At 44.2% G+C, this 72,089-nt stretch overlaps 1 pseudogene across 1 annotated transcript; it reads right to left on the reverse strand.

Moving 5' to 3' along the window:
- Positions 1–3,949: 3,949 nt before the first annotated feature.
- Positions 3,950–25,757, reverse strand: LOC308256545 (transforming acidic coiled-coil-containing protein 3-like; annotated as a pseudogene). The gene is made up of 2 exons: positions 25,718–25,757; positions 3,950–4,930 (listed from the first exon to the last, which is right to left on the reverse strand). The product of its transcript is annotated as a transforming acidic coiled-coil-containing protein 3-like (transcript).
- Between the last annotated feature and the right edge of the window lie 46,332 nt (positions 25,758–72,089).

A 72,089-nucleotide genomic window follows, 5' to 3' on the forward strand; every position in this document is an offset into this window, starting at 1 on the left:
CTTGGATCCTCTCCTTTTTAAATATTTTTATTGATCTCAGAGAGGAAGGGAGAGGGAGAGATAGAAACATCAATCATTGATCAGCTGCCTCCTGCACGCCCTCTGCTGGGGAGGGAGCCCACAACCTGGGCATGAGCCCTGACCAGGAATTGAACTGTGACCTCCTGGTTCATAAGTTGACGCTAAGCCACACTGAGCCACACTGAGTGGGAGCCAGCTCCTCTCTTTGCTGCAAGAACGTGCTGGGTGAGCATAGAGGCCATCATTTCAATCTGCCAAGGGTTAGGGACACCCTCCATCCCCACCGGCTTGCTTTGCTCTCTGCTGCTTTCTTTCAAGGCATGCTTCCCACAAAACAGGGCAAGGAGGGCGAGGTGTCAGCTTCCTCACCTAGGGAGGACCTATACTCCCATGGTGACCTCTCCCCTTCTAGAAAGGAGAAATTATTTCATTTGGAAGACTCATGAAAAGAAAGTGGGGAGAAAAGGTGACATCAGGTGAGAAGGCCTTTTTATAAAATTTCACATCTTTTAGCCTAACAGGCTTAATATTTGTCTTATATTTACAAAAAACAATTATTACAAACTTACGAGTCAACACGTGTGTATCCTTTTGAATTGATTTCTCCAAGGGCCCTTGTAAAGAGTTCACATGCTGCAGCCCCACTGCCCTGTTGCCTTCTCACTGTCCTGGTTCTGGGTCCATATTTGGTTCTGTTTAGAGCCACCAAGGAGACAGTGAAGCAAGGCAGTCAGCTACATAATTGAGACACTAGCTTTTTCTTTTCTTTTTCTTCCAGCCATTTACTCACATACAAGGATGAGGCTTCTCTTGTATTATCCAGATAACTGTCTGCTATTTGCCCCTCCCTTTCCACATTTAGGCAGCCTCCCTTTAGCAGAGAGTGTTCAAGTGAGTTTCGTATTTGAAGCCTGATTCTTTCACTTGCTCTATCTGCATGCTAGCCTTCTTTGTCTGCATTTCAACATATGTTCCCTTGGAAGGAGTTTAAATGAGGTTGGGGTTATAATTAAAGGATGAAAGTGAATCTTTACTGCAGCCTTTGTTTTTCAATGGATTTTACTTGTACCATAAATCACTTATAAAGAAAAAATGTACATGCCCTAGCCCAGTGGTCGGCAAACTCATTAGTACTAATGTCTTTAACCTGAAGTCAAAACTTCTGGGTAAGGGTAATGCCTTACGCAGTGGTCGGCAAACTCATTAGTCAACAGAGCTGCAGTTTGCTGACCACTGTCCTAGCCGGTTTGGCTCAGTGGGTAGAGCATAGGCCTATGGACCAAAGGGTCCCGGGTTTGATTCTAGGCAAGGGCACGTACCTCGGTTGTAGGCTTCACCCCGGCCCGGGCCCTGGTTGGGGCACTTGCAGTAGGCAACCAATTGATGTGTTTCTCTCACATGGATCTTTCTCTCTGTCTTTCCCTCTCTCTAAAAATCAGTGGAAAATATCCTTGGGTGAGGATTAAGAAAAGAAAAAATGTACAAATTGACCCTTTTTGAAGATGAAGAAAAGCTCAGAATGTGATTCTGAATTATGAAACTCAAAAATACTCTAGTAAGGAGAAAAATCACTTCCCATCTGTTCATCACTGACAAGATTTTGCACCATGTGCTTTATCTGTCCCATTTTCCTGTGCTAGTGTATTTTACAGCAAATCCTAGACATGATGGCATTTGACCACTACATATTTCAGTACTCATTTCTAAGAAATGTAGAGTCTTCATACATTACCAAAATATAATTATTACACCAAAAACTAACAAACAAAAAACAAACCAATATGAATGTTACTTTTAAACATCACCCTCTCCCCCCCAAATAAAATGGGGGTTTGTTTTGTGAAGTTATTTCTATTGAATTCTGTCAAGGATGAGTGGTCCTTCTGTCACCACTAATGAGTGATCTGACATTCTTAAAAAAATATGTTTTTATCGATTTCAGAGAGAGGAAGGAAGAGAGAGAGAGAAACATTGATGAGAGGGAAGCATTTATCTGCTGCCTCCTGCATGACCCCTACTGGGGATCGAGCCCGCAACCCAGGCATGTTCCCTGACTGGGAATCAAACCAGTAACTTCCTGGCGCATGGGACACACTCAACCAACTGAGCCACACCAGCCAGGCTGATCTTACATTTCAACACATATGTTTAATTTTGAGAAAGTGTCTGGAATAGAAACCCTGTATTGTACACTGTGGTGTTGTCTGTAGCAGAGCAGGACTCCATGGGAGGCAGTGGCCCAGGGGAAGCTATTGGCTTAAATTTGACCATAAGGTTGTGAAATCTTCACCTTAATAAGAATATTTTACCTCAAAGGTAGTTCTATACATTGACCCCCAAGATGATACCATACTATAGATAGGGGTGTGTTCTTAGATTAAAATGTAGTTTCGGGGCGGGGGGGAGAGAAGTAACTTTTAATTTATTTGTATACTTATATTTAGGGTTTATTTATGTTTTTAATTGAATTTATTGGGGCGGCATCCTATCTAATAAAGAGGGAATATGCTAATTGACCCTCACGCCGTCGGAAAGATGGCGGCACCCACAGCCAATAAAGAGGGAATATGCTAATTGCTGCCCCGCCCGCAAAGATGGCAGCACCCACAGCCAATAAGGAGGAAATATGCTAATTGACTACCACGCCCTTGAATATGGCAGTGCCCACAGCCACAAGATGGCGGCACCTAGTCCCCTCAGCCTTGCCAGGGCGGCAGGCATGCGGCAAGGTTGGGCCTGCCCTGTGTGCCTGCCTCCAGAGTCCTCCAGTCCCCTCAGCCCCCTTGGATGGTGGCTGCCCAGCTTCCCAGGGCCGGCCCAAGGTGCAGGTAACCAGGGCCGGCCGAGGCTTGCGCTGCTGTCAGTGGCAGCAGCAGAGGTGTGAGGGGCATCACCTTCCCCCAATCGCCAGGTTGTCTCCCACCCCTGAGGGCTCCCAGACTGTGAGAGGGGCAGGCCGGGCTGAGGGACCCCCTCCTCCAGTGCATGAATTTTCATGCACCGGGCCTCTAGTTGGTTAATAAAATTACATAGGGTTCAGGTGCATAATTCTATAAATGCATTATCTGTATATTGTATTGTGTGTTCACCACCCCAAATCAAGTCTCCTTTCATCACCATTTATCCCTCCTTTACCCTCTACTACCGCTCCTCACCTCCCTTTTTTTGATAATCACCATACTGTTGTCTGTGTCTATGGATTGTTGTTGTTGTTGTTGCTTAATTTCCTCACCTTTTTCACTCAGTCCCCCAAATGCCCTCCCCTGTGACAGCTGTCAGTCTGTTTTCTGTATCTGAGTCTGCTTCTGTTTTGTTTGTTAGATTATTTTGTTCATTAGATTCCACATATAAGTGAATTCATACGGTATTTGTCTTTCTCTGACTGGCTTATTTCACTTGCATAATATTACTAGGTCCATCCATGCTGTCTCAAAAGGTAAGAGTTCCTTTTTTATAGCTGAGTAGTATTCCATTGTATAAATGTACCACAGCTTTTTTATCTACTCAGCTACTGATGGGCACTTGGAGTGTTTTCAAATCTTAGCTATTATAAATAATGCTGCAGTGAACATAGGGGTGCATATATTCTTTCAAATTAAGGTTCTGAGTTTCTTTGGATATATTCCCAGAAGTGGAATTTCTGGGTCATAAGGCAGTTCCACTTTTAATTTTTTGAGGTAACTCCATACTTCTTTCCACAGTGGTTGTACCAATCCTCATTTCCCCTAACAGTGCATGAGGGTTCCCTTTTCTCCACATCCTCGCCAACACTTGTTCTTTGTTGATTTATTGATAATAGCCATTCTAGCGGGTGTGAGGTAATATCTCATTGTGGTTTTAATTTGCATCTCTCTGATAATTAGTGACATTGAATATCTTTTCATATGTCTGTTGGCTATCTGTATGTCCTTTTTGGAGAAGTGTCTATTCAGGTCCTTTGCCCATTTTTAAATTGCCAGATCTTCTCCATCTTGGAAAAGAGGTCATCACAGATTCTGGTCAGTTCATTGTTTCTTTAGACTTCTGCTCCACAGCCTTCTCTAGTGAGTAGACATGCATCTGCTCCTTCCTTAGGCTTGCCTAGAAGGCCAGCGCCTCTGCCTGGGCCTCACTCCAGACTTGGGCAATGTCCTTGTTGGCCAGTCAGAGTTTCTCCTCCACCTAGGCCTTCAGCGCTTGGTACCTCTGGCCTTCCTCCTTAAACCTGATGATATAACTGCTTCAGGGATTCTTCATTCATATGGTAGCCTTTGATTAACTCCTCCTGCTTCTCAAACCTCTTCAAGAGGTTAGAGAGTGACTTTTCCATGGAGTTCAGATCCACGGTCAGCTGGTCTTTTTCTCTCAGAATGTTTTGGGTCTCGGCTTTGGGAAAGTCTTGCTGTTTCTGAATGTTCTCCATTGCCTGGTACATGAAGCTCTCATCCCTGTCCATGACCTTCCCCATCCCCTGGGACATGAAGCTCTCATCCCTACCCCATCTCCATGTTCATCTGATGCAGCTCCTCACACTGGCTCCTCAGCTGCAGGTTCTCCTTCTGTGTTGCCTCCATTGCAGGGTCCAGGTCCTTCTGGCTTTCTTGCAGCATGTCCACAATAGAGCCCCCAGGCCCAAGGACACACAGAGGTGGGCGCAGCACAGGGAGGTCTGGTGCTCCCAGGAAGTCCAGCTCCACCAGTTTGGCCTCAGGTGGGCTTCCACGGAAGGCATATCAGTATTCTGTGTACTGCTGGTCTCAGGGCCATAGGCACTGGTTTCTGAGGATTTTTCCTCAGGAACAGGTTAAACTTGAAGTTTAAGCCAGGGCTGACTCCTTCACCGGGAATGTCCTGAACTGCTCCAGGTAGTACCTGTCAGCCTCCGTGCCTAGAACCTCAGCTGGGTCTCGGAAGTGCTCCGCACTCGAGTCTATGGTTGTCCATTTTAGGTCCTTGTTTTATTTTGCTACAGTGCTTAAATAATTTGTAGCTTATGTTGTGTTTTTTCCTAACTAGACATAAGGGCAAGGGCCAGGCCTGTCTTATTGATGTTTGTATCCCCTGTGTCACGATGCCTGGTCCATTTTCTGTGCAGCAGCATAAATGTTTGTGGAAGAGTGAATGAATCCACATGGTTACTGTATAGTAAGATCATCCTCTGAAACAGAGCCACGTTTTATATTTGTAGATTTAAATTTATACTTGGATCTATTCCAGATATATAAGGCAGTTTGTAATACATAAAATATGAGAGGATAGCATCCATTAAAAAGACCAAGAAACAAAAACAAAATTGGAGACTTAAGGAAGGGAGCCAGGATTGAGGGTAAGAATGTATGCCATAAAGGCACACAGGCTTGCAATGATGGGTGGGTCATGAGGCTTTGAGCTCTCTAGCAGCCAGGGAGAAAAGATGTCAAACTGGTCCATATGGTAAAATGCCCAGGACTATGACAGCTGTTCTAAAGACCAAAGAGAAATTTCACCCAAGGGTCATGGTGAAAAGAACAATACATCATGTGATAGTGCTCACCCCTAGGATAGGCATGGTAAGTTGCCCATGGTCATGACCTTAAAGTATAGTCATTGTCTGTCTTGCCAAGTGCAGTATGGTTAAGGCCCATTGATGGGGCCCAGTATGAAGCTGTCCAGGCTCTACATGCTGTATGACATTGTCGCTGCTGCTTTGGTTTCTGCTGCTGCCTGCTTCACATTACCTATGGGGTGGGGGCAGGAGGGGAAACACTTATTTGTTACTTACTTTGACCTAAACTGCTGACTTTTACTATTGCGTTATTGCTTATTTCTGCTTAACACTTTTGAGATCCCGCTCCTCTCCTTACAGACTTCTCTGTCCTTCTAGCCTGTCCCTGGGTCTGCTGCATACTTCCTCTAGCAGCATCTTCTAGCTCCTAGTGCTCATCTCCCAGACTGTATTTTGAGAATGTCTGAACCTTCTTTATCTTCCTTTCGATAAGTGTCTCTTCACTCTGGATGGACCAACTCTCAAATGTTATGGGACATCCTTTGCACTCAGTAGTATGTGTGTTCACAGCCACTGGGATTCTAAAGAGAATGGAGATGAGAGACCAAGGAAGTTATATTCCTTTGTAAGAAGAGTAAAGTAAGTCTTTTAATGTGGGAGTTGTCCATGTACAGTGAGACTGCTTAGAGCAAAACTTGTTGAGGGGCAGAAGCCTACGTGTTAGTTTGTAATCCTGTGTGTGTGGCAGGGAGGGCAGGTGGAGTAGCAGTAGGTCTTAATTAGTATTGCTTGGTTTTCCCCATAAGGAGCTCAAAATAAAATTGATCATTACAGAAAGCAATCATTATTCTAGCTGATAAGCAGAACTAGCTTATTTTATTTAGTACCCTGGGTAGCATACAATACAGAAAAACTCCTGCAGGATCAGCTTTAATACCATAAATTGGATATAATGCAGTGGACTAACTGGAGAGCACCTTTTCTATCACACGCTGTCACGTGGGTAAAGAAGCCTTCCTTCCCACAGGGAGCTGGGACACTCATAGCAGCAAACATTGTCGGTGATACTTGGTTTGAGCAGCTGACTCTGATTGGCTTTGGGTTTTTCCCTTCAACATTCTTACATTCTAAGTGCAATTTATTTTAACTTTGGGGGTTTTGTTAACCCTCGTGTTTCCACTTTATGAAAAGCCATAGTTAATAAAGAGAATGTATACAAGAGAGTGCAAGTGATAGTCTTGGTGGAGATAAAAAAAAAAAAAAAGGCCTTTTGAGCACAACCTGGATATGATTAAATACTAAATTTGCTCAGGGATGTTTAGGTTTTACAGCCCTAAACCCCACCGATTCCCTATGGAAGCAGTTATTTTTATAACATAATTATTGATTACACAAGATTCCTTAGAAATGTAATGTCTCAAACAACAGATGAGATTGTGTTTGGTACATTTTTCTAGATGGTACCAAATACACACTTAATAACAAATTAATTATGGTGATGTTCAGAAATATTCTTTTTGACCTTTTAATGATAACAATTGTAAGTAATATGTATTGAACACTTAACGTGTCCCAATTGCTGTATGGAGCAAAATAGATGATTTTTTTGAATGTTCTTGGCAATCTTGGGAGTAACAAACTGCTTTTATTCCTCATTTTACAGATGAGATACATTAAGGTTTTGGCTTAGCCAGCAACTTTCTCAAAGTCACATAGCTCTTAAGTGGAGGAGCGTAGTGGAATAGTGTTTCCAATTTTCATAGTTTATTCTTTATTCACTTCTTAGAATTTTGTTCTATCAGTCATGTACTGCAGCATAACCAACTTCCCCAAGTCTTAGTGGCCTAAAACAGCGATTTTCTTGCTCACGGTTCTGTAGGTTTGTGATTTGGGCAGGCCTCACGGGGATTGCCTGGCCATGCTCCATGTGGTGTTGGCTGGAGAGACTTAGCTAGAGCTGGAGGAACCAACATGGCCTCACTCATGTGCGAGGCCTTGGTGTTGGCCACCAGCTGGAGACCCTCTGTTGTCCTCCAAGTGACCTTTTCTACCTGCTCTCTTCAGTCAGTAGTCTAGATGGGGCTTGCTTCATGGCAGTATAAGCATTCCAGGAACACAGAGATGGAAGCAGTCAGAGGTAGGAGCTTTGAAGCCATAAACTACTGAAGACGGGACTAGCACAAGTCACTTTCTCTGTATACTATTGATCAAAGCAAGGGACAGGGCCAGCCAGATTCGAGGTGGCGGGAGGGTTGTATGAGGCCATGCTTGCAGACACGCTTCCCTGTAGGTTTCTAAACACCACCCTGTGAGCCATAATCCTTCTTCACTTGACTTTTTCTCTCTCTTGACTTCTAATCTCATATGGTTACTGTGATTCTCTCCACAGCCACTCCAACCACATTTGCTACATTTTATATTCCCTGTTAATTTCTTTACAAAATAGCAGTTTGGAGTCCTTGGCCCCAAGGTCTAGTCCAATTATACCAGCATTAATGCGTTTATTATTTTATGCAAATAAAGACAGTCCCCATGCCCACAGCTAACTGCCTTGTTACTTTCTTCTGTCCTTTTGAATGTTCGGGCTTCTCTCTTCTCTTGCTTGAACTTATGATCTGTTATCTCCAAACCAGTATCCTGCCAGCCTTGTCATTATTGCTAATAGGGCTCATTAAACCTGCTATCTTGGAATGAGTATTGATCCTTTTCTTAGCTTCCCTCCTTCCTTTCCTCTATCTAATCCAACCCATAATAACAGCCTTTGAACATGCCTTTTCCTTCTCCCTTCACCACTCATGATGTATCACCTCATCCCTCACTTCACACAGGGTTCAAAGTGATCGCTCTCCCAGCCTTATCTCCCCCACTCCACTCTTTTCTTCCCGCAGCTGCTGGTCTTTGGAAATGCTCTTAATGAAACCTACATTCTGTCATTTTCCTCCCCCAGGAACTTCCCCTCCCACCAGTCACATCAGACTGCTGGGTGCTTGAACTGCTTTCCTAGTGTTCAGGACCTGTCAGCAGCTACTGCCTGCTGCCCCCAGACTCAGGAATAGTTAAGTGAACTTTCTCCCATAGTCAGCGCTGTCTGCAGAGCTCTGCTTGAGACCACTTTGTGACATGGCTTTGAATGTTCGTCGTGGGTTTAGATTTTGATTTTATATTGATGTGGGATCATGGATGCCTGGCATTGAGCAGAATGTTTTGCTAAGGAGGAGACGGGCAGATCTACTTTAAAGTAGTGGCTCTATGGAGGTTGTTACACAGGTGGAGTTGCCTAACACAGTGGTCAGCAAACTCATTAGTCAACAGAGCCAAATATCAACAGTACAACGATTGAAATTTCTTTTGAGAGCCGAAAACCGACTTCTGCGCATGGGCCACGAAGTTTCAATCGCACTGTACGTGCGCGCCCGCACGTGGTATTTTGTGGAAGAGCCACACTCAAGGGGTCAAAGAGCTGCATGTGGCTCACGAGCCACAGTTTGCCGACCACTGGTCTAAGACATGGGTGACTATAGAAGTTGTAGAGGGTATGAGCCATGACATTACTGTGCACACACATGCATGGCTATGAGGTAAATCTTAATTATGAAGGCGGCTGATAACATCTCCTTTAGGATCACTTCTTCCATCCTAAGCCCACACTTTCTCATCTCAGACACAGCAGTGGGCACATCCAAGGTGCATCCAACTCTCAGAATCCTGGCATGCTTTTGACAAAGAGGACTGCTTTCGTTAATCTTCGGGTAATCTGAGTATTAAGGTTGTTGACACCAATATTTAGCCTTAACAACATGATCTGCTTTCTAAAGGAAAAATTCTCATGAAATAAGAAATAATAACACATTAAAGGCCCTACACAACTTGGTGGAAAGGAGGCTGCCTTATAGCTTTGGAGGCAGTATATCAGAGAGGCTAAGAGTGTGGGCCATGACGGCAGATGGCCCAAGTTTTAAAGAACTCTGACACAGAGGAGCTGTGTGACTTTGGGCAGAGAACTTAACTTTCATGTCACTTTACCCACCTGCAAAATATGGATAGCAATATTACTTTCCTCATACGGCTCCTATGGTGACTCAGTGAGTTAAAACACAGAGAACACACTGGCACATGTACTCAGTGAACATTATCTGACACCATCTACCCTTCATTTTAAGTAACTCATGTTCCATGAAATGAGATGGGATGCTCAGGGCTGTACAACCAGAAAGGTTCAACCAATTGATATTTCCATCAGCCCCATATCAAAACCTACACCCCACAAGGAATAACCTTTAAAAAACGGAAAAGAAAAGCAACCCAAGTCCACGCGCATGCCACACATTTCTGCGAGTGGCTTCCACACCCATTACAGAGGTCGGGGGTCATGAAATAATAACTGCAAGTCCTCTGACCTCCTTGGAGAAAGGTTCCATGTCAAGACTGGTTTATGTTACTGGAGAACTTACATAAGGAAATGAGGCCTCCCACATTGAAGGGTAAACACATTCCATAAATGCTCTTAATACATTAAGTTAAAAGAATTTACATGATTTTTTTTTTTTTACAGGAGACAATTTTGAATGAGAAGCCAGTACAGACACTATTAAATCCAACAACACAGGTTTCTTACATAGCTTTCGAATAGCCAACTAATTCCCAAAAGTGCTGCTTGATGCCTTCTCATGGGTACCAAAAGGTGGGGAGGTGGGCAGGCAGAAACTTACTCCCAGCCTTTCTAAGAGTTTACAAGAAGCGATCAGGTTGCACTTTTAGCAATTTATTCATTGTAAGCCCAACTAAAAGAGGAAAAGTGTCATGAAACAAAATTCATCAAGGCTATTAGTGTGAGCCAGAGAGCACCATGCCATGGCTCTGCCTGACCACAGTATCAACATTTCTAGAGAGCCTGGGTCCCAGGAAATGTGGCTGGGCCTGGCCACAGAGTCCACTGACATGTGGCTGTGTCTCATATGGATGCAGAGGAAATAGGTGGTCTGCTCTGGGTGGACTAACACAGAAACCTTTCCCATCGTCAGCAAGGAGTTGCGTTATCAAACACATGGATGAAAGTTTCCTTCACCAGAGTTTGCTCATCTGTAAAATGAGAAGGTTGTACAGACAAAACAGGGCTCAGAGGTCCCCTCAAGTTCTCGGTGTCTGTGACACCAAGTCCCTTTATCCCTAGCACCTCCCTGTGGAACAGTTTCCTCTTTTCTTTAGCTGTGCCCTTAAGTTGAGTAGCAGGCAATGCCGGAGTTTATTGAGCCCATAATAATTCTTCAGATGGCCACGTCAGGACTCAGGACCTCTGTGTACAGTGGTGCAGGTGTGGGCTAGCACAATGGGGGGAAAAGTAATACTTTCAACAATAAAGATAAATTAAAAAAAAAAAGACTGCCTATATAAGTAATAAATGAAAATGAAAACCCAACCCAATTTGGCTTTCAAAGATGATATGAGATAATCCAAAAATTCCTCCTGAAATGCTTAGAGAATTAGATTCATGGAAGGATTCAGCTGGAACTATTCCCTCCTTGGAATAACCTCATCATTTCATGGCCAACCACAGGTTTACAAATGCCCTGTCCCCCAGACATCCCAATACCTGGCCAACTTTGAGACTGAGAGGAGATGTATAAATAGATACACCTTTGTAAACTATTTCCACCCGTGACTACTTGATGAGCATGGGTTTTCTATGTGTATTTTTCCCTTCTTGACCAAAGCTATGCTCCCTGGAGATGTTCCAACAACATACTGCTAACATACTCCCATTGTGGAATTCAGCTGGAAGATTTTGCAGCTTAACAAAACATCGCAGCCCTCTAACAGGCGTCTCTGTGGACCTGCAGATTGGAGACCAGAAGCACACAGTAAATAGTTTTTGGTCTAGCTCGGAAGGCGTTCGGCGGATCTGTGCATCTGAGCTTATTTGTTTAAATAATTTACTGAAGAAGTTAGAACACTTTGTTCACATCCATTTGGTTTGGGGGTTAAGGATCTGGAGGGTCAAATGGACACAACTGCTGAGTCAGAGGAGGGGCTACATAAATATTTGTTGAATGAATGAAAGCTTCAAGTCTTGCGCTCACTAGCTGTCTGTGCCTTGAGGCAAGACATTGAAATTCTTGGTGCTTTCATTTCCACAATTAAAGAAATGGAACTAGTACAGTCGCTTCTCATTATCCATGGTAGTTATGTCCTGTGAGTTTGTCACAAACATCATTTAACCAATACTGACCATGAGTCCTACGGGAAATGCAGGGTTAGGCTTCTGTGAGCCTCTAGTCATAGCATTTTTGCCAACGGATCAATACATAACCTTCTTTTATGTGTTTCTGCTTAAAACACCTTATTTAATGAATACCCACCAGCACTATAATTCATGCCTGGACAAAGGGTACACACGTATTTTTTCCCAAGGCCCATCACTCCTTTCTTGTGTTTAGGACACTAGACAGCACTTCAGCACTACAATCGGGGGCCATTTTCAACCCTGAAATCACCAACAAACAAAAAATGCAAAAAAGTGGCGTTAAAAAAGGACACGTGTTTCCAATATGAAAACTGAGATGAGAAGGCAGAGCCTCACTGGGTCAGCCTCAACTGGAAGTGTGCACATTGGGACACTGGGAGTTTTCACTGCTCTGCATGTGTCTGTGAGTGACCACGACAGTCCCGTGAGGACTGACTGGGAGTTAAAATAAATATTAACCAGTAGAAAAATTTGCAAATGCACACTCCACAAATAATGAGGAGTGACTGTACTTTACTCATTCCATAAATATTGACTGTGAGCCTTCTCAATGCCAGCCACTGTGGTAGGAAGGTGACCAGAATGGACAGGTTCCTTCCTCATCATGCTAGTGGTCCAGTGGGAGGTAAAGTTAAACTAACAATCACCCAAATATGTAATTACAAAATGTGGTAACTGCATGATGTGGAAGATACGGGGAGGCATGCAGGGGGGACCATAATCTACCAGCAGGTTCAGGAGGAGGATGACAGTTAAGTCCAGTACTAGGGCATAGGTTGGAGTTAGCCGGGGGAAGGGAAGGAGCTGATAATAAGCAAGAATAAGAGCGTCTACATTCTTAAATCACCTCCCCCATTGTCTTCCTCTCTTAGGGATTGCATTTACTTGAAGGGTAAGCCCAAAAGCCAACGTCAGCCCTGATTTCAAGTAAGATTTCACTGCAGTGTCCTTGTGGTTTCTGCATGGGAGTAACCACACACGAAGGCCAAAACAGTTAAGTGCATCATCTGGCTTTCTCTTCTCAGTGCCTGTGGACCATCCGAAAACCAGATGGCCTGACCTGTGTCCCCATCGACCAGGGTGCTGTGCCCCCCAAGACAGAAACTCACTCATGAGGACACAGGCAAAGCCCTCTGTTCACGAGCCAATAATCGTATCTTATTAGCTCCAGAGGATATTCCCTATCTCAGCATTTTGAACCCAATTTTGTTGGTGATGGTACAGAAAATATGTTGACTTCTGCTCAGTGTATTAGCATTAAAGCCCCCCCCCCAACCCAAATGGTTAACAACAACTAAAACAACAAACACACACCAGATTAGATGGCTGGTGATCATGGGAGAGGACAGAATCTGCAGAAATTTTTCAATTTCATTCTAAATAAGTGGGGGATAATCATTGTTAAGCTTACAGATGAAGCGAAGAATTACTGAAGCAGTCCTCTTTGTCTAAAACACCCCAGGATTCTGAGAGTTGGATGCACCTTGCATGTGCCCACTGCTATGTCGTGCCTGCTCCATCGGGGTGGGATACAGATGGAGGAGATGACGTTTGTCTTTGGGGTCTTCCTTTTCTCTCTTCTTCCTTTCAACAACCTTAGTATTCCCTGTTCTGCAACCCCTCACTAAAGAACTAGCTCTCTGTCTCAGGTGTGCCTGGAAGCCTTAACCTTCCCTCCCATTGCATCCAAACCTGCCTCAGGTCCAGCTTCCTGGATGCTTGCAGGGTAGCTGGGCAAATCTGCACCACTTGGTGTTACCACATATGTATGTGATAGGTGGCCTTTGAAATTAATTTCATTTTTGTACAGGACTGCTAGAGATAATGGAACCAAGAAAAGGAAGGCTCAAGGTAGAATTTTAGGTTGTGAAAGATAGGGGTAGAGCTCTTTGGGGGCCCCGACCTGTCCCTTCCATTGGTCCCGGGGAAAGATCAGTAAACAGTTTGAGACCCTAGATTCATCTTCTCAGTTGGAATGGTTCTTTTCTGCTTTTTTGGAACCTCCATGTTTAGCTAATGACAGATTATAGTGGTGGCCTCTAGGTGCTAAGCACCCTGAGGGAGATGCTTGTGGTCCTCTCTGCACTCTAACCAAAGGTTACGGTCACATTAGTATGAAGTTATACCGAACCTACAGTAGTTTCTATAGTAAAGGAAGTCTGTGAAATAAGTATTCGGTACATAAGGAGCTTTGTTCTTTAGACAAATAATAAGTCCTGTGTTTACAACTCCATCATTAAAAACGCTGACCTCTTAAAGTATATTGGTTAGCTAAGTAATTGCCCACTAGATGCACTTACAAATAATTAGGCCCAGATGCCATTCCTGACCATCAAGAACTAAAATTAATGACCTGGAATTTGTGTCCTCAGATTGGCGTCCTTAAATTCTCCCTTTAAGACCAATTTAGAGCAGCGACTCTCTGAAAGGTAGATTAACCTCCTTCCATACATTGCAAACTAGTAATGACCAAATACCCAGGAAAATAATTTAGTTGGTACATAGTCATTATCCTAAGAGTTAATGTAACTTATTATACTCCATTTAATGTACAGTGAAATGAGCCACAATCATGATTGCTTTGTAAGGTTTTAAAAATTCTTCTCCACTGTTTAAAAATAGTACAAAATACGATTGGTGTGTGTTGTTTTTTGTCATGAAGGATGAGAATTTCAGTCAACTATTGTGCCCTCTGAAACCAACCCTACCCCCATCTCATTGAAATGGACATTCTTCTCTCTGAGTCTCTGGAAACGGACCTGCTCATTGAAAATCTAATGGTAAAATTACAGCGCAAGTTCGCTTGCTTGGGAATGGTCAGCAGTCTTTTAAAAGGTGCTGAAGTAGAAATTACCTCCAGAGCACCTTATCTTGCCCTCCCTTTCCTCCCACGGCTCCCTTATGTTCTGTGATCCTGGGAACCACTTTCAAAGTAGAGTCAACATTTGGAATAAATTGCCAGACGAGATTGTTTACAGATTTATGAAAACCTCCTAGGCCCACTATGAGGCTTCATGAAAAAGTGAACACCGTGTCCTTTGCTTTCTGAGTGATGGCGTGTTTGTTTTTGGCATGTTCACATGGGGCCTGAGTGCCTGATGGCTGAGTGGCAGCCCTTTGTGACTTTTTGTGGAGACAGGCTTTGGCCAACCGTGTGGCCCGTGGGCTCTCTGCAGCCCCACTAGCCTCTTGTGGGATGTTTTGACTAGGAAATCACCCTCTATCCTCAGGGGTTGGCCAGTAGCCTATGCGCTGAATCTGGCTGCTGCCTGTTGTTGTAAATAAAGTTTTATTGGAACATAACCACACCAGTTTCTTTATATGGTGTCAATGGCTGCTTTCCTGCTACAATAGCAAAACTGAGTAGTTAAGACAGAGACTTATGGACCATCAAGTCTAAAGGATTTGCCATTTGACCCTTCACCAAGGAGTTGCCAGGAGGTGTTATATCCTATTTGTTTTTGTTTGTTTGTTTTGATGACCTTTTAAAAAAAATTTTCTATTGTTGAAAATATTACATACTAGTAGCCCTGCGCATAAATCCGTGCACCAGTAGCTCTCTGTGGGTCCTGGCGGCTCTGCACCCGCTGCCCAGAGGCTCTCTGCGGCCCAGAGGCCCATCCATGGCCGGGCGCGGAATGCTTGCCTCGTGGCCGGGGCAATGACGCAAGCATTCCACACCCAGGCCTGTCCAGAGGCCCATCCGCGCATTCTGCCAGGCCGCTCACGCTGCCTGCTCTCAGCAGCTGCCCCCCTCCCCGACCCCCACTGGCCCATCTGGGACTGGGGACTCTGGCGGGGCTGGGAGGACTGGGCGCCGTCACCTTGTGGCTATGGGCACTGCCATCTTTGTGATGGAGTGATTTGTAATTTGCATATTACCCTTTTATTAGATAGGATGTCCCCTTTTCCCCCCATTGACCCCATCCAGCCCGCCCCCACCTCCCCACCCCACCTCCCCACCCCCACCCCAGGCCTTTACCACCCTATTGTCTGTGTCCATGGGCTATGCATATATGCATACAAGGTCTTTGGTTGATTACCTCCCACCAACCCACCCTCCCCGCCTTCTATCCTATTTGTTTTTAAACAAGTTCTTGAAACTTGGCTTCTGTCACCTATGCACTGATGCTGTCGCCTCTCTGCTCAGTGGTTCAGCCTCAACTCCTTGAGCTCCCTCATGTTGCTCCCAATGGTGACCAGTCTGGAAGCTGTGCTTGGGGTCAGGCTCTCTTGCTAACCTGTGGTCGGAGACTTTGTCCTTGGATCTCCATGTTGAATGGAGCCTATCAATATTACAGTCACAAACTAACATCTAAAAGTGGGACACTGAATTTTAGAACCAGAAGAGACCAGCCCTTCATGATCAAGCTTCCTCTTTGTTTAGATGGCAATGTAGAGACTATAGGAGGCTGAGGGATTGCCCTCAGTCACACATCCAGGTAGTGGCAGTCAGGGTCCCCACTGGGCCTCCTGGCCCAGGTTTTAGCTCTCTCCCCACAAATGCCATGTTTCTGCCACACAAAGGCACCTGCTGGAACAAAACACATGCTTTGTGATTTTTAGTTAAAGGTGAGCATTTTTTTCCTCTTTTACCAGTATTTCTACTGTGTGTGACTTTATCCAGGTTGGCCAGAGAGAGATGATTTATGCTCAGAAGTAAAAGCAAAACTGTTAATGCTGGATATGTTTATTCACTGTTTATTCCAAGGACTCAGCCATCAAACAATAAAATGTGTTTTTTAATTCTTCCTGTCGGTAATTCTAGTGCTAACCAGCCTAGTTTTAAACCATCAAATTATCCTTTTATTTTCTGTTTAATGTGCGATTTTAGCAATGCCTAAAGCTTTCTGGCTACATATATAACCACAAATCAGCAGTTTTATGTATTAGTGTTGCTTAGAGAGCTGATTTTTTTTATGATGTGTGTGCATTTTAAGCATTTCAATTTTGTAATTAACATGACAGCCATCAAATAATACACTTTTGATATAATTTCTTATTCTCACGACAGGGTCAGTTTTAAATTGGATAGTAATTAATATTTACACTTACATTTGATTTTCAGCAAAATAATAGATTAGTTCAGTGAAAGGCAGTTACCATGCCTAGTTCTGAATTTTTTTACTTTTTACTGTCAGCATGGAATCTCTTAATCTGTTTATAGCAGCATTGGCATTGAAAGTAGATTTAGGGTCCTAGCTAGTTTGGCTCAGTGAATAGAGCATTGGCCTGCTGACTCGGCACATTCTGGTCAAGGGCACATCCCTGAGTTGCAGGCTCTATCTCTGGCTGGTCAGGTCATGTGAAGGAGTCAACTAATCAATGTGTCTCTCTCACATGGATGTTTCTATCTCTCTGTCTCTCCCCCTCCCTCCCACCCTCTCTAAAAATCAATGGAAAAAATATCATCCTGTGAGGATTAACAAAAAAAAAAAAGAAGAAAAAGAAAAAAAGAAAGAAAATGGATTTAATGGATTTGGGGGCTTACTGGATGACCTTGACATTGGGCAATTTCTTAACTTCTCTGAGCTTTGGAGTCCTTATCTATAAAGTAGAACAATGGTACTAATCTCATAGGATTGCTGGAGGGAAAAATTGGCAGAATGAGTGGAAAGCACATGGTACTGTGTTTAGCATAGTGTAACTCAAGCATGTCAAACTCAAAGGCTAATGCAGGCCAAATAAACCAGGTTTATGTGGGCCACAAAAAAACAAAAGCCTCGATTTTCATAGAAACATATGTTTATTTCGATAGAGACATGCTGAATACAGAGGGCTGAAATAAATGAGTAATCGTTAACACAATAGAACATTTTAATAAAAAATATTTTTTCTTGAACATTAACTTACCAGACACTGAATAACTGCGCAAATAAGCATAACGCAAATAAACCTATTTTTCTTGTTCTCCAAAAACAAAATATTTCCTGTTGCGCACACCAAACAAGTCAGTACAAGACTAATGACGTGGCAATTGGCTGCTAAAATATTTGCTGCTAGTATTAGTGGAGAGAAATGGTGCGCCAAGGGAAATGAATGCAACACTATTATAGTAATCAGTTATTAGCAAACATTGTAGTTTGTTATTAATAATTATGTATAACAGGATATTGTAAAAATTAAGTTACAAAATTTTTATGAAAACATTTCTTACATACCGTTATATTGGCTGGGCCGCAAAAATATTCATTGTGGGTTGCATGTGGCCTGTGGGCCACAAGTTTGACATGCTTGGTGTAACTAGTCCAAATAGAAGCCTTTAAACTATGTGATTTGTTATTGGTTTTTTATTTAGATAGTGATGAGCCCTCAAATATATTGGTGTTATTAAGCAGGTGGACTTAAAAAGAAAGAAAAGACCAGTTAAGTTTATCCTTAATAGGGTGCCAAGAGTTTTGATGTCTCCTTCCTTGAAGGAGTGGCCTCCAGCGGTCTCAGGGTGTCTGTGGAAGGCTAGTTTGGTTCTCACCCGGCCCCTGGGGACAGGAGGGATGTTGGCCAGCTCTGTGGCATTGGAGACAAGAACAATGTCATTCCCTGAGAGAGTTGAAGGAAAGGGTACTATGTCAATAGGAATGTTTTTCCAGGCTCATGCCACAAATCTACATGATTATTTTTTGGAACATGGTGAGGAGGAGGGCTGAGAAGTAAAATCAGAATAGTCCTGCACAGCTTTCTTTTCAGAGTTTCATTTAGAAGCACCTTTATACTGGGGCTGGGGCTCCACTGGAACTGGAATTCCCTTCTACGCCTGGAAGTCTCTTTCACTTGGCTCTGAGCCAAAGTGGGACGGTACTGGCAATCTCTCTTTACCTCTTTACCCTACTGTCACAAAATGTTTTTGTAGATCAACTTTGCTGATCACAGAAACCAAGGATGTAGAAAGAGCCTAGTTATCCCACTATCCTTCGGGGTCAGGCTAGACTCCTGGCCACATGATGCTGATTGGCAACATCTGTCAAAAGAGATTCAGCTGGAATCCTCATAACTTGTTCAAACTCATCAGTGATGAAAGAGGGCTGAGTTTCCCTTGATTCTTTGATTCCAGGGCTGAGGCTCCCTGGGGGGAGCAGGTTGGGTATGGGTTGGAGGAATTGAGTAAAAGAGAGAGAGAGAGAGAGAAAAGAGAGAGAACTCATGGACACAGACAACAGGGTGGTGATTGCTATGGAGGAGGGCATTGGGGGAGGTGGAGGAGGATATAGGGGGATAAATGGTGATGGATAGAGACTTTACTTGGGGTGGTAAATATACAGTACAGTGTACAGATGATGTCTTGTAGAATTGTGCCCCTGAAACCTGTATAATTTTGTTAACTAATGTAACCCCAATAAATTCAGTTAAAAAAAGGATTATGCATATATGCATATAAGTTCTTTGGTTGATCTCTTCCCATCCACCCACCCACCCACCTCTGAGATTTGAGTTATATGCATATATGTATAACCCATGGACACAGACAATAGTGTGGTGAAGGCCTGGGGTATAATGGTTAGAATACCAGCCAGGGCACATGCCTGCGTTGTGGGCTCAGTTCCCAGTAGGGGGCATGCAGGAGGCAGCCGGTTGGTCGATGATTCTCTCTCATCATTGATGTTTCTATCTCTCCCTTTCCCTTCCTCAACAAAAACATATTTTTAAAAAAGAAGTAGAATATGCTAATTGACCATCACTCCATCACAAAGATGGCTGCACCCACAGCTGAAGCCAAGTTCCCATAAGGAGCCTTAACGAGCAATCAGCAGGGACCTGAGGCTACACCCTCCCCCGCCCCCATAGGGCTTGACAGAGGACCTCAGGCTGCGCCCCCTTCCCTGGCTTCAGGTTGGGGGACCTGAAACCATGCCCCCCCCACCTGGTGGGACTTGACAGGGGACCTCAAGGTGCGCTTCCCATCCTGGTGCTGGGCTAGAGGACCTCAGGCTGCTCCCCCTGCCCCAGCACCAGGCTGGCGGACCTCAGGTCACGCCCCCACCAGGTGGGGCTTGGCACAGGACTTCAGGCCACGCCCCCCACCCTGGCACCAGGCCGGTGGACCTCAGACCGCAACCTCCGCCCAGCAGGGCTTGACAGGGGACCTCAGGCTGTGCCTCTGGCCCCAGCACTGGACCAGGGGACCTGCACCCCTCTGCCTGGCTGGGCTTGACAGGGGACCTCAGGCTGTGACCCCCACCCAGCGGGGCTTGACAGGGGACCTCAAGGTGCACCCCCAGTGCTGGGTTGGGGGAACTCAGGCCACATCCCCCACCCCAGCACCAGGCCAGGGGACCTGAGGCCACGCCCTCCCGCCCCTGGTGGGGCTTGATGGAGGACCTCAAGGTGCGCTTCCCATCCTGGTGCTGGGCTAGGGGACCTCAGGCTGCTCCCCCTGCCCCAGCGCCAGGCTGGGGGAACCTCAGGCTCTGCCCCCCATCAGGTGGGGCTTGACAGGGGACTTCAGGCCACACCCTCCACCCTGGCACCAAGCCAGGGCACCTCAGACCGCACCCCTGCCCCAGCACCGGGCCAGGGGACCTGAGGCTGTGCCCCCCTGCCTGGCGGGGCTTGACAGGGGACCTGAGGCTGTGCCCCCCTCCCAGTGCTGGGCCGGGGATCTGAGGCTGCGCCCCCCCCCACCTGGCGGGGCTTGACGGGGGACCTTAAGGCATGCCTCCCGCCCTGATCTGGGCTGGGGGACCTCAGGCCGGGCCAGGGGACCTGAGGCTATGCCCCCTGCCCAGCGGGGCTTGACAAGGGTGGGATTGGCCAGGTCTGGATCTAGCCCAATGGGGGCAGGGGCTGGCTGGGTCTGGGTCTCATGCGATTTTGAGGCGCATGTGGGTGGGCGGGGACTTGACTCTGGGTCCCGTGGTGTGCCCCAGACTCTGACAGGAGGAAGGTTTTCATATACATTTTACTAATTTTCTTTCATCTCTGACACTTATATTATAGAGAAAGGGCAAATAGCAATATTAAATTATTTCCTTTAATTAATCCCCTTTTAATGTGCATGAATTTCGTGCACCAGGCCACTAGTGTATTTTATAACTGCAAGTTTGTACTTATTAATCCCCTTCACCTCCTTCTCCTGCCCTCCCCCCGTACCCCCCCCCCCCCCCCCCCCCGCCACACACACACACACTCTCTTCTGGTAATTACCAATTTGTTTCCTGTATCTATGAGTTTGTTTCTGTTTTGTTTTGTTTGTTCACTGTTTTGTTTTTTTGTATTCCACATGTAAGTGAAACCATATATTCATTTGTCTTTCTCTGTCTGACTTATTTCATTTAGCATAATATCCTCTGGGTCCATCCATGTTGTCTCAATTCTTAATAACCCCTCAAAAAGTTCATCTTGATCTGTAAGTACTATTTTTTCCTCAAGCTGCACTAGTCTTTTTCTTCCTCCAGGTCCTGTGGCAGCTCCCATGCACAGAAAGAGAAACTTTGCTTCCTTATAATGCATCTATTTCTGCTGCTTCCTGACCACAGATGGTTAACCCTGTTTCCCACTTCAGCGTCACTTTCTCAGGTGCAGTTTCAGGGGGAGGGGAGAGATGGGAGTATATTTTCAGGTAGGACCTGCAAGGCAGTAAAAGTAGAGGAAGTCATAATAAACAAAGATGCTCAGCTCAGTGGCCCACAGGAGTGGCTGTAAGGTCCAAGCAGAGAGTGGATTAGAGGGTGACATGTGGTTGGTTCTAGAATGTCTGGGGAGCTTTCCCAGGGCATCAGAAATGTTTGAATGCTCACATTCCAGCTGGGATAATAACTTAGAGGACATTGCATTGAGGGTACCCTCGTGCTGAAGTTTTCCTTGAACCGATTATCCAGGCTTACACCGAAGAGATCAGGCACTTTAAAAACATCACTTTCCGAGTCTACTCACGTTAGGAGTAGAATGATACTCCATGGAATGATACAAGCTGAGGGGAACAATAGGTTAAATGTCGTCCACAGGAAGAACCTGGAGAGAAACAGGGCACTCTGTGGAGGTTCGGAGCCCATGTTATGATGATGCTCTGTGGCCCCTCCCCATTCCACTCAAAGTGGTGTCCAGGCAGAGGTGGGCCCGGAAACTAGCCTCTACTGCTGTGCATCTGTCTTGTTTTTCTAAAAGCAGATTCTCTTAGCCCTAGCTGGTTTAGCTCAGTAGATAGAGTGTCAGCCTATGGACTGAAGGGTCCCAGGGTTGATTCCGTCAAGGGCACATGCCTGGGTTGCGAGTTCAGTCCAGTGGGGGGCATGCAGGAGGGAGCCGATCAATCATTCTCTCTCATTGTTGATGTTTCTCTCTCTCTCTCTCTCCCTCTCCCTTCCTCTCTGAAATCAATAAAAGTATATTTAAAAAAAATAAAAGCAGATTCTCTTAGATCAGTGGTCGGCAAACTCATTAGTCAACAGAGCCAAATATCAACAGTACAACGATTGAAATTTCTTTTGAGAGCCAAATTTTTTAAACTTAAACTTATTCTAACGCCACTTCTTCAAAATAGACTCGCCCAGGCCATGGTATTTTGTGGAAGAGCCACACTCAAGGGGCCAAAGAGCCGCATGTGGCTTGCGAGCCGCTGTTTGCCGACCACTGTCTTAGATAATTCTATGGGAATTATTTCACACTGTAGCAGAAGCCTTTCTCTGGGGAGTAGTTCCATGGATTCTGCCATATTTCAGATCACTTCTATGGCGCTGAAGCTGGGAAGAGAGGGCTGCAGGGGACTGGCTCCCCAGCTGAGTAACCATGGCTCACACCCCCTCCAAACTGGTGCCAAATAAGCGGACAAAGCCAGCCTGTGCCCCTGAGCCCCTTTCCCATATGCCCCTCGAGGCCACCCTGTCATGGTCATGTCCTGCCACTAGGGACCACAAAGCTCTGACTGAGCTCCTTGATGCTATAGCCTTGGCGGGGTCACTCCTGGAGCTCCTGCACCTGGACTGGGGTAGCCTATGCCCCATCACTGCACTACATGCTCCATGAAGGTTTAGATTTATGAAACCTTTGTCTCCCACCCCACCCCCTTTTTCTGTTATGAGAAAGGGATGGAGGGTGTGTGTGCTATTAAAATCCAACAGTAGCTCAGGTGGCTGAAAGAGTGCACTTTGGAATCATTAAGACATCGGTTGAATCCAGACTCACTGCTCAACAGTTACAAGGGCAGCGGGGCCCTCTCCTCGCCCTCTCAGAGGCCCCGTTTCCCCCTCTGTAAAATGATTGTCATGAGGTTGAAATCGGCTCTTGTGTGTAAAATGCCTGCCATGTGTTATTAAAATACTCTATGAACAGTAGCTGCTCTTTTGCATAAAGCCTTAACTTGTAAACAACTTTTTAATTTTGGAAAATTTAAGCAGGAGTGCTGGGTGTGGAATTTGACTTGCATTTCTGTAAGTCAACTGCCAGCCATGCAGAGTACATTTTCTGGGCTTATCTAGGGACTGGAGGCAGGTTCAAAGCAGGTGGCACACAGATCTCCTGGTGGCCACTCCTCTCCAGAAGATACAAGGAGGGATAGAAGTTTCATGAAGGTTCTAGTGTCTGCTAACAAAACAGTAAATGTGTGTTGTATTTCATGGAACCTTCCTGTCCACTCTTAGAAATAGACATTGAACTTTAAAAAGTCTCAACAGGACCATTCAAATTGTTCACTTCACAGGCATGTGAAAAGTCCTATAGTTAATTTGAAATGTGTTGAGAGAGCAGACCTAGAGATTTAAGCAGGATCAGCAAATGACAACAATTAGCACAAGATGCTCACAGCTCTAATCTGGGCGTCTCTGAGAGGGGGCTAGCCTTGGCTGAGAAGTAAAGGGAGATGAAGGGTCAGGCCCTGTTCACGGCCAAGTTCTGGGCTGTGTGGGAGGTGGCCTGTCACTAGCTGAGTTGGTTTATAGGCATCAAAAGTTTCCCAGTTCCAGGTGCTGGTACCTGGCTTTACAAACTCATCAGCCAAGGGATTCTAGAAACATCTGAGCTTGAACAGTCTCTCCCATGGGTTCTGTGAGTCCGGCCACAGGTTCTCTAAGCATTTATGTCCCCAGGTCTTCAAGACAAGACAACCAGCCAGTTCCATGTGGTTCTCTTCTCCATCACTGGATGGAGGGGAGGAGGGGACAGGAGTGACATTGCTACCTCACACTTGTCAGTCAAGCCCATTGTTCCTTGCAGTGCATGGGAGACCTGACAAAGGTCAACCTCAGGCTTTTCATTTTCATATATTTTTCCCCTTTGCCTTCATCTGCCTCACTCTGTCTTTTCCTCTTGTCATGTACTTCAGTTCTGATGTAATGATTTTCTCAGATATACTGTTATGGTGGCTCTCTGAGAGAGTCTGGAGATAATGGTATATGCAAAATCCAAAATTGTTTCAGCTTTTGGCAATATATTCCCTAAATATCTCTCTCTCTCTCTTTCTCTCACTAAAAGAGCACTTTTTAATTTTTTATTCACTTTAAAACTCTTCAAGGCTGAAAGCCTTGGTTTCTTATTCAAAACCAAATTTATATTTCATTTATTCCATGAAAACAATTGCAATGTGTACCAAAATAATGGAAAATTGTTACAATTCTGCCCTTTCTTCCACAAGTACCAGTTGAAAATAGCGTATTTGAATACACTGGAGGTTATTATTCACAGGTGGAGGGGCAGGTCTATAATACAATGCATTCATTTATTTCTGTGACTCTGGACTCAATTATGCAAAGTGGCCAGAATTTTTCAAAGGAAGGAAATGAACAGTGTTTTCTATTAATCCAGTTGGAAATGAACAGTGTTTTCTGTTAATCCAAGCCTTGCAGAGTAAACAGGGTCATTACAGATTCTGATTACAAAAGCAAAATGGTCATTGTTGGAAACTTGGAAAATGCATAAAACTATAAAAGTATGAAAATAATCCATTATTGCATCATCCAGAGGTAGCCTTACTAATGTTTTAGTGTATATCCTTCCAGTCTTTTTTCTGTGTATATGTGCACATATTCATTTCTTATTATTATGATATGCATGTACTATTAATCTTATTTTTTCATATATGGTGAATATTTCCCATGGTATTATACAGAAATTAAGATATTTTGGAATAATTATATTTGGGGATGACTTTTAACACATTCCATTTTATTGCGAACCTTTTAAGGCTGAATTTGTTTTCATTGAATACATGGTAGATATTTTTAGGCAGACATGAAACCAAATGTAAATAGGGATTAAAGAAAAAAAGAGTCTGGGAAACTGCCACCAAAGTTTTTTGGGTTTTGGTGTTTTGTTTTGTTTTTTAAAGAGTATAGCATTCAGCATCAACTTTTTGCTTGAGTCACTATTTCTATTATTAGATAAAGTCAACACAGCAAATTTCTTCTAGAACTTATGCTCCCATCCTTCAAAACATGGAATGATCTGAGCCTATTGACTGTTTCGCCAAGGCTAGTGGTCCCTGGTGCTGGATTAGGAGTGAACGTGGACCCAAAGTGACTTTCTGAGAGGACCTGGTCCTCATCTTAGGCTTCACATGTCATGGACAGCCCCATGCTCAGCTGATGGTTAAAGCATATGGATCAGCACGTCATCAGCAGCTGAGACGCCCTGCATGTCAGGCCCTCCACAGGAAGCACCGTTTTGAAATCATGGTTGCACAAGTTCAATCAAAAACCTGCTGAGAGATTTTATGAGGGATATTTATGTCTTTAGGGCATCTGTTCTTAGCCATATTAGGTCACAGACCTATTTAAGAGTCAAAACAACTGGCCACATATGAAATTTTGCATTCATTTCACAGGGTTTGTAGTCCCCTAAACCCACGCTTCTCCCCACGTTGATAAGTCTTGCTTTAGATACTCTGAGCTCTGTCCTGCATAGCACCAGCATTGCCTGAGCACTGGCCTCTCTAGATGACCACGCTCATTCCCTTCTCGGTTAGGATCATCGCTTCCTCCAGGTGGGGTTCTTCTTGGGTGGGGTCCCTCCCAGGCCAGGCCAGGCCAGTCCTGCTCCCTTCCCTAGTCCTGCAGGAAACTCACACATTCTTGGTCTTGACACATTCTGAGGATGATCATCCATCTTGGTAGCCTTTTGGGATTTTATATTGTGAGTTCAGCACTAGTCATGGTGGCCTCCAAACTCCAGCGGACACACCATACATTTAAGTTGTTCCCTGGAGCCCCTCTCACTGGTTTGAGGCAAAGGGAGAGTGACTCCATTAGCTTCCTGCAAAGAAATTCTCTCCACCTCTCTCTTACATGGCTATTTTATGATATTCTTAAGGTAGGTGATGAGCCAAAACTAGTTGAATTGGTTCCAAAACCACTTAATATGCCTTACGTAGTGTGTCTGTTGCTTCCTTAGAATAAGGGAAAAGGTCGTGGCCACATATTATTTTGTCCTAGTTTATGGGCAATCTGAGACAGAAAGTATTCCATTTTAACATCTTAACCTAGGTTGCTCCTTGCAGATGGCCAAAAGTAGGGGCCTCAATAGGATGGGATTTGGGAGGGAATGTGTTTGACTTGGGGAGAAGTGCAATGGATATGCTTCTACAGGAATGATTCTGAAAGGGAACAGGTAGTTTTTTAACCTGGCTCCTATTTTCTGTCACTGAGAAGCAGAAGGGTCATGTCCAACATTAGCATGACATTTTCCACAAGCTATTACACTCCGTGTGTTAAATATCCAGATGGGAAATCCTGGTGCTCAGAAGCCACATGTGGGCTTGTGGCATTCCTGAGACCCCTAAACCAACAGATGACTTACATTGGGAGCAAGTGTAGCATCTTGATATGATGGATATAATTTTTCATCATTATTATTTACTAGAGGCCCGGTGCACGAAATTTGTACTAGGGTAGAGTCCCTAGGCCTGGCTGGCAATCAGGGATGATCTGCGGGGCTACTGCCAGGGCAATCGGGGGAGCCCCCTGCCGGCATTTGCCTTGGCTGGCCTGGGGCCTGCGGGCTGTGGGCAGCTCCTGCATTGAGCATCTGCCTCCTGGTGGTCAGTGAACGTCATAGCGACCGGTCATTCCACCATTTGGTCAATTTGCATATTAGGCTTTTATTATATAGAATATTAGTAAAAGCAGAGACTTGAGAGCAAGAATTTGAGATTCCTATTTTTCACTGATCCCTTGTGGGAAGCAGGGAAGTCTTTTCTTTGGGTTTTAATTCACTCATTTAGGAACTGGTGAAGTTATTCCCATGGGGAAGAGGTGGTGAAGAGTCTCTGTCCCCAGCCGCCCTCCCCCTCTCAAGCTGGAAGTTAGTGATAATATGGAGGGAGGGATAAGAGGTATTAGGGATACACCTACATCCAGAAACACCTCCCCACACATTGTACCAGTTTGAGCCTTTTTTCATTTAAGAAGCTTTGAAATGGCAAGTGGTCTCTGAAAAGGATTACCCACATGGATGTTCAGTTAGAAAATCAAATTGTTCTCCTGAGGGTGATTGCTCAAAAGAAATAATGAGACTGGGAAACAGTAATTTCAGAGCATGTGGCTCTTTACTGGAGGGCAGGTTGAAATGGCTTGCTAGGATTTGGTCTCAGAGGGGTGCTTTCTGTAGCCAAAGAGCATAGCAAGAGCATACTTTATACCATCAATCAATAGATAACCCTTAGAGGTGATCCAGGTCAGTGTGTCTCAAACTATGTTCCACAGAATACAATCCTGTGGATGTTTCAGACAGGGAGAGGAAGGGGTTATGCTGAGATATGTTTAGGAGGCATCACTCGCATCCCTGGTTTGGGCATTCATGGTGCATTTTAACACATTAATAGTTCTGATAAGACTCACCATTCAGGAACTTGTCTAGTTGGGTTAAAGAAGTGTTTCCCAAAGTTCCTTAACTAAGGAACACCTTACCCCTCAAGTATTAGGACTTGTGCCATTGGGACATTGAGCATTTCACTCGTGGGAATATTCTCAGTTTCCTAAGCAGCTGCTGTGACTCAAGATGCATTTCAAGCTCTGGTTAAATTGCTTTGAAACCAATGGAAAATATGCTCAAGTGGCCTCTATAGTGGTTTGTTTTCTTTATCTCGAGGGTCAGTTTGAAATTAGAGAGAACCACATATTTAAGTTAAGGTCTGATAAAAAGATAAACAGGACTAAGTAATATTACATGGGCTTAGATAACATGAAATAATTGGATACATGAAATGCACTCAGATATGTTTATATATGTGTGTATACATCCACACAGGCTTTGAGTGCAGTTTAAGAAAAAGGAGTTTCAGATAGGACTTTGATAATAACTCATGGAAATAAATAACTCATTTAAAATATACAAAGTCTTTAGTTTTAATACATCCAATTATTTTATAACGATGCTTTAGATTAAAATATTGAGGACGGAAGCCATGGCTGGACCCTGGCTCCAATGTAACTGATCTTTTTTTTAAACAAATATATAGGAGTTTAATAGCAAATTAAAGTTCATCTGGGGGAGGCAGAAAGAAAAGCCATTGATAGTAAATGATCAAAGTCTGGACTGGAGCCACCCACCCACCCATCCACTCATGCACTTAATAATTTCTAAAAATTAATTTATTTTTAATTAAATTTATGGAGGTGACATTGGTTAATAAGATTATATAGGTTTCAAGTGTAGATTTCTATAATACATGATTTATATATAACATTGTGTGCCGCCCACCACCCAAAGTCAGATATTTGGTCCCCTTTACCCTTTATATCCCCAACCCCCCTTCCCTCTGATAACTAGCATACTATTATCTGTGACTTTGCATTTCATATGAGTGAAATCATAGGGTTCTTAGTTTTATCTGACTGACTTGTTTTGCTTAGCATAAGTGACAGCCAAAGTGTCCTTCAACAGAAGACTGGGTAAAGAGGATGTGGTGTATATAAACTATGGAATACCATTCAGTCATTTGCAGCAACATGGATGGACCTTGAGAATATTATGAATTCACTAATTTTTAAAAGAATAACATTTGTCCTAAATTATTTTATCTTCAGGATACTCCCTGTGAGCTGCTTTATTACTTCAACATTGTATTTTAAATAATAATTTTTCCCTATAGTGTTATTGACTCATTTTCATTGTAATAAACCCACCGATGTTTCTCACATTAATGTTTCTGTCTCTCCCCCTTCCTTTCTCTCTTTCTCTAAAAATCAACATAAACATATCCTCGGCTGAGGATTAAAAAAATTATTTCTACTATATCATTTTGTGCTTTTTTCCTTTTTTATGATGCTGCTGTCTTTTTATTTTCCTGTCTGCTTTTTAGATATTTCATCTAAATATTTTTCCCTCTATCTTTTTTGGAAGTTAAACACTTTATTTCTGGTCATTTGGTGGGTTACTCTTAAATTTTTAATCTGCACACTGATCTTCAAGTCTATCATTAATAAATACCTGTTTCTTCTCTTGAATAAGATAATATTTTATTAGAATATTTATTTATTTATTTATTTTTATTGTTTGAAGTATTACAAATAGTAGTACATATGTCTCCTTTTTTTTTTCTCCCCAATTGACCTCCCCCCGGCCTCCCCTACCCCCCAGTACATGCCTTTACCTGCCCTCCTCCCCCAGTGTCTTGTATCCATTGGTTATGCTTATATGCATGCGTACAAGTCCTTCGGTTGATCTCTTACAGCACGCCCCCCCCCAACCTCCCCTGCCTTCCCGCTGTAGTTTGACAGTCTGTTCAATGCTTCTTTGCCTCTGTATCTATTTTTCCCCCATTTCTTTCCTTTAAAAAATCTTGCCTCTGCAGACTAGAAATAAACATATAATAACAAAAAATGTTTGAATCCCAATTTTAATGTCCAACAGTTCTGAGTCCCCATTTCAATGTCAAACAGTTCCTTATGTGTACGTGTCAGCAATGATATCTGGATGGTGGGCACATGGTGGCAATGCAGGTCTGACCCTCTCTGGTTTGGTCCTAGGCAACCTGTTGCGACGCACAGCTGCTGACTGCTAGCTTGGCAAGGCGTCATCAGCGTCTTCCATCTCTGGACTGTTTCACCTCTTGTCTTCGTGGTTGGAGCAGACCTGTCAATTCCTCTTTATTAGAATATTTAAAATTGTGATCATACCTTTTGTAAGTTTTGATCAGTATTTTGGATATATCTCCCAATCCTTCAAACTATATTTTTTATTATTAGTTTTTACAGTGGCTGATTTATTTTTAGATTTCACCACATGTTTATTCTGTCTTTGCTTATTTTTCCTTATTGTATCTCAGACCTCCCTTTCAAAATGGTAACTGTCCTTTCTGATGAAATAAAACCCTTTGGCAATTTCTATTGCAATGTGCTGTTCATATTTAACTTCTTATTTCCTGAAAATTCTATTTTTCTTTATTTCTTGAATGCCAGTTTAGCTGTTCACACAATTCTAGATTGATAGTTATTTCCTAAAAGCACTTTGAAGTTATTATTTCATTGTCATCTGGCTTCCATCTATAGCTGCTGAAGTCTGATGTCAGTCAAATTGTCATTGCTTTGAAGTAATCTATTTTTGCTCTGTCTGCAGACTGTCTTTGCTTTCTACTTTTTATTGTGCTGTATCGCCGTCCCCTTTTTTTACTAATTAGAATTTTTTGTGGTTTCAGAATCTGAGAATTTTGTCTTTCATCAATTCTGGGGAATTATCAGCTCTTGTGGCTTTAAATGCTGTTTTTCTATTCTTTATTTGGGTTTCTAATTAGACGTGTTAAACTTTCTCATCCTCATAGATTTCCTGTCTCTTTCTCTTTTTTTTTGTTACTCCTCACCCAAGGATATTTTTCCCATTGATTTTAGAGAGAGTAAAAGGAAGGGGGGGGGCGGGAAGAAACATCAATGTGAGAGAGACACATCGACTGGTTGCCTCCCGCACATGCCCCAACTGCAGGGAATGAACCTGAAACCCAGGTACATGCCCTTGACCAGGAATGGAACTGGAGACCCTTTGGTGCACGGGCCGATGCTCTACCACTGACCCACACCAGCCAGGGCAGACCTCCTGTCTCTTAATCCCTCTTTCATTTTCCAGTTTCTTTGCTGTGTACTGGGATGTTTCCACAGATAATTATAATTCAAACTTCAGCTGTGTCTAACCTATTTAACTCATTTCTGAGTCTTTAATATCAGTTATTATATATTTTGCATAATTAGAAATTGTAGTTTCTTTTAAAAATCTTCTTGGTCCTTTAAAGTAATTTCTTTCTTGCTCATGTTTAGTTTCACCTATTATTTCTTCAAAATTAATGATATTTTACATTTGGGTATTTTATATTATTATTTGAAAATTCAGATTGATTTCCTAGGGCGTTCTAATTTTTAATTTTGTTGGTTTTGTTTTTTTGCTAACTCTAGCTCAAGGAATTTTGTTTCCTTAGTGTTTTGTAATTTTTTATTGTGAATTCATATTTAGTCATTGTGATTTGTGGGAATCCCAAAAGGCCTGGCTTGAGGGTTTGCCTCTGCCAGGTACCTTGAAATGCTTTTGAATTGGAACTGCTTTCAGTTAATTTTGCAGCTTGGGGATCCCACATCATAGAGTTAGGAAAAAAATGCAAACCCTGAAGTTGTGTGAACACAGATCATCTCTGATTACAGATTCACAGGGGAGATTTTTTCTTTCCATCTGAGCTGAGGCCCAGAGAGGTTTCCTTGTTGTGCTTCGCTGCTGGTCAGCAAGCTTTTCTAGCCTATCCTTTCTCTGAGAACGTAGCCTTTTGAGGGTCCTGTTGCCATTTGGCAAAATGATTGTCTTTGACTTCAGTTTGAGGTTTAACGTATTGAGTTTGTTCTAGATTTTACTTCCCAGTTGGGTTATTGAGACCCAAATGATTAAGAAGTTCTTTATTTCATTTTTATAGATTTACTGCAGTTCCTCTAATTTTGCAGGCACATCTGCCTGCCCTGTTTCACTTTCCATATTGGCTGTGTTTCCCTTGAGGTCACAGATATTCATCCAGAATTTGACTAAGCTTTTCCTATGCTAAATCAAGATCTGACCCTTTGTTTTGGTGTTGATGCATTTATACAACTTATTTATGTTTGGGCCCCACGTCAAGTAGAATGTTGATATCACAAAAGAAATCTAATATTTTGCCATATATTTTTATGTATGAAATGGTTTTTTACAAATTCTAAATTACATCAGAGTGTGTGTAATACAGGAAGGAGCAGCCTGTCTTTGGATAGGTCGGCTGGCCCTTCATTCTCCTGGCTACTTAACCTCTGAACAGTTTAAACTGCTCTCAGTGTTTTGCCTCAAGGGCTATTCCTGGCTGAAGGTCCTTTAATAACACCTTCAGGGATTGAAAACCTGGAAACCTAGTTTAATGAAATGTACAGATGATGCTAATGGAGAGAAGTGTTCCCACTGTCCGTAGGGACAGGAGCTCGATAGCAGGAGAAAAAACTCATGCTAAAGGCAATAAATAATGAAACGAGAGAATATGCCTGCATTTGGACTAGAGAAAATTAATGTATCTTCAGAAAAATGATCTGCAGTGATTCTCAAAGCAGTCATCCTAGAGGGAAAATTGAAGCCAGAGAGGAAATGTGAGAAAAAGGGATGGGAAGCTACACCGTAGTTGTTTTCAGCTAATTGGTTATAAGCTAAACAACAGGGAGTCTTTTTTTTTTTTTTTTGCGGGGGTGGTCTTTCTTAATAGAAGAAAATTGTTATGCTTGTATAGCAACACAAATACTTGCGGAGTGCTTGGCTGCTGTTTACATCCATTACCACAGGTTATTTCTGTCATAAACTGGATTTTACAGGATATTCTTCCTGTGAGCTCCAGGAGTATGAGTTATCCAGGTGTCCTTAAGAAAGAAGGCTCTTTGTTGTTGTTGTTTTTGATCCTCGCCTGAGGATATTTTTCCATTGATTTTAGAGAGCGTGGAAGAGAGAGGGAAAGACAGACAGAAACATCGGTGTGAGAGAAACACATCAGTTGGTTGCCTCCTGCACATGCCCTGACCAGGGTCCAGGCAGGGGAGGAGCCTGCAACCGAGGTATGTGCCCTTGACAAGAATCAAACCCGGCACCCTTTGGTCTTCAGGCCGACACTCTATCCACTGAGCCAAACCAGCTAGGGCAAGAAGGCTCTTTGGATCATCCCCTCTTAATGACGAAGTTATTTAAGCACAGAATACTTAAAGCCAATTTTAACAATTGTATAGCCTTAAGAATGAATGCTTGACTTTCCCTTACGATCCTCTCCTTGGTTAACTCTGTTCCCTTTTACTTTGTAAAGTTATTTTTAAATGTCAAGTCACAGCCAAAAACCTACATCGAGGATGGGCTCTTCTCTGACTCCCTAGCCCTCAGTGATCTCTTTTGAGATTCTGATGTCCTTGTGCCCCTTTGTGGGCCCTTGTTTCCTCATTAGCGAAATGAGTAGCTTGGAATGGCTCTCCTGACTCAGGGTCTATGGAGAGTCCTACTGCCCTTTTAGCCTATGGCACAAAATTCAGTGCTAGTTATGCATTGTCTTACATTGCAGGCTGGTCTTGGTTTCACATCCTGATTAAGTTCTTGTGGACATCTGTGTCATATTTTATTTGAATCCATTGGACAAACTATGGCAGTCCAGTGCTGAATCTAGAATAGGTAATGAAAAATGGTGGTGGCTAGCCCAGATCTTTGCTGTCTCATATTTCCGATTATCTTTTCACTCTAAGATTCCCATCCCAACCACCAATGCTTAATATTAGGGCTCTTGATTATGGTCAGTTTACGTGTCAAACCCCAGACTTCTCTTCCCTTGATGCAGGGTTGCCACCTAGTGGGAAAAAGTGGCAACTGTAGGCTATTCAGTGCCATGCTCCCCCACCAACTTCCACCCCCCTGCTGCTTCTTTAATTGATGAGAAGGAGAAGTAGAAACTTTGGAGTGAGTTGCAGCAGTGTGACTAGAACCATTGTGTCCTTCCTTACACATAGTACAGTAGGCTGAGGTCTGCATCATGTGACATGAAGGAATTGATTTGGGTTCTACTGCTCAGAGGTCCTTACCCAGTGACCTTTCACGTCTAGTGTCAGAGGCTCATTCCACAGATGCCTCTTTACAATATTGTGTTGCCCTTGCTCATTGTTCCTGGACATAAGTCAGGACTGTCAGTTACAATGGAAAGAAATCCAGCTCAGGCTTATTTAAAGCTAACAAAGGGAGTGTATTGACTTATGTAACTGGGAAGCCCAGGGGTAGGCTGGCTGCAGGCATGTCAGAGACCGTATCATCAGGATTCAGCCTCTTCCCATCTGTCTCTTGGCTCTGCTCTTGGCTTTACTTAATGACACTTATTTTTCACTTGGTGCCACCAACCTCCCCCCACCCCCGCCCTGAAGCTTACTTTATTCCTTCTCTTCAAATCATGCAAAAGTCCTGGGGTTTACTATTGGGCCTTGTATCAATCCCTGAACCAGTTACTGCAGGGAGGAAAGAGGGTGGGGGAAGAAGTTGAATTCTGGTTGGCCAGGTCTCAGTCATGTGCCCACCTCAATCCCATGGACTGAAAGGGAAGGGGTCATTCCCCAAAGGAAAATGGAAGTTTGAGTTCCAAAAGGAGTACGATTACATGCCAAATAGGCAAGATCAGATGCCCATGACGTTGGCCATTGTTTTGATACCTGCCAATATTTGCACATTGCTAGACATATAATAATAGAGGCCTGGTGCACGAAATTTGTGCACTGGGAGTATGTCCCTCAGCCTGGATTGTGAGAGGGCGCAGGCCAGGCTGAGGGACCCCACCGGTGCACAATCGGGGCTGGGGAGGGTCATGGGAGATTGGCCAGTCGGGGAGGGATCATGGGAGGGCTCCAGGGTGTGTCCAGCCCATCTCGCTCAGTCCCGATCGGCTGGACCCCAGCAGCAAGCTAACCTACCGATGGGACTGTCTGCCCCTTGGTGGTCAGTGCACATCATAGCAAGTGGTTGAGTGGCCTTAGCATATCATTAGCATATTATGCTTTGATTGGTTGAATGGACGACCGGATGACTGGACACTTAGCATATTAGCCTTTTATTATATAGGATGTACGTAATAATTACTGGCTGAATAATTGAGGGATATGTGGGAAGGGAGGCCAGTGAGCACAGTCACTGGGTACCTGAGGGAAGGGCAGAAAATTGAGGATAGGTTGTATGTTTTAAAACTACTGTCCTTTTAAAACTTAGCCTCCAGCACTTTAAAACCCCTTCCACAGAGAAGTGCAGTCTATGTTCCCTGCCCTTGAATCTGGGCGGGTATGCGATTGTATCAGTTAACAGGATATGGCAGAAGTGACACTATGAGACTTCCAAAAAGGCATCATAAAAGACCCTGCAGCTTGTTCACTAGGACACTTGATCTTGGAGCTTAGATCTGCCACTTAAGTTCAGCATGAGACCACCATACTGGAGAGGCCAGTCCCAGGTGGAATGTCCCAGGTGAGCCCAGCCTTCCCGTCATCCCTGCTACAGTACCAGCCATGAGAGTGGATCTGAGCCCATCACCACATGGAACAGAACTACCAGCGGAACCCTGTCTGGTTTCTTGACCCACCAAAGTGTCAGGTTTAACAAAATGAGGTGGTTGGAGGCCACTAACTTTTGGGTTAGCCCAGGGGTCGGCAAACTGCGGCTCATGAGCCACATGCGGCTCGCAAGCCGCTGTTTGCCGCTCTGTTGACTAATGAGTTTGCCGACCACTGGGATAGGGGCTTAATTACGAGGAACAACAAAAGCCTGTAATTATTGGAATCGAGAGTCTAGGTCAGTGGTCGGCAAACTCTTTAGTCAACAGAGCGGCAAACCGCGGCTCGCGAGCTGCATGTGGCTTACAAGCTGCAGTTTGCCGACCACTGGGTTAGCCTCTCACTCAGTAACAATACAAGGGGAGCAAACTGCTGTCTCTTCAACAACCTTCACGAGCAAGTGAAGACCAGACACATTGCACATTACTTTGACTATGATCTCAACACAAACGTGCTATAAAAAGAGCTGTTTATGAAGAAAGATTAAATGATTTTCCCCCCAAAAGGCTTTCAAATAATAAGTTTGGATAAATCAATGTCTTCCTCCTGCCAGCAGCTTGTTGGCGGGCTGCCTCCTTTTATCTCAGGGAGCCCGTGCAGCGTGCAGCGCGAGAGCAGGAGGCAAGGCTGAGCCCGCTGGCTGTCCGGCTTTGCCGCACATGGTGGGGGCTTACAGGTCCTCAGGGACCTGCAGAATTTCCTCAGACAGATGGATCTGGGGGGCAAGTGCAATGAGGTTTATTAGTATATCACAAAAGAGAAAGTAGGTTCTCTTTCTAGAATTTTGATTCCTTTTTTCCTCTCCTCCCCTGCTCCCCCAAGGCATATAGCCTCTTTCTTTCTCCAGAACCTTGTTAATGACGGGGCAGGAAGAGAACTAGGGTGATTTTGGGAGGACCCCTCCTGCCTGCCCAGTGGGTTTCTCCTGGCCTTCCCTCTCCCTCCACCTACAGGCCCTGCCCCCAGCTTTCCCCAAACTGTTCAGAACCAGGAGGCACATGTCCATGTGTGTGCTTGGGAACCCACAATTTCCTCCTTAGGACGAAGTCTCCCAGCTGGAGCTTCCTGGATCCCCAGAGACTGCACTGTCTTCTATTCCTGCCCTCTCACTTAGCAAATGCAAAGGGACTTCTTGCTGGAAAGAAGGGGATACAAGCACCCTCTCTTGCCTGTCCCTCCTCACTCAATCAACCAGTAATCACGGAGCTCACACTCCAAGCCAGATGGCGAGCACTCTAGACTCTGGGAATATGTACGTGAGCAAAATGGACAAAAATTCCTGTGGTTGTGGGATTTACCTTCTGAAGTGGAGGAGTGGGAGAGACAGGCAAACAATGAGCACATAAAACAGATTGCAAGTTAGGAAGCTGTAGCTGAAATGAAAACTAGCCAGCGCAGGGTCAGGAATGGGTGATGGGGTTGCAGTGATCGATGGTGTGGTCAGAGAGGTCGTCTCATGAAGAAGACGGCATTTGAGCAAAGACCCAAAAGAGATTAGGGAGCTGGTTACATGATATCCGGGGGAAAGTTATTGTGGGAAGAAGGAACTCTCAGTGAAAAGAGCTAAACTGGTAGCAAGGAAGCCTGAGTCTCTGAGTGTCCTTAGCAGGTGAGAGTACATAGGTCATGGGCCACGTGGGCCATTGTAGGGACCTCTTCCTGTGACAGACGTGGGAGCTGTTGGAGAGTTTTGAACAGAGGAGGGACAGGATGACTTGTGTCTCAGAGAGGTGATTCTGGCTGCTGCTTAAGAATAGACTGTAGGGCCGAAACCGGTTTGGCTCAGTGGATAGAGCGTCGGCCTGTGGACTGAAGGGTCCCGGGTTCGATTCCGGTCAAGGGCACGTACCTTGGTTGCGGGCACATCCCCAGTAGGGGGTGTGCAGGAGACAGCTGATCAATGTTTCTCTCTCATCGATGTTTCTAGCTCTCTATCCCTCTCCCTTCCTCTCTGTAAAATATCAATAAAATATATTAAAAAAAAAAAAAAGAATAGACTGTAGGATTGGGGGGTGAGGGCATGTATGGGAGTGGGGTGAGGGGGGCAATGGTAAGATATGTACACATATAATACCTTAATAAAAAAATAAAAAAAAGAATAGACTGTAGGGTACAAGGGTGTACACAAGAGATTTGTAAGAGAGTGTTGGATGAGAGATGGTGGTGACAGGGCCCCCGGAGGTAACTTTAGAAGAGGTGAGAAAGAGTGGGATTTTGAGAGCATCTTGAAGGTAGAACCTACAGAATTTGCTAATGGATTGGGAATATTTGGAGTGGGGAAAAAGGTCAAGGATGAATCTGAAGTTCTTGGTCTGTAACCGGGAGGATGGGGCAGCTGAGAAAGCAGGTTTGGGGAGAAGATGAGCAGTTGCCATTCTGCATTTGGGTGGGAGACTGTTAGACACCAAATAGAGCTATGAGTAGGCACTTGGATGTGCAGGGCTAGTGGTCAAAGGTGAGGATCAGGCTTAAAAAAATGTTTTTTATTGATTTTTAGAGAGAGAGGAAATGGGGGTTGGGTGGGAACATCGATCAGCTGCCTCCTGCATGCCCCCTACTGGGGATGGAGCCTGCAACCTGGGCATGTGCTCTGACCAGGAATTGAACGAGCAACCTCTTGGTCATTGCACGGGACGATGCCCAACAACTGAGCCACACTGACCAAGCCAGGAACAGGCTTTAACGAAAGAGCCCTTCCTATTAGACAGCATGATGACTTGGGTTAGATTAGTTCTCAGAGAAGAGTGGGCACACGCTTTATCACTAGGTACCAGAAGTTCTCTAGCCCATCTGGTCTTATGACTGCCATCTCTTCCACAAACTTGTGGACATTGTGGTGGTGACAGAAATACAAGATGTCTCACGGCACCATCCAGAGTTGTCCGTGACAACAGGGTCGGCCTGGCGCACAGATTGGCCTGTTGGCATGATCAGATAGAGAGCTGTCTTCTCTGAGCCTGTGTGTATTTAAGTTTGGAGAGTTCAAAGACAAATTTTTTTCCATCACCTCATGTCATATGGGGGTAAGAGAATTGGAACTAGAAGAAAAAAAATTAGGAAAAATACCATTTTATTCTGAAAGAAGCCAATAAAAGAAAAAGCACTTTTTCCTGTCTTATTTCTTCTTTTTTTTTCCATTGAAAAAAAAATAGCACTTTAACTTAGTTGATCCTTGTGTAATATTTATTAATTGAAAATATTATTCCAAAGGATGGACGTCCAAACCTGGCATGTGTAATCCACTTGCAGGTATAGTTTCTAGTATACCTCTATCAATTTCCAAGGGTTGTCATAATAAAATACCATAAACTAGGTGGCTTAAAACAACAGACATTTATTCTCTCACATTCTGAAGACCAGAAGTCTGGAGTTACAGGAATGAGTGAGGTGGTGGGACACTGATGAAGCCCAGGAGATAGAGTGACCTGGCAATGTCATGATAGGGGCTGGTGGCAAAAGTCTGTCTCTGAGATTGCCCGAGGCTCGCTATGTCAGAAAGCCTCTCCGACTTGAAACCGCTGTGCTTGTGCGCTTATAGTCATGGGAAGCTGAGAACCCACTCTTTCTGGGTCATCCTGTTTTGTAGTCACCAACTCATCACAATATTTGAAAACTTGATTGTGTCGGCTGCTTAAACTTCAGGAAGCCTAGCTCGGTATTTTGTTCCCTTACTCCCTGGAGTATAATGAGGTTGGGAAGTTGTGTTCATTAGATGTCAGTAGTTCCAACAATCACAAATATATTTTTTAAAATTCAGAAAACCGTTCATATGTATTGCATGTTTCATAAGTGATGCCTACATCTTTTCTCCACCACTTCCTATCCCTACCCCTTGAGGTCCCCTCATCTCAACTCCAGGATGCTCTTGTATTTGTAGCTGAGTCCCAACAGTTCTATCACAGCCTTGGAGTGGTTATATCACAGGCCAAAGAGAATTTGAGCCTTAAATGTTACGGTCCAGCCAAGGAGAAGGAAATATCCTGATGTTCTCTTCCACCCTTGCAGTGAGGAGTCAGGGCAGCTAGAGTTGTAAAGCACTTCTCTACCAGAAGCTCAGAGACGGGGCAGGTGACTACACATCATCTTAAATTGCATTTCTAGCGAGCTCAGCCTGGCCAGACCACCCTCCTCTTTATGCGGAAAGGTGATTCTGCTATACTGAGTTCACATTCACCCCCCATCATTTGGAACAACTTATTCCCAGTGGCCTTGTGGTTTGGGTCTGTATGCACTGGGGAACATGTTTAATGAAAACCACACAATTCATTTTGACAGACTTGGCCCATCTCTCCCAAAGTGAGTCGCTGCTCGTGACTTACTCTCTTCTATTTTCAGTTTGTGTTCTTTGATTGCAAAATCAGGCATTCCTTTGAATTCACGTGTGTCCTTATAAACAAACCAGCTGTGTTTTCAATGGCGCCCTCTCCCCTCTCTGTGGCTGTTGGTGGGTGTGTTTATTCTTCGGAGGGGAGGGAATGGCAAATAATCATTAGTAAACAGATCCCCCCAGGGTCCTACTGCTTACCATAAAAGCAAAGGTGTAGCCCTGAAGTGCTGCCCTTGGTCAGTGGGATCCTAGCACTGGCAGGATGAGATTCAGGAGAGTTTAAGACCCTTCACTGCTACATGGATGTACATGTTCCTCAGGTGTGGTCCTTCAGTGTGCTGACCCAGGAAGTACCTTGTCCCTATGCAGACTTGTCTCAGTAAGAAGCAGGGTGGCCAGTGCACAGAGCATGGCTGGTGAGATAGGCAAGAGCGGGGTTTGAATATTGGCTGTGCCGTCCCATAATTCTGTGACTTGGACGTTTGTCTTGACCACATGGCATGCCTCAGTTTCCTTTTGCAAAATGGGAGACAGTGATAGTGTTCCTAGTTGATGCAAGAGTTGAGAGACCCTTCCAAGGACCCAGCGCAGGCACTCACTGACCACAGTGATCAGCGTGGTCTGCTGGCCTCATCCTGTCGTTGGTAGCTCCTTTTAAATCCCAAACGGTGTTCAGTTTATCACATTTTCATTAGATTTGGCCCTGGATAACATTTGCCTCTTACCAAAAGTCTAAATACATCTGAAAGAGAATATTTAAAAGAATATGTTGCAGACTCTGGAAATAATCTCAATAGATGAGTTTCCCCAAAGTTCTGAGAAATGGCAGGATTGTTGAAATAAATATGCAGCTGCTATGGTGACTGGTTTTACCAGAAGCTCTGAGAAGCGGGCAGGCAGCTTCACACTGTATGAAACTGCGTTTCTACCTTGAAGGGCAGATCAGACTGAAGGGCTGTGCACATTTTTCCATCCCTGTAGGATTTCAGAAGAGTGGCCTCATGTCGGCTGGTAAAGGAGGTCCTCTTGAACACTTTGATAAGAGGCAGGAAGCATCCTTGGACATTGCCACGGAAGAGAAAATACCAAGCGCAAGTCTGGACCTGGGAGGAAAGGGGACAGATACAAGGAGGTAGGAAGATGCTGAGAGAAGTCAGGCCTTGCCTTACTCAGTGCCAGGGTGGGTAATCCGAGAGGACACGTTCAGGCAGGTTCCTTTACACAGCAGTTATGGGGGTGTCTGATAGTGCTGGAGTCTCAGATGGAATGTGAGAGTTCACGTCGCCAAGGGTGAGGTCTGTGAGTTGCCTACGGCTTGACACTTGTGTGACAGGTTCCCCATGGGCACTTAGGTTGACATTTCTGATGTTAAGACAAAAAATGAAGGGACAGTGGCTGTGCCCAATTCCCCGCCCCCCCCCCGCCCCCTCCAAAACACAGACCCTCCCTTTCTTTTCTTTTTTTTTAAAAAGTATATATTTTTAATTGAGTTTTACAGGGAGGAAGTGAGATGGATAGAGAGTTAGACACATCAGTGAGAGAAACATCGATCAGCTGCCTCCTGCACACCCCTTACTGGGGATGGAGCCCGCAACCAAGGTACATGCCCTTGACTGGAATCAAACCTGGGAACTTTCAGTCTTCGGGCCGACTCTCTATTCACTGAGCCAAACCAATTAAGACTCTTTTCTTTTTCAAAATATGTTTTTTTTTATTTCAGAGAGGAATGGAGAGGGAGAGAGAGATAGAAACATCAATGATGAGAGAGAATCATTGATTGGCTGCCTCCTGCATGCCCCCTACTGGAGATCAAGCCTGAGACCCAGGCATGTGCCCTGACTGATTATGGAACCATGACCTCCTTGGTTCATAGGTTGACACTCAACCACTGGGCCACACTGGCTGGGCAAGTTGGCTATGTTTCTGAGAATGCTTCAGTTTTTAAGTACTTAACTCTAAAGGATAAATGGATCCTAGATCCACTTGTACAAATCTTACTTTGAGGTGAGTGGTATGATCCATTAGTTTATCGAGTACCTGATTAATCTTGCATGGCATGAAGGCCGCACACTGACTTTATGAGCTCAGGAGCTGGGCCTTGTCCTTTCCAGTGGGCAGTGATGGAGCAGACAGGAGCATTTTCAGATGTGGAGGCCCCCAAGGTCAGCCTGGCTCAGATCTGACCCTAGTAATCCTGGAGTCAGAGAAGTATTGTCTCAAAAAAAAAGTTTCTGCCAACACAGCTGTCTTCCGAGCCTAAAAAAATGAAAAACCTGATGATAAAATTCTCCAGGAAAAGAAATTGGTCTGAGTCAAAGGCTAGCCAGGACAAGACTGGCATTGCTTTCAACCCATCAGGAAAATTTTTCGAGAAAGTCCCCTGAGGGGGGGTTCACCTCCTTTTATCTCACCTCCTGCCCTGTGACTTGCTCTTGACCAGACAAAGACAGGCAGTCACCTTCCTGATGGAAAATTGGCTTTCTCTCCATTTAAAATAAATCCACCACTCTCATGTTTCCTGTTCTTTATCTCAGCAGCTGACCTTCGGGCTAAGGAGCATATTTGCAGGTGATGCCTCTGCCAGAGTCTGGGCGTGTGGTCCTGCAGGTGCCCTCTTCAAAGGCAGTTTTGCTAAACAAAGAAGCTCAGGCTAAAATCTGTGAGCATTTCAAAATGGCCTGTGACCTCAAAGGAGGAGTGACTGAATGCCTAAAGTTTATAGAGAACAATGGGAAATGCAAAAGAAACATATAATTTTGTCCTAAGGAGATTCCAGAATAATTCTTTCAGCCTCTCAATCGTGTGAAGCCATGATCGAGTGATCACCTTGAGCATCATGGTCATCATCATCATATTGTAAATTCCTGTAATGCAGTGGTTCCCAACTCTGGCTGCTCATTAGAATCACCTGGGAAATTCTTAAGGATACTGATGCTCAGGTTCCACATCCAAAGATCCTGATGTCATTGGTGTGGGGTGAAACCTGGACAGCTAGATTTTTGGAGCCAAGGTTGATGATCAATGAGCTCTGTGAAGCAGACCAGACAGGCAATATTATTCTCACTTAGCAGATGTGAAAGCTGAAGCCATAGTGATGAATTGACTTACCCAACATTACCCAAGTAGCCAGTGGCAGAGTAGGGATGAAAAACAAAGGCTTCCATCTGAGTGGACCTTCTAATGAAATCTGGCCGTCCATTTATCACACTGTGTGAAATTCTTTGGTTATTACATTAAGAGATCGTTTCTGGGAAATGTAATGCAACTTTTTAAGTCCTGGAAACCCTCCAACCTTAATGGACACTCTCCCATGCACCAAGCTTTCGCTGGGAGGGAGAAAGATGAAGGCAACCAGCCCTCGCAAGAGCCAGGACTGAAGGAATGGGTTTGGCGCCGAGCCTCTGAGCGAGAGTTTCGTAAGAGACGAACTCCAGCCGAGATAGCACTATCTCCCTCTCGCCCAGGGGACCTGTTTCCTCCCTGGGGAGCCATAACCCCAAAGAAGAAGAGGGGCAGCTCTTCCCTGTCATGCTCTTGATATCTAGACTTGAAACTGATCCAATTTTCCGAATGTTTTAGATAACACCACTTAACCTGAAATTGCTTCCCTCCGAGTTTGTATTAACCACATTTGAGGTTCCCCATAAGTCAGTTAGCCATCATTTTTAAGACCTCTCTGGATCACCTTTGTGGATCTCCATCCCACCCCCCATATTTAGCCAACTTTGCATTTAAAGCAAGTTTCCCCCAAATCTGTCATCTCTTGGTCTTTCTTCTTCCACCCAGTGCCCATGTTCCCCTGCACAGACCCCACCTCACCTGTTGGACAGGGCTGCCCATGTTTTCCAGAATTGGGGGGGGGGTGCTTCTCTGCAGCTCGTCTCCACTGGCCCCCAAGCAGATCCTCAGGTCAGGAGGCACCAGGTGTGTGCCAGCCAGGAGGAGGCCAGGCCATCCATTCATGGATCTGTACCTTGTTATGGGACCACAGCAGGGCTTGGCTGCTCTGGCTTCCATGGCGTTAGAACTTCCTTTTGATCCTGATATGACCATGGAAGCAGGCTTTTTTTAAGGTCATTTTTTCCTACTATTAATAGAAAAGGAAGTGTCCCCTTTCTTCTAAAGGAACTCACTTGCTTATCTGCTTTCATCTTTCTTGTCCCCTTTCTCTTCTGCAAATATTGAATGCTTGGTAATTCACTGTTTTAGCAATGCCAGCAAACAAAACAAAGTTCCCCTGTGGGCCTTGTCTTTTAAGGTGATGTCTGTGTGGGGTAGGGGAGGACATTTATTTAGCACCTACTTTGTGCCAGGAATAACCTCATATACTTTATGGAAGAAGGCAGCAGGTTAAACTAAGTATGGCATTGATAAATAAAACAGCTCCTTGTCCTATGCTCACAACCTATTTAGGAGATAAACGTAATAGTATAGTTTAATATGGTTCAAGTGTAAAATAAATGCAATGGAAACATGTAAGAGGCAGTTCATTTCTTTTTCCGACAGCTAATCACGAAAGGTTTGACCAATGCAAATGACATTGGAAATGACCTGGGAATGAGGACTGGCATCTGATGAGTAGACAGAGAGAGTGCCATTCTATTCAAGAGGAATTGAGTGGATGAAGGTGCAGAGCAATGAATGAGCCCAGTGCCAGGGAACAAACAAGAGCAAGGGATTATGCCTGGGAAAGAAACTGGAAATAAAGCTTTGAACAGCTGTGTAAATCCTAAGGGGTGTCCTTGTACATAATAGGAAATCATTCCAGGTTTCAAAGCCTAGTGGTTTAAAAGGTGTGTTCCAAAGGTCACTTTAGTAGAGTGGAGCACCTGTATAGGGTAGACTGATTAGAATGCCCAGCTATGGGTAGTCTAATCAAGCCACTATGAGGTTCTAGTCTCCATCATAGACAGGGTGAATGGAGCAGAGAGAAGGACTCAAAGAAAACTGGCAGCCTGGCTGTCCATCATTGGTAATTGGATGTGCTAAACAAGTCAGGGGAGTCAGGAGATGGGTTTCTAGCTTGGACAGCTGGATGTGCCATTAACCAAGAACGAATATGCTATGGCTTGAGGTGGAGATGCAGGGAGCATAATGAGTTGTGACTGAGACAAATGTTTCTTTGTCACATGTTAACGTTTGTTCTGAAATCAACCCTGAGACATACAGTATGTAGGTGGGATAATGCCCATCCATTCTGTACCAACTCAGTGGAAGTCGGGAGAACTTCCATCAACTCAACTTTAGAACTGTGGCCACAGAGGCCAAACAAAGCCTTAAGAGAGAAGGGTTAAGAGCCAGAGAAATGAAAACTGACCTAGGATTAAAGGAAGTTAGCCAGAGACCCAGTGTTCAGACTCGTCAGGATTGAGAAGTTGGCATCCTGTACCTAAGTGCTTAGGCTGTGAGGCCATTCCTTCTGGATCACATTGACATGACAGCCATAACGCGAGGTGTTGAAATATCGCCCAGCTGTTTGCTGCTTCAGCTTCCGGTAAACATCTGAACCAGCCAGCTGAAATCTATTCCCTAGAATTAGCTTAGGAAGGCAACTCAGAAATCATTTACTAAGTAGATTGAGTGTGTTTTAAATTTAAGTGAAAACTATGTAAAAAAAAAAAAAAAAGATAAAGTCAATCAAGTCATTTATTTTTTTGTTAAGACTCATCTTGTACATTTGCTATTTCAAATATTAGTGATAATTAAAATTCATAAAAATGTTGCTCATGAGAGAGAAATATCCTTGTGCTTAAATTTATTTATTAAATATATCTTGATTAATTTCAGAGAGGGAGAAAGAGGGAGAGAGAGATAGAAACATCAATGATGAGAGAGAATCATTGATCAGCTGCCTCCTGCACGCCCCACACTGAAGGTCGAGCCCGCAACCCAGGCATGTGCCCTTGACCAGAATCGAACCTAGAGCCCTTCAGTCCGCAGGCCCATGCTCTATCCACTGAGCCAAACCATTTAGGCTATGCTTAAATTTAGAATAGTGAATTGGATAAAAGGCTTGGGCTTAGTTTTACAAGTATGGAAGCATGAGAGACATGAAGAATGAGTTATAGTGGCATTTCAAATTAAAATTCTGAAAGTTAAGTTATTATACAGTTGAAGTACTCTAAAGATAATGGGCACCAAACATTTCCGAATGTGGTTTAAAACTTTCGGAGGGTATCATTTCCCCATTAAAAATAATTGCTAAAATGTGCTTGTCTAGAAGAAGATTTGTGAGTTGAACTTTATTTCTTAAATTTGGATTTCACTTGGATGCATTGAATAGTAATATTTAAAATTAATAAAAATTCAAAAGTAACTTTTGAATGCTCTTTTGTGCATGCAGACGCCACTCTCAAGAGTACAAAATCCACACCCACAGGAAACATACTTTGAAGTTGGTATTTTGTCACTTATAAATGGTGACAAATGTTCCTGTGCCCGGCCTCTGGTTGTGTAGTTGCCCAGACATGGGTGTACACACACACACACGCACGCACGCACGCACACACTCTCCAGTCATTTTTTGAAGTGCAGGTCTTTGCCCTTTCTCACCCCATCCCCCACTTCAGGGAGCTCCCTTGAGGTCTTTCTTCTATAAATCCCTTTAGGGTTTAAAATCCATACCATGCAATTTAGTGCTTAATTGTACGCCCTCTGGTCACAGTCTAATTCTTTCAGTGTGTGTGAGGCTAGTTTTCCAAACCAGAGCGAATTATCTCTTCATTCCTCACATCTAAGCTCCAGCCAGCCATCTGAGAGATAGGCTTCAAAAGAGAAGAAGGAATGAACGAAAAAGCAGATGCACACAGTGTTTGACTGATTGCATTCCGAGTTCTCCCCACCCTCCGCCCCCATGACTTTTAGGTTCAAGGAAATCACATAAGGTGCGTTTTAAGAATCAATTCCGTGGCCCAGCACGGATCTTAGGCTTCAGAACGCCCTGCTTCCTGTCTGGCTCCATCATTTATTTATTAGCTGTGTGAACTTGGCTAATTAATTGAGGCTTTCCAACCCTCTGTGTCAGCACCCCCTTAGCCCAGTGCCTGGGAAGTAATAAAGCTCCATAAACATTCATTGCTCTTGGCAAAGCCAGCTGTGCAAAAGCTTCCACCTTCTAGGGAAGAAGGGAACGGCTCCATGTCCAGCTAGAGAGGCTCCTCTCCTCTGGGCAGGCCAGAGGGAAGCTGGGCAGCTGGGTGGCACCTGTGTTCCCTACTGTAGTCCTGGAATTGCTGGGCTTTTTCTGCCCCAGAGCAGGCGGGTGATTGGGGTCCTCTCCGTTCTAAGCTGCCACCACATTGCTGGACGGATGGATGGTTGGAGAGTGTGAAGAACCAGCAATTCTGCCAAAGGACAAAGATTTTATGTGAGGTTAAGGATTTACCCCCGTGACAACCTGTTCAAAGATGAGCCAAGACTGTTGATGAAGACACCATAATTAAGGCCACGCTGTGGGTTTCCTGCGTTGACCTGTGAAATTCAGGAACTCTTAGGGGACTCCACTGCTTAGGAGTGTGAGAAACCATGCAAAGCTCAAAGTCATCACATCTGAGCAGGGCTCAGTGTCTGTAGACTGCATAGCTTCAACCCAGCAAACTAGATGGACCTTACCCTGCTACTAAGACTTTCAGGCATCTCTCTTCTCAGTGACTGTACTTCACTCTGAACTTATACTTAAATCGAAGGCACAGTTTTGGAGCTCTTAATTCAGCATCACGAATGTCATTTTTCTGCACTCAATAAAGAAATGCTTTTTGAAAACCCCCTGCTTTGCAAAACGTGTGGGCTTCTCCTAACAAGTTTTGAGTTGTTGTCTTTCAGCTTTCTGAGAAATTTTGCTGTGCTTTTCTTTCTGAGCTGTGCTCAGAGGGTCAAATCAAAGAGAAAGGCTACAGGTGTCCTAGGAGTCCCCTTTTTCATTGTCACTCTCTAGTCTTGACCCACACGCTTGCCAGCCATCAGCCGGAAGCAAGCGTGGGTGTTGAGGGTACCAGCTGGGTGGCGCCTAATAACTTACAAGGGATATGCATTGAGGGTAGTGCTGCTGTGTGGTGTCTGAGCACAGCTCAAGACTGCATTGTTCTCACATCTGACGAGCCAAAGTCAGCCATGAGCTCTGTCAGTTGATGTCTCAGTTCCTTCCAGGGCATTGACCTCCCAGTTCTTTGAAAACAAGCAGGCTGCTGCAGTGTTTCTTCATTTCCTTGTTTTCTTTGTGCTAAAGCGTGTGAGCCACGTGGTAAAAGCAATTCAGAAAGCTGAGTGAACCTGATTCAAAGGGTGTTGGCTTGGGGACATCTCAAAAGTTGATGTTTGCATAGAGAGGCATTTTGGATTGTGCCCAAGTGAAACACTTGTCGCTATCCTGGGCTTTGGCAGAGACACGAGGAGCTGTGTGCTGGCACTCACTGTGCCAGCTGGTTCTGCAGAGAAGGCACCTTGTCACCTTCGGCCTCTGTCTGAGGCTCAGCTCATGTTGACCCAGCTAGCTCTTATTAACCATTTTCACTTTTCTGATATTCCTGTGCGTGAATAAGCCAAAGTCAGAGAAGGAGTTTGGTGCAGAAATGTTTCATTCATGTTGTCCTGGTAGTAAATGGAAATCTTTGTCTTGCACAATCATACTGAAATACTGTCCCCCATAACTGGATCATGGCCTGCATGGCTAGATTTTCTGGTAATGAAAATGTGTGATTTGGAAAATGTGTGTTTTGGTAATGCTTCTTTTTTTTTAAATATATTTATTGATTTTTCAAAGAATGGAAGGGAGAGGGATAGAGAGTTAGAAACATTGATGAGAGAGAAACATCAATCAGCTGCCTCCTGCACACCCCCTCCTGGGGATGTGCCTGCAACCAAAGTACATGCCCTTGACCAGAATCGAACCTGGGACCCTTTAGTCCGCTGGCCGACGCTCTATCCACTGAGCCAAACCGGTCAGGGCTGGTAATGCTTCTTACTAGGAGAAGAGTAGATCCTCTATGGAAAAATGCCTTTGCAAATTTACTTAAATATTCAAATCTGATCATCTGAAGACTGAATTGGAGGAGGGTAAAACTGATGTGAGGTAAAGATGCTTTTAGAGTGAATTAGACCAGAAGGTGTGAAGTCCATGACGAAACAGTGGCAGTAGGGATTGAGAGAAGTATAAGGATTTCAGAAATATTAAGAGAGTAGAAACTATAGTACTGGTGGACTAGAAGTGGAGGAGGGAAGAAATGATTTCTATCTGGCTTTCGTCTATTGGGTGAATAATGGAATTATGTTCTAGCATATGGAACACCTAGGAAGGAACCATTCAGATGGTGGTGAGGGTGGATAATGACGATTGGTTTAGATTTGAACTTGCTGAATTTGAGATACCTGTGAGATCTGAGAGAGGAGATGTCCAGTAAGCAAGTTCACATATGAGTCTGGGGACAGGAGGGATGTGTGAGCTGGAGCTAGACTTCTGAGTCATTGGGATGTGAATGGTGGATGAAGCCAAGGAGGTAGACGAGGCTCCAGAAGGAGTGTACAATGAGAAGGGGAAATGGCTGAAGACAGAACCCATTAGAACGCTAAGAGGTGCCCACAAAGCAGCGTGGAGAGTAGAGTCCCAATAAAAGAAGTGAGAAAGTGCAATCCTGAGACACTTCTAATGGCTTACTAGTCATTCAACATCACTTCCTCAAATGCTGCACTAATATAGTAGCCACCAGCCACTGAGTAGCTTGTTACAGACCTTTCTTTGTAATCTTTAATATAAGCCAAATCACATACATGCTTTTATTATCCCCACTAGAGGCCTGGTGCATGAAATTCATGCATGGGGGGGTGTCCGTCAGCCCAGCCTGCACCCTCTCCAATCTGGGACCCCTCGAGGGATGTCCGACTGCCCGTTTAGGCCCAGGCCTAAACAGGCAGTCGGATATCCCTCTCACAATCCAGGACTTCTGGCTCCCAACCACTCGCCTGCCTGCCTGATCACCCCTAACCACTCCCCTGCCAGCCTGATCGACGCCTAACTGCTCCCCTGCAGGCCTTCTCCTACCAACTGCCCTCCCCTGCAGGCCTGGTCCCCCCCAACTGCCCTCCCCTGCAGGCCTGGTCTCCCCCAACTGCCCTCCCCTGCAGGCCTGGGTCCCCCCCAACTGCCCTTCCCTGCAGGCCTGGTCCCTCCCAACTGCCCTCCCCTGCTGGCCTGATCGCTCACAACTGCCCTTCCCTGCCAGCCATCTTATGATGGCCATCTTGTGTCCACATGGGGGTGGCCATCTTTGACCACATGGGGGTGGCCATCTTGTGTGTTGGAGTGATGGTCAATTTGCATATTACCTATTTATTATATAGGATTTTACATATGGAAAATGAAGAATGTGAGTTTAAAGAGATTAATAGCATTGTTAGTGTCACAGAGCAGGTGGTTAGAATTTGAACTCAGGTTACCAACTCCACAACCTGTGTTTAACCACTGTGCTTCATGAGCTCCCAAGCCCCAGTATTCTGCTCTGGGATGAAATCTGAGGCCCTTGAGGGCAGCTGAAGGTCAGGGAAGGAGAACAGTGAAAGGAACAAAAGGAGAACAATGCATGTTGAGATTCAACTATGTGGCCATCTCTCTCTTTGCTTACGATGGTCTATGGCAGTGGTCGGCAAACTCATTAGCCAACAGAGCCAAATATCAACAGTACAACGATTGAAATTTCTTTTGAGAGCCGAAAACCGACTTCTGCGCATGGGCCACAAAGTTTCAATCACACTGTACATGCACGCCCGCACGTGGTATTTTGTGGAAGAGCCACACTCAAGGGGCCAAAGAGCCGCATGTGGCTCGCGAGCCACAGTTTGCTGACCACTGGTATATGGGATGGTAGCAACTGTGCCTCACAGTTCTATTTTCACAGGCAGTTCCCATCTAATAAATGAATTGTATCCCATAGTTCATATGTCAGTGATTTGAAATTTGGCACGATTCTGCAATCTGAACAATAATTGTAAAAGGTTGGGCTTTCACTGGTTAGGCCTTCAGTGAAACGCATCAGCATCCATGTAAATAATCCATCCTCTTGGTTCACAGATGATCTGATTCTGGGCACTAAGAGGAGGATCTTCATGTCGTAGACAAGCTCATGAATGATGTTGATTCTATAAATGTCAGCCCAAACTGCACAAAATTAGAGGACTAAATCCGCAATTGCAAAAACCTTGTACATTTCCACGTGTACTGGAGAGGATTTTTGGGTTAACCTTTATTTTCTAGAGTAAGTCTTTCCCTTTTATCAGCCTGACTGATGCATGAATAGGCTCACAGGTTTTCATGTTGAGTGTGGGTAATGATGATTGGTTTAGATTTGGACTGGCTGAATTTGAGATACCTGTGAGGCGTCCATTGAAAAAGGCTTCTCTAGCCCTAACCAGTTTGGCTCAGTGGATAGAGCTTCGGCCTGCGGACTGAAAGGTCCCAGGTTTGATTCCGGTCAAGGGCATGTACCTTGGTTGCAGGCACATCTCCAGTAGGAGGTGTGCCGGAGGCAGCTGATCGATGTTTCTAACTCTCTATTCCTCTCCCTTCCTCTCTGTAAAAAAATCAATAAAATATATTTTTTTAAAAATAAAGAAAAAGGCTTCTCTAAGCAGCTGCTAAAATGGAAAGTGAGAGAACTAGTATTCGTGCTTATAAATGTAAAGTTAAACCATTTTAGTTAGAAAGTGTTCATGCTCAAAGTCTGAATTCTTGAATTTAAAAAACAAAACAAAAACAAGTTGGTTTTATTTTTGTGGTCAAAGAGCCAGAGTGACAGAAGAACCAAGATAAAATACGATCTGCAGAGATTATTCTTGGTGTTTCCTGACACCTTCCAAGGGTGTTTATGTCACCCTGTGGCCTGATGGAGATGCCTGATTTACGGATGCTCAGCTGGTCTAAGATGGCAGGAGTCACAAATGGGCGCTATCTTAAAGACTAAAGTCATGCTTACTGCTTTATTTGAAGACAGTTTGCAATGGGATGTCATAACAGGCTTGTTAAGTATGTAGATAATTAAAACAAAGTCTGGTTTATAAACAAAAATAAAAGTCAGCATTGCACGCGTGCAGTTTGTGGTTTGCTAAATGGACATTTTCCTGTTATGGATGCCTTTCTGCTTTTCTTGAAAGGATCACTGTGTCCCTATCTGTCACTTCTGAGGAATTTCATCCTAAGTAACTTTTTTTTTTAAGCTTTGTCATGGAGCATGCAAATGTGACCCCTGCCTTCTGAGAGCTCTGTAAAGCACTTTTGTGAAACAGTTAATAAGCAGTTAAGAACTAAGCTTGCATTACTAAGAAAGCTATACTTGTCCATCTTTAAGTTTGGGGTAAATTGGCGTTTATCCCAAAGCACAGTGGGAGCTGAGATCAGTTGCGTGGTGATGGTGGTGATGGTGGTGGTGGTGGTGGGGGGGGGTAACACAGTTTGGACAGGAAGCGATAGCTGGGAACTTCAAGCATTTTGATTCATGTCCTTGGCCCACTTCTAGCCCAGGCTTCCTGGGGCCTGGCCTAGGCAGTTTTCAAGCAGAGCAGGTCACTTCCACCTTCTCCTTTTCCCAGAAAACCACTAGACAGGTCACCCTAAGGCTGCCTCCCTGGGCAATTGTTCAGTTGACTCTGGAATAGTCAAGTCTTCCTCTGACTTTTCCTCCCTGATGACAACCAAGTACATTTTAACTCTGTTTGAGGTGTCCTGGTGCTTCGTCCTCCACCTGGGAACATTTGCTGGGGTAAGTGAGAGGCAGAGGTGGGAGTCCCTGAAAGTGCCAGGTGAGGAGAGAGGCTCTGTGTCGTCTTTAGGTCCCTAGTTTTTCAGCAAGTACCGTGGCTCTGCCCAGGAACTATCTGGGGCTTGTGTGGCCCTGTAGCTTAGAACCTCTTTATGGAGTGAAGAGGTCCCACTTGGGTAAGTTTTCAGTTTCTTCTGCCTCCTTTCTCCATTGGCCCCTTCCTCATTGGCCTGCCTGAGATGGGGCAAAGTGCCAGAGAGAAATGGGAGAACTCTTCCCACTGTCATTGTTATAAAAGTAATTGATCACAATACCAGTGGTTGCACATATTGAGTGTCAGGCTTTGTCTTCATCTTAGAATCGCCCTGCAAACTCATCCCTGTTTGGATGTGGAAACCAAGGCATAGAGAGCCTGTGCACCTTTCAGCCAGAGGAAGGCAGAGTAGAAGTGTCCCTGTCCCCACGGCTGCAGGTGCTTCCTCAGATCCCCTTGTCATGTCGGAACTGCTTTTTATCTCTTTCTTGTGTGGTGATTTATTGGCTCAGTCTCCTGGGTTTTAACAAGGGTAAGAGATTCTCTTTCTCCTAAAATAAGATGGGTATGTTTCTTTATAGAGGATAAGGGAGATCATTCTGGAGTGGGAGGAAAAAATAACAACTGCTTTGGAGTAGGAAAGGACACTAATTTCATTTTGCGTTCCAGTTGAATAGAGCAACAAGATAGGAACACATAATTGCTTGGTAGATAATTCTCTAATTACTTAAAGCAGAGCAAAAACTTGGACCTGCCCCAGGATGCAAAAGGTTTCAAAGCAGAAACCCTGAAGAAAGCCAAAGACTGTATTTAAATCAGATGTTTTATGGAGGGACGAGCCATCACAATCCCTAAAGGCCCAATTCTGCCTCTTCCCAGGGATGGAGGAGAAAGCTTGTTTACAAATAACTGTATTTACAGAAACCTTTTGGCCAAGGACCTGAAGGGCCCCGTTGACATTAATTGATGAATCCAGCCCAGCCAGTGTGGCTCCATGGTTGAGCATCAACCTATGAACCAGCAGTCATGGTTCAATTCCCAGTCTGGGCACATGCCTGGGTTTCGGGCTTGATCCCCAGTAGGGGGTGTGCAGGAGGCAGCCGGTCAATGGCTCTCTCTCATCATTGATGTTTCTATCTCTCCCTCCCTCTCCCTTCCTCTCTGAAATCAGTAAAAGTATATTTTTTAAAAATTGATGAATCCTTGAAACACTAAGCTTCTCCTAATCCTTCAGCTCTTCAGAAGAAGAGATTAAGCCCAGGAATTGAGTTCTTTGCGCTGATGTTTGAGGCTGCAGGAGTCCTGATTGTTTTCTTCTAGTGCTCATCTTGAGTGAGTGGTGAGCATTTGGCTATGGTGCACACAGTCTTTCAAGGATAGTTTAAAATGAAATATTTTGTCCAACTAGTCTTCTATGTGTAATAGCGAACAAATTCAGTATTCTGTGTTCCTGGGAGCACATGAGCACAATTCAAGTGTCATCTCCTTGAAGGGCCCACAACAACCCTTTGGGGTAGGTATTATCACTTCCTTTTATGGTTCAAGACAATAGGCACAGAGAGGTTTAGCAAGTTGTCTTAAGGGCACAGAGTCCGTAAATGTGAAGCCAGGTTCTGATCTCAAATCTGACTTTGAACCTGAGCTTTTTCCCATCTGGCTGCACAGTCTCATGTTTTGTGAGACCACCTGTTCCGGTTTGGAATTGGAACCGGTGACCATTGTATGTCCCTCCTCTCCATGGTCTGAGGGTTCCACTGCTATTGGGCAAAACCATCTGTGTCTCAGAGTTCCTGGGGCTGCTTTGACCAATCATACTCCTCTGGGTGGCCCACTGGCTCAGGCCTGGCTTCTCCCTGTGGAACCCCCTTCCCATTCTTTTCCTCTTACTTTTCCAAGTCCTACTCATGCTTCAAAGTTTCCATATAGCCTTTCATGGTTATTCCAGTGTATTGTGAGCACTGCTTCTTGAGATTCCTCCCCTCCGGATTCAGAGTTTTTCTCTTTATGCCATGCCTCCTCTCTCTCTCTCTCTCTCTCTCTCTCTCTCTCTCTCTCTCTCTCTCTCTCTCTCTCTCCTTTTCTTATTGTATCTACTTTTTGTTTTTGCAATGTGATGTTTTTTATAGCTAGGTCTTTGTAGATGCAAACATTTATTTATTCATTTATCCATCCAGTGGTTTTACATTGAATTCGTGTTCTGTGCATAAGCACCAGGGATACAAATGAAATATAAGGGGAAGGGCAGTACTTTAAATCTTTAATGCCATGCTGATGAATCTTGATGGAAGAAGGAGGAAATGAAGGAAGGATCACACGAAGATGATAATGTTTGTTGTCTCTGGACATGGCTGTTGAAAGGCAAAAGCAGAATAGGGAAAAAAGATGAAAAGGAGATGAAAAAAAATCAGCTCCTTTTGCTCCTGCAGCCTCTCTTTGCCCCCCCCCCCCCCCTGCACTCGGAACCCTAGAGGGATCCTGGTACCAAGAGCTTGCACTTTTCTTAGGTTTTCATTAGCTTTATGGGACTCAATAGGTGGCATTTGTAAAGTAAAATGAGGAGAATTCACATATGTAATAACAAACGGTCTCTGTAAATAATGAGCACTCGCAAGAACTGGGGTGCACCCCTTCACTATTATTCATTCCAATCTTGTATTTTGCCAATGTTAAAAATGTTTCAGATTTGTGGATGTTTTAACTTTCCTATATAAGCAAGCTGATCAGATGTTGAACTTGCTAATTATTTAAATATGGGCCAAGTGGAAAAGAAAAGATCTTTTAGAAAAATTAGCAGGCTACAGAGGGTGATGAAGGGTGTGAATGTGTGGGGAAAAGCGGTTTCTTCTAAAATTTCAAACATATTATTTAATTAAAACGTCTGGCTTAACAAAAGCAGAATGTCCCCCTCCCCCAATTCCATAATGTTCTGGGCTCCACAGACTTTCTCAATACAAGTTTTGCTGTTAGTTGATAGGTAATGAATGCAATTAAAAGAAAACAGAGACAGCTAATAAAACAGCCTCCTTTTCAAGCAGAACATCGGCCCCCTTTTCTCTCCCCTAAGCAGGGAAACGGGTTTAGTGAAGTTTCCTAATGGAACGTTATTAGGTATACTCTCCTGCCTGCCACTCCTCCACACTTGAAATCTTTGAAGGAATATCAATTCCCAGGCTGGGGTGAGGGGTGAGGATGCTAACTGGAGAAATCAGGAGAGGACCAAATTTTTCTACATAAGAAAAGGGAGCCGGCTGCTTAGACGGGAGACTCTATGTGGGAAGAGTTGGTAACCAGTCAGCGGGGCTGGAGGGGGTGCAGCTGAAAAGAGAGGAACTATAGGATATGGAGGGGGCTTCGCTGACCACAGTGTATTGTGAGCCTTTCCTTCATCTCCTTACATATCCTTCAGTGGAACCTGCCCTGTTCATTTAAAGAAACAAAAATGCCTGACAGTTCTTCTGTCATATAAAAACCAAAACTGCTGGAGATGAGGGCTCTCACTCTGGAATGATCTTCAACAACGAAAAAGAAATTTTTGCTCTCAAATGGTGGATGGAATTGGAATGACACGGTATCTTTTTTTTAAACCAACAGCAGGTGTCCAAAGTCATGTAATATTGTTATTTCATAAACTGAAATGACATTAACTCCAGTAAGAATATGGTTTCAGCCTGGCCAGTGTGGCTCAATGATTGAGTGTCAACCTATGAACCAGGAGGTCATGGTTCGATTCCTGGTCAAGGCACATGCCCGGCTTGCAGGCTCCATCCCCAATGTGGGGTGTGCAGGAGGCAGCCAATCAATGATTCTCTCTCATCGTCAATGTTTCTATCTCTCATTCCCTCTCCCTTCCTCTCTGAAGTCAATATATATATATATATATATATATATATATATATATATATATTATGTGTGTGTGTGTATATATATATACATATATATATACACAAACACACACACACACACACACACACACACACATATATATTTGAATGTAGTTTAATTGTCACAAATGAGTTTCCAATTTCTGGAAATGCCTCATTCCATTTGGAAGTCTCTCATGTGTCTGTACTCCATCTGTAGATCCCAGACTGTTCATAGCCCACATTAGTTCTTTAGGCAGGACTTGGTGTCCCGGTGGTAGAGATGGAGAAGTTGAGGCACAGAGAGTGACCTGCTCAGATCTCACAGTCAGGAAGAGATGCAGCTGACATTTGGACCCAGATCTGACTCGAAACTTTGGCCATTGAGCCACCATGCCGCAAGGCATACTATCACAATGACATACTTCAGTAATGCCCAGGGATAACATGAGACTTATAGGAATAAACCATGTCTGGCTAACTATTCACTACACTGTAGCGATGATAGTCAAGGAAATGGACCACAATAGAATAGTCATTTAAATTTTAGTCTTTATGTAACTCAGGGCTGCTTCTGTTCTATCCGGGTATGATAATTGTATTCATTGCAGATGCCTGCTGGATCCCAAACTGCATGTGTTCTCAATGACTACTTGTCACGTATCATTTTTAAATTAGTTCTAAATGAGATCATGGAATGAGTAGTGTGCAGCATGGTGCCACGTCCATGGCAATGTGGCCCTGCATTCTGCAAGTTCACGATATGACGGCTTCCTCCAGCAGTGGTGCCTTTCTGTATCAGGCAGAGGCAGTGTGATTCTGCAAGGTAGGAGGCTTATTTTTGGCAGCTCAATCTAGAGCCTGCTACTCCAGGTTTTAGAAACCACTTAACACCTGGTAATATCTTTCTGCTCAAACTAGTTAGCATGGTTTCTGTTTGCCCTCACTGATCCCCTATTGATATGGTGCTATTACTAGAAGATGAGGACATGGACGCTGGGTGAGCAGCACAATGCATGTCCCTGGGGTCCCTAAGCTCCATTTCCATTTTCTTCTTTCACTTCTCTCTCTCCATTCCTTTAAAATTCAGACTGGGAGGCTCCAAGTTGTGTTCCTCAAGAGTTTCCAAAATATTACTCCTTCAACGTCTTGAAGAAGAGGATAGATCATTTATTTCTAAGGTGCTTAAATGAAATCTGTGCAGAAATGGGGATGGACTAGCAAGGCTCTTAAAGTCTCCCCTAAGCTTATATACCTGTGCTCTTCTGGACATTTCCTAATGAAAGACAGTGTTAGTGCAAGTATCATGGACTTTGAAGTAAGATTTGGGTTCATAGCCCTGCTCTTCTATTTGCTAGTTGTGTGACCTTCAACAACTGTACTTTGTGTCTCTGAGGTTAAATCCTCCTGTGTGTAAGGGGATAGTAATAAGACCTCATGGATTCACTGTGAGGGTTAAATAGTGTACTTACATGTTTCACTCAGTGAATACGCCAGTAAATACCTTTCCCCTTAAGCCCCATCTGTTCCTTTTCTGACTCCACACTGTATGAAATGATAGCTAATACTAACTGAACACTTATTCTGTGCCCAGCCATATTAGTATGGATCATCTCATTTAACCCTCACAACAACCTCATGGGACAGGTACACTGATGATTCTGAGTTTACACATGAGGACATGGAGGCAGGGAGGGATTGTGTAACTTGCCTAAGTGTACACAGCTAGTGAGCAATGGATTCTAGACTTAAACCCATCAGTCTGACTCCAGAGCCCACAACCACTGGCTGTACTGTTGCTTTACCCTAGCACCCTGGAAGCTCAAAATATAGGGTAGGGGAAATGTTGGTTTGTAATTGTGAGTACATGAAACACGAGTTTATTCTTTAAATATACATATCCTATATAATAAAACCCTAATATGCAAATCGACTGAACGGCGGAACAACCGGTCACTATGACGCGCACTGACCACCAGGGGGCAGATGCTTAACGCAGGAGCTGCCCCCTGGTGGTCAGTGCCATCCCACAGGGGGAGCGCTGCTCAGCCAGAAGCCGGGCTCACCGCTGGCGAGCGTAGTGGCGGTGGTGGGAGCCTCTCTCACCACCGTGGCAGTGCTAAGGACCTCTCAGGGGTCCCAGACTGCGAGAGGGCGTAGGCCAGGCTGAGGGGACACCCCCACAGTGCTTGAATGTTGTATACCAGGCCTCTTGTATATGTATGTGTGTATATATTCATTGATTGGCTGTCTCCTGCACACCCCCTACTGGGGATCGAACCAGCAACCGGGGCATGTGCCCTGACTGGGAATCAAACTGTGACCTCCTGGTTTATAGATTGATGCTCAACCACTGCGCCATACTGGCTGGGCCACAGAGTTTATTCTTGTAATTCTTGTATTATGATTTATTAATGTATTTTCCATACGAACACCTGTACCCCTATTTTTGCCCTGTCCTCTATTAAATGAATGTGAACACTTTAAATAACGGAATACAAAGCATCCCCATTCCTTTTGGAAGAGGGTTTCATTAACAGATCTTCAGAACTTCTGTTTCTCATTGTGCTCTGTTGACCTGTTCGCACTGGCCACCCGCATGCTCTTCTTCTGTGGCTGTCTTTGTCACCGCAAGCCTACCTTTATGAGGCTGTAATGGCGGCATGTGTCCTTTGGCCACAGAACAGAGGTTTTGCCCATGTGATACTGGTTGGTCTCCTTAGATGTCAAACCTGTGGCTTTGTTTCCAGATGAGTCCTGTTTTAACAAAATGAATTGCACTGCCTTCTCAATGCAATGCTTTATCAATGGTGGGCTACACCCAAGCCATCACTACATGATAGAAACAGACAAAAGGCTTCTTCGAACCCTTGCAATCTCCATCATATAAAACAGGAGAATTGGCTGTAGGTGCTCTCCTCACTATCACCTGTGAGAGCCTGGGCTTGGGAGCAGGACACTGGGCACAGGAGGTTAGCGTCTATAGTAACACTGAATTGTTTGCTACTTCTCAGGGCGTTCTTCCCTGTTCATATATCAGAGCCAGGAATGATTTCCTATGAATGCAGATCTACATGTGCCTGAAATACTATATTCTTTCCTCTAAAACTTTTGAAAAGGATTCATATATTGAAAGCAAAATATTTCAAAAAGGGTTAATTCATGTAAACATTTCCAGATACACCTTGTTTTTAGGTTAAACAAGGATGACCAACAATTATTTGGCAAAATTATTTTTAAAAAATAGACTTCTGTTCTTGTGATCTGTTGTCAGCGGCCTGGAGTAGGGTCCATGGACCTGACATTGGACCTTCTGTCCAAGCATCTTTCCCTCCACCCCTTCTCACAGTAAATCACTGAACTATTTTGAACTCTACATAATGTCCTCAGGGTTCATCCAGGTTGTCACATGTTACAGGATGGTCTTCTTTAAGGATGAACAGTATTCCACTGTATGTATATACATTTTCCTTATCCATCTGTCGTGGACACTGAGGTTTGTTTCCACATCCTGGTTATTCTGATTAGAGCTGCAATGAACATAGGAGGCCTACTATCTCTTCAAGATCCTGATTTCAGTTCTCTTGGGTAAATACCCAGAAGTGGGACACTTTTTAACATTTTAACATGCAAATTGTCCAGAACCATCCTAGCATCTTCACTTGCACAGACAGAAGAAAGACACAGGGAAGACATTGGGGCACTTTTTCAATGGCTATTTTATCCTTAAGGAGGAGGACAGAGATCTAACTGGCCTTTGTTGGGCCCCACGGTAGCAGGATCCCTGCAGAGAGAGCATGTGTTTTTCAGGAGGTTGCCGCAGCTGCCTGGGTTCTGCTGAAGCAGGCATTTCCCCTGCCTTCAGTAGGTTTCCTAGGACGTTGAGAGGAGGGGGAGCCCGTGTTGTTCTGCCTGGGTTTATGAGGGGCCGTGGTTCTCAAATGTGCAAGGTGAGCATGAATGTGATATTGCCACTGGAATGAGACCCCCATTCCATTGTGAAATGGTGCCCCTGCAGGTACCCGCAAAGTCATTGTGGCTTTTCTTTTTCTGGACCAAAGGCTGCCGCCTCCAGTGACCAATTGAGTTGACAGCCATGTACCAGACTTAGTCACAGTTTGCACAACTAACTGATAGAAGTTGGACAATGTGAACAGCCTTGAGTTTGCTTTTTCCCTCTCTCCCCAAATGTTTTAAGTGTTCAAATGTCAGCACAAATCAAGAATCTTGGGAATACTGCAGCCAAAACTGCCTGCAGCTGGGATTACAAAGATTATAAATGTGTCCAGTGAGTTCCCAAAATTTCAGGCCTTGTCTTATGTAAGCACACGAGGCTTCTTTTACCTTTTTGTTTTTTTACTCTTAAGAAAATGAGGCTATATTTTCATTGTCTGTGTTATTGAGGGAGGATGGCAATGTGGCTAATTTAAAACAGCTGATAGGGCAAACAATTTAGAATTTATTGTTGGTACTGGAATGTATTACAAAAGATTTCTTGGCAATGCTTAAAGCTTTTTATTCATTTTTTTTTTTTTAAAAAAAGCTAATCTGAAAATTAGAATATGTTCTCTGATCACGCAACATTGAATGGAAGGCATGTGTTACACAGTTGTACTGAGTGGCAGAAAAATGCTAGAGATGTAAGGATGCCCACAGATAAGCATGCCAAGGACAGTTGAGAAATGGCCACGCATGGAGTCTTTTCTCAAAGAGCTTTCTATTGTAAAATGAAATACTATATGATGTAGAATACCACTGAGAACAACTGTGCACCCTAATATAAGGCAGATACCTTTGTAGCCACCACCCAGGGCAGGAAATATAACTGTCTGCCACCTAGAAGTCTCTCCATGTACCACATCCTAAAATACAAACCTTCCATCCCTCCAAAAAATAACTACTATTCTAATACTTTCTTGAATTTCTTCATAATTCTGTCACGCACCTGTGCCTTCCCAAACCCTAGAATTTGACCCTTTTTAATTCAAACTCTCTTTCAATCTTTAACACTTTGTTTTATGTTTACTGTCTGACAGGGCTAGCCCCTCTCCTCCCCTGCCCAAGCTTTTCTTGTTTAGTATTTTCTTAACTATTCTTTCATGTTTGTCTTTTCATATGAACTTTAATGTCATCTTGTCTAGACCCATCAAAACAAAAAATAAAGTGCTGATATTTTTATTGGAGTTGGTAATTTTATTGGGATTGGTGAATTAAGGAGAAATGACATCTGTGTGATATTTAGTCATCCTGTCCAAGGACAAGGCATGTCCTATTTGTTTTAGTGTACTTTTTTGTCTTTCAAATGTATTTTAAAATATTCTTCATATAAACTTCGCAAATTTCTCACCAAGCTCGCCTTTTAAGTAACTATGTTATATGTTACTTAACTAATTTCTTTTTACTGTGGAGATTTTAAAAAACTTTTCTCTTAGTTTTTCTAGGTATAGTATCATATCATCTGCACACAGGATAATTTTAATTCTTTCTTAATTTTGATGTCTCTGATTTCTCTAGTCTAGTTGAGTTGGCTAAATAGAATAATGTTAATGTCAAATAGTAGTGGAGATAGCATCTGTGCCTTGTTCCTGACCATAGTGGAAATGCCTTTGATGTTTCTCCATTAAGAAATTTGTTAAAGCCCTAACTGGTTTGGCTCAGTGGATAGAGCATCGGCCTGCAGACTCAGGGGTCCCAGGTTCAATTCCGGTCAAGGGCATGTACCTTGGTTGTGGGCACATCCCCAGGAAGTGGGTGTGTGGAAGGCAGCTGATCGATATTTCTCTCTCATTGATGTTTCAAACTCTCTATCCCTCTCCCTTCCTCTCTGTAAAAAATCAATAAAATATATTTTAAAAAAAGAAATTTGTTAAATAACATGGTGTTTTTAGGACTAAGCTGTATGTCCATCGAGTCTTGTATTCTTAAGCACAAATCTATGAGTGTGTATATGTGTGTTTAGATCAAGAATGGGTGTTGAATTTTGTCAGACTTTTTCTTTACCACTATGGAAAGCATGATCCTTCTTCCTAGATCTGTTCATATGCCATGTTTGTTGATGCATTTCCTACTATTGAACTTAACATTTCTGAAGTATATCTTAGTTGGGATTTCCTAAATACAGTTGACCATGGTATGTTATTTTTAAATGAGACATTAGATTCTATTTGCTATTGTCTATGGAATCTTATATCAATACTAAAGGCCAGATGCACGAAATTTGTGCAAGGGGCTCGGCCCTCGCATCCCCACCTGCCTCGGCCGGCCCTTGCAGCCCCAGCTTCCGGATGGTTGTTCTGCTGTTTGGTCTAATTAGCATATTAGCTCTTTATTATATAGAATTCTTTTGTGATGTGGGTTATAACACTTGTTTTTGGTGGTGTCAGCAATAGGCTATTTATATAATATATGCTTCCTTTACTAAGCAGCTCCTCTTACCTCATTTTTTAAAGAAAATGGGAGCCTGCATGTATAGTGTAAAGTGGTTGCACACACTTAACAAAAGGTACAAGCATGACACATGATGAGGAATGTGATGCTGGGTGAGAAATGAATTATGGTGTCAGGCATTTGCTGTGTCTGTTTGTAGCTTTTACCTCCATGTGGGTTTATGATGGCTAATGAGTTATTTTGTTGACACTTAGCAAAACAAGACATTTCCCTACTCTTCCACTTCTAATTGGAGAAGCTAGAATTTAAAGTATCTGTTCTCCACAAATTTTAATGGGTTTGACTCAGAAGTCACTCACCCACCAGTTATTTTCTGGGCTTCTCTGATGCATCAGGCCCTGACCTTGGTGTTGGGAACCTAGAGGCAGCAAAACCCAACAAAGTCCTTGTTCTCAGCAGGACCTTTGTGACTCCTTGTTTTCAGGAGTATATAGGATAGGGGCAAATAATAATCAACCAATCACTGAATAAATGTAAAATTACCTTGTAGGGAGTGGCATTTAGGAGATTTTGTGGGGATGAGAGTGTTTATAAGAGAGACCTCGGGAGAAGAGTGGGCATCAGAGAAGGTTTCCTGGAGGTGACATTTATGAGATATGAAGGGTGAGCCGGGGGTGTTCCATGTGGAGGGAGCAGCAAGTTGGAAGACCACGTGGCTGGAAGGATTGTGGCATGCTGAAGAAGCTGAAAGAAAGCCAGTGTGGCTCAGGCCCAGACCGCCAGGAGGGGTGTGGTCCACAGTGCATGCGGCTCTGAGAAATGGCAGCAGACAGAACATATGTGTTGAGTTTTGATTCTTTGCCTTGCAGTGGTAGGAAACCACTTACTCGCTGGTCTGAGCAGGAGAGTGATTATGAGTCAAAGTTGTCTTTAGAGCAGATTCTCTCAGGTTTCATACAGAGAAGGCCCTGAGTTTGCTGGAAGGTTCCAAAGGAGCATGAAGCCCGTGACACACTTGGAACCAAAGAATTGCCCTTCTCTGTGTGGGAAGCTCTCTGCTTTGACTCAGTTGTCTGAGACCCCAAAGGTCAGTGAGGGCGCAAGGCAGTTGGCTGTTACTTAGGGGACGGCCTTTGGTCGCTAAGTGATACATCCCAAGGGAAATTTGTTACAGAGCTCTTTAGAAAAGGGGCATTGGCTGCTGGGTGGATAATAAAACCTGAAACCAAAGGATGGAGCACATTCTTGTCCTCCGGGCCTCTTACCTGGGACAGTTTTGCCCTCCATCCTCACAGGAAACAATTTTTGGTTAGGTGTGTGGAGACATTTCAGATATAATGAACATTAAAATGGATAGCTAGAGAGTTGAAGTTCCCTTTCATCTGTGAGAATCTTTAACTTTATATCTTTAGAAAGTTTAGGAAAAGCTTGTGTGTTTTATGTTTTTTCTATGGACATACAATTAACACTGAAAGCAGAAATTTCAATATAATGAAGATACTTAATTGGGAGAACTCATCCATGTGCTGAGTTCAGGTGATGAACCCAGGGCAGGTTTAAAATTTAGCCTAAAAATGGATAGTATTCACCTTAAAACTCAACGTTTTCCCTCACAAAAAGTATATAAGCACTTTTCAGCTAGAAGGCTTAGTATGTGTGTTTAGCTGGTTGGGAAAGAGAATTCACTTTCTCCGATGAGCAAGATAGAATGTGAGCCCAAAGGCTATCCTAATCCAGGGCATGGGTGTGGGGATATGTGGCTGCTGTGCTGTTGGCCACTCCTTGGCTGTTGGGGACTGATCTTTTGGCTCCATGACTCAGCAGCTCCTTCCTTCCTTGATGCTCCAGGGCACACGAGGTGCTGAGTGGAAGAGCCTTACTTCTTAAGCTAAGGCTATTTCTTGCCTCAGTCTCTGCTGAGAGTCTCCAAGCAAACTCTCAGTCTGTTTGCACAAAGCACATTTCTGTTCCAGCTTTTCCTTATCAAGTACTTGGCATTAGCATCCTGGTCTGGTGATCACAGTAAGGCTGGTAAAGCCTCAGGCATGGATACCATAAGCTCTGAGGTCTAACAAACTAAGATCCTATCATGAAAAGTCAATGCAGCCCGCACTGTGTTGGATCACAATGCAGTTTTTCTGTTCCCCATAAGAATCAAAGTTCAACAGAAAGTATAAGAAAGTGAGAGGAAGGAGAGGTGGTGAAGAAAGGCCCCATGAGAGAAGCTGCTTTTGATTTGGGTCTTAGAGAGTGGGTAGGACTTGGCTGTTAGAGACAAGGGAAGGGAGCTTTCAGAAGGAAGGGAAGAGAGTCGTAGCATGAGGAACAGAGTCAGGTCAGTTAACTGAGTGCAGAGGTTTTTGAGGGGAAGATGTGTTTGGGTCAGACAGTAACCCTCCATTTTCCTCACTGTCTGATCTAATATTCACGCTTGACTCATGTGACAAGGAGGGTTATTATTAGCCACGAGACAAGGATAGAAAATCTACAATATTAAATGAACTGCAGATGGGGTTGGATAAGACACTTCCATGCAGTGCTTCTCAACTGGGTGCTGGGGACTGTTGGCAATGTCTGCGGACATTTTTGGACGTCAACAACCGAGGATGGCTGCCACTAGCATCTAATGCGTAGGGGCCAGGGATGCTCCTAAATGTCCTGCAGTGTGCAGGACAGACCCCCCTCCCACTGTGCCCCCAACAAAGAAGCATCCAAATGTCAACAGTACTGAGGCTGAGAATGTCCTAAGGCAGTGGTCAGCAAACTGCGGCTCGCGAGCCAATGTTTGCCGCTCTGTTGACTAATGAGTTTGCCGACCACTGGACTAGACTAAATGTTACCAGGTAGTTGGAAGCTGTGAGGATTAGGCAATTGTGGCACATTGTGTGCAAAGAGGTAAAGGGTAGTATATGACGGTGGTCGGCAAACTCATTAGTCAACAGAGCGGCAAACCGCGGCTCGCGAGCTGCATGTGGCTCGTGAGCCGCAGTTTGCTGACCACTGTCCTAAGGTATTTGGAGGGTCCAGAAAGCCCCATTCAACCCCTCTTTTCCTTAGGTTGCCCCAAATGATAGCAAACATGGGTATTTCTAAACACAGGAGGACAAGAGTGTTCTTTGTTACCCAGTGAATCTGGGCATCTGCAAGCTGGGATCTGTTAACTACCCTTGGGCATAACTCCTTCTCCTCGTATCCAATGTTTGCTACTTTGGGACTTCTCAAGAAAGTTGAGGAGACATGAGTGGGAGTGCCTTGAACATTTTCCACGGGAAATAGAAAGCCTGTTGGGTAAGCTGACATCTCTCCCATCAGCGAGCATTCTCCTCGGCTCCCTCTGGGTGTTAAATGAGGTATGAAAACTTGTCACATCGGTTTCAGATGTGTTGGCAACTGTTGCTCAGATTAAAGGAAATAAATAAAACTAGGCAAAGGAAATGGCACAGAGGTCTGGTGTCCCCTCTCATCCGCCCTTAAGGCAGCTCCGAATGGAAAGCACGCAGGGGTGGGTAGAATCACAGTCAGGCTTTGCCGGGTCTGGCCAGCATGTTGTAGACACGTCAGGATTCTCGGGTCCCTAAATGATCACACAGCATCCCAGCAAGGACTGGAAGTTGGAAGCAAGTACATAGTCCAGTGGAAAAGGCACAGACATGTCACTGGGGCCTCACTTCCGTCCTGGCCCAGTCACCAGACAATACCTTGGACAAATCACTATGTTTCAGGACTCCATGACTCAATGTCACAGATGAGAATGTGGAACTAAATTATGTCCAGGGTTTTCTAATCCTGAGACTTTCTATAAAAGATTGATAACTGGCTTGACCTTCTTAGACTTTCAGGAGAGTTTACTTTTTCTTTTTCCATTAAAAAGAAATTATATTCAAATCAGATGTGATTTGCTCTCCTCGAATTATGGAAAGTAGAACTTCAGGAAGGTTTTTCCTTAGGCTCTTAATCTCCTGTCTTCGGATCCTGGAGGCATCTTTCTCTCTCCAAGGACTCAGGGTCACCAGGTGTTCAGTGAAGGCAGGCGCCAGTGGCTCAGCACATGCAGGCATGTTCCTTTGTAGCAGGGAAGAGTCGGGTCCATGCATGCTGGTAAAATAATTAGAAATTCCTGGACAGGGAATCAAATGCTGCTGCTCAGGGACAGTCCCAGGCGGGTCTCACTGACAGGGTTCTCTAATACAGTAAGAACCTGCACGTTTCTTTCTGTTGGCATGGCAGGTGGCACCGCACACAGTGTGGGGAACAATGAGGGTCCTGGAATGAGGTATTTTGGGAGGTGGCGTTACATTGTTATGAATGTTGACAAGTGTTTTATGAAGAGTGGTCCCAGTAGCATTGTCCTGGGTTGGTCGTTTTCAGCTTCTGCTGCACATTGAGGAACTTTTACAGGGCCCATTGCCCAGGGGACAGGGCGGAGCATTTAAATGAGCATCTCTGAGAGTGGGACCGGGGATCTGTCTCAGAGGTCCCTGGGATTCCAGCATGCAGCCCAGCTTGAGAAAGCCATTCTTGGGAAATGTTTATCAGGTACATGCTCTGTGTTCGTTCATTTATGGGACTGTAAAACTGTTGCTCATTTTTGCTTTTCTAGTTAATTTTAACAAATAAGGAGGCTAATCAGTGCATTTGCAAGATATGCAGTTAACAGCAGTTGTCAGAAGAGATTCAGAAGTTGTCACAAAAAGATGAATGACCTGTGAGGCTTTTGCCAAGGGGATTCTTGTGTTTTGAGAGAAGTTGAATAAGAAATCTTATCTCTGAGAGTCTAAGATTCAGTGTTTAGCCATCCATCAATGAGGCTGGAATTAATCTGTCGTTAAGTTGTTTGTATTGTGCTTTTCTTCATGTTCTTAATAATAAAAGCAAGTATCTTCTAGGTCAGTGGTCGGCAAACTCATTAGTCAACAGAGCCAAATATCAACAGTACAACGATTGAAATTTCTTTCGAGAGCCAAATTTTTTAAACTTAAACTTCTTCTAACGCCACTTCTTCAAAATAGACTTGCCCAGGCCATGATATTTTGTGGAAGAGCCACACTCAAGGGGCCAAAGAGTCACATGTGGATCGCGAGCCACAGTTTGCCGACCACGGTTCTAGGTAAAGCACTGTAGCTCTGTACATTGGTTCTCTGGGTGACCACTTCCTTCAGTCAAATAAATCACATCCTCGACTTTTTTCTTTTTACATCTGTTCAAAATCAGGTTGACATAGCAATATTACAATTGCTGACTTTGGTGCATGTTTTCCCAAGAAGATACATGGCATGTGTGTGGGCACAGGCTTGAATTGTATAAGCCCGTGCCCACATTTATTCGTAGGTGCCTATAAAATTGATTCTTTAAAATCCACAAGTCTTATGAACGCTTCTTTCCATATGGCAAACCGGTTTAAGCCTATTTTCAACAAATGTGATCGAGGACCTTTGGGGTAAATTTCTGATGATTTAGCTTTAGAGCTTGGGGAATAACAGAAGTGCCATCAATCAAGGGCAGCTTAAGCTGGTCCCTCGTGTCTTTCCAGGGGGCTTTCCTTTTATTGAATCAATATTTGAACCCACTCCCCTGCCAGACTTCACTTTTGTTGGAGAGAAAAGCAGCTCAAGCTGGAGCCTTTGCCCAGAGACTTAAAGCAGCCCCCCAGGTAGGTCTGCTCTGCCTGGTGACCCCGTAACCCCTTCTCTCCCTGAGTATGCAGTGGCCTGCACGTGTCCTTAATGCTCACACCTTTCTCTCTCAAACTCCACCTCTCCCTGTCACTGCCGGTTCCAGAATTCAGAATTGCTAAACTCCTGCTTCCCACAAACCCAGGTTCGCACGAGGAGAAGGAACAAGGGTATCAGATTTGTCTCTTTTGCATCCTAGCCAGCTGGCCTGTGGACTTACTACTGGGATTTCTCCCGGTTCCGCACATGGAGGCACATCCGTGATTGGAATCAGGTTCAGAGAGAAATAGGGATTAGGGAGCAGTCAGAAAAAAGACCTCTTTCAGGTGGGGCAAAAGCACTCCGAAGAGTGGCTGGAATCCTCACTTCCAAAGAGGCAGACCTCTCAGGGGAAGGGGCAGTCTGGGTGAGACACGCAGGAGCTCTTCACAGATGGATGCATTTCACATCCTCAGTTCTTTTGAAGTGATCACTCACTGTTTGGCACCAAAACAGAAGTCACGATGAGGTGCCGTGGTGAGAGCCGCAGGTGGGAGGGTGTACCGGCAGGGACCTCCACGGTAAGAACCATGTCCTGGCTCCACTCCCAGCTCAGCACTGCAGGGGAGGAGCAAGAGTGATGTAGTCCCACATTTAATCAAAAGCGAAACAGAGGCAGAAAGAAGTAGCATTTCATCTTCACTTAAGCCTCTGTCCACTTACAGCATTGCTCCATTTGTTTTTTGCCTTGGTTGTAAATGCTATGGTTTTTGACAGCCTTCCCCATTTCTAATGAAGCTGTTCACTGATATTGTTTACCAACTGACTTTCATCTTTTCCTGAATGTCAAGGGTAATGTAGAGCCCATGTAGTTAAAAAACAACAACAGGAGAGAAACCAAGATGGCGGCATAGGTAAACACCTAAACTGCTGCCTCGCACAACAATTTCAAAACTACAACTAAAAGACAGAACGGACACCATCCAGAACCACAGGAAAGCTGGCTGAGTGAAAATTCTACAACTAGAAGGAAAGAGAAAAGCTCACAGAGAATTGGAGGTACGGCAAAGGGGCTTTGTGCGCGCAGAGAGGAAGGGCGGCTGAGAGCCTGGCTGACTTTCTCTGGCGGAAGGGGGAGGGAAGCCTCCGACCGCACTGAACCCCAGTTCTGACTGCACTGAACCCCAGTTCCGGGCGAACCCCTGGGGACCCACGCTCTTACGGGGGGAGTCTGGACTCTCGGGCGGAGACTCGAGCTGGGAAAGGCAGAAGTCTGAAGGCGCACGCGGGCCAGTGCGCACAAAGGCTGCGGAGGTTGCCACAGGCTTTCCCTAGTGGAAGGGAGTCAGAGGATCCTGACTGCACTGAGCCCCAGTTCTGACTGCAGTGAACCCCAGTTCCAGGCGAGCCCCTGGGGACCCACGCTCTTGTGGGGGGAGTCTGGACTCTCGGGCGGAGACTCGGGAGCCGGGGAAGGCGGAGGACTGAAAGCGCACATGCACGCAAGGGCAAGGCTGACAGGAAGCCAAGACTGAGACTCCACCCCATCCAAGCTGAGCACAGAGGCTATTGCAATTTGGCAAGTCTAATCCTATAAGGCTGTCTCCAGCACCGAACTTCTCCCAGCATAGACACAGCTGATCCTTACAGCCAACTGGCCCGGAGGTCAATTCTTCCCAGTGATACCAACAACAATAAAGACTTAATTACAACAAGGCTGTACACACAGTCCACAAAGGGGTGCACCAAGAGTGTCCACCTCAGGTTAACTGGGGAAGCAGACCCACTGGGCCATATTGGAAACCTAGCACAAATATCTACCTTACCAACTCAGGGAAGCAGTGAAAATGCGGGGTCAAAGAATCAGATCACAAACGAAAGAAATGGAGGAAAACAAACGACTAGATATAGAATTCAAAACCACGGTTATAAGGCTTTTTAAGAATATCCTAGAAAAGGCCGATAAATATAACGAGACCCTCGAAGATATGAAAAAGGACCAACTAGAAATTAAACATACACTGACTGAAATAAAAAATATTATACAGAGACCCAGAAACAGAATAGAGGAACACAAGAATCAAGTCAAAGAATTGAAATACAAAGAAGCAAAAAACACTCAACCGAAAAAGCAAAAAGCAAAAAAAAAAAATCCAAAAAGTTGAAGATAATGTAAGAAGACTCTGGGACAACTTCAAGCGTACCAACATCAGAATTATGGGGGTGTCAGAAGAAGAGAGAGAGCAAGATACTGAAAACCTATTTGAAGAAATAATGACCGAAAACTTTCCCCACCTGGTGAAAGAAATAGACTTACAAGTCCAGGAAGCCCACAGAACCCCAAACAAAAGGAATCCAAAGAGGACCACACCAAGACACATCATAATTAAAATGCCAAGAGCAAAAGACAAAGAGAGAATATTAAAAGCAGCAAGAGAAAAACAGTTAATTACCTACAAGGGAGCACCCATACGACTGTCAGCTGACTTCTCAACAGAAACTATGCAGGCCAGACGGAAGTGGCAAGAAATTTTCAATGTGATGAATAGCAAGAACCTACAACCAAGATTACTCTACCCAGCAAAGCTATCATTCAGAATTGAAGGGCAGATAAAGAGCTTCACAGATAAGAAAAAGCTTAAGGAGTTCATCACCACCAAACCAGTATTATATGAAATGCTGAAAGGTATTCTTAAAGAAGAGGAAGAAGAAAAAAGTAAAGAGAAAAATTATGAACAACAAATACATATCTATCAACAAGCGAACCTAAAAATCAAGTGAATTAAAAACCTGAGGAACAGAATAATCTGGTGAATATAATAGAATCAGGGGCATAGAAAGGGAGTGGACTGATAATTCTCAGGGGGAAAGGGGTATGGGGGGTTCATGAAGAGAATGGACAAAAATCATACACCTATGGATGAGGACAGTGTGGGGGAGGTAAGGGCAGAAGGTGGGGTGGGAAATGTGTGGAGGGGAGCTATGGGGGGAAAAAGGAGAAATAATTGTAATAATCTGAATAAAGATTTATTTTAAAAAATAAAAAATAAATAAAAAAAATAAAAAATAAAAAACAACAACAAAACATCCTTTAAAAACAACTATTTCAATGGTCCAGCATTTTGGAAAACATTTGGACATTTTCTTGTAAAGTTAAACATGCATCCATCATTTGACTCCAAAATTCCACTCCTGAATATTTACCCAGGCAAAATGAAAACTTGTGTTCACACAAAAACTGGTATGCAAATGATTACAGTGGCTTTTGTCACCTCCCCAAAATGGAAGCAAGCCAGATGTCTTTCATACGGGGAACGTATAAAGCTGTGATGCTTCTATACCATGGCATACGTCTACACCATGGAATACTGCTCAGCACTAAATGGAGGGACTGTGGGTACACACAAGAGCATGAGTGGATCTCAAGTGCATTATGCTACGTGAAAAAAAAAAAAAGCCAAATGCTAAAAAGCTGCCACCTCCAGTGTGATTCCATTTATGTGACATTCTCACTGATGAAGAGTTATAGGAACAGAAAACAGATGAATGGTTGCCTGGGGCTTGAGTGCAAAGGGACATGAGGGGAGAACTTGGGGTGATAGAAGTGTTCTATGTCTTGTGAGTGTAGTTACTGAAGGTGGACATTCTCCAAATTTGCAGATACTATACACATAGAAGTGAATTTTACTGTATGTAATTTATAACTTAATATATAGAAAAAAAACAAAGGTGCAGGTAGGGAGAAGAAACCACCTGTGTGAGGTGAGAAGGGTTCTCCCCCAATATTGCCCGCCTGGGGCATTAAGATTGCAGCCACCAAAGTAAATTGGGTCCATTCTTCCAGATGATTCCAACTGTTTTAACTCAGGACTTTACAAATGACAAGCAAAGCATCGGTT

The sequence above is a fragment of the Plecotus auritus genome, assembly GCF_963455305.1.
Source record: "Plecotus auritus genome assembly, chromosome: 8".
Taxonomy (NCBI): Eukaryota; Metazoa; Chordata; class Mammalia; order Chiroptera; family Vespertilionidae; genus Plecotus; species Plecotus auritus.